Source organism: Eleutherodactylus coqui, chromosome 6 (assembly GCF_035609145.1).
Source record: "Eleutherodactylus coqui strain aEleCoq1 chromosome 6, aEleCoq1.hap1, whole genome shotgun sequence".
Lineage (NCBI taxonomy): Eukaryota > Metazoa > Chordata > Amphibia > Anura > Eleutherodactylidae > Eleutherodactylus > Eleutherodactylus coqui.
In genome coordinates, this window is record NC_089842.1 from 94899654 (window position 1) to 94971742 (window position 72089).

The 72089-nt window shown below is 43.7% G+C and overlaps 2 protein-coding genes across 2 annotated transcripts in view; one reads left to right on the forward strand and one right to left on the reverse strand.

Moving 5' to 3' along the window:
* Positions 1-10191: 10191 nt before the first annotated feature.
* On the forward strand, positions 10192-35893 carry CLEC11A (C-type lectin domain containing 11A). Its single transcript, XM_066605684.1, has 4 exons — positions 10192-10546; positions 11011-11296; positions 21973-22164; positions 35209-35893. Exons 1-4 carry the CDS (start codon positions 10391-10393, stop codon positions 35601-35603), a joined length of 1029 nt encoding a protein of 342 aa, XP_066461781.1. The 5' UTR covers positions 10192-10390; the 3' UTR covers positions 35604-35893.
* A 26891-nt stretch (positions 35894-62784) lies between these two features.
* The window catches only part of LOC136631404 (E3 SUMO-protein ligase ZBED1-like), a 21553-nt gene continuing 12248 nt past the window's right edge, over positions 62785-72089 (reverse strand). Inside the window, exons 4-6 of the mRNA XM_066605685.1 lie at positions 69387-69451; positions 68250-68407; positions 62785-65127 (exon numbers count right to left, since the gene is read on the reverse strand). Of these exons, the coding sequence (XP_066461782.1) occupies positions 63077-65127; positions 68250-68407; positions 69387-69451 (2274 nt within the window). The 3' untranslated portion in view covers positions 62785-63076. The remainder of the gene's footprint in view (positions 65128-68249; positions 68408-69386; positions 69452-72089) is intronic.

Consider the following 72089-nt stretch of genomic DNA (forward strand, 5'->3'; position numbering starts at 1 on the left):
ATATGTTCTTTTTTTCTGTGATTTTCTGTTTAAAGAGGTCAATTATTAGTTTTGCTGCTTTTACTTCTGCAATTTTACTTTGTAGATTTAGGACTATAAATCACTTCTAGATACAATGACCGGTGGGAATTTGTTGCCCATATGCTGCTTCATTGGGTGTCAGATTAATGGAATTCTACCGTATTGGACATCCACTGAGACTGATCTAACGTAGAGCTTGTTAACCTGTGACACACCAGCAACTGTAAATCTACAACTTGTATGATGGGCGTTGTACTTTATCATAACTAGAGATGAGCGAGCACCCAAATGCTATTCGAGTCGAGCTTTTCGTAAAATTCGAGAGCTCTACTCGAGTAACGAACCCCATTGACTACAATGGGAGACTCAAGCATGTTTGTGTGTGGGACGCTGGGAGCCGAGCTTTTTTTTTTTTGTGGTTCGTGTGTTCTCTCTCTCTCTTACTCTCCATCTCCAACAGAATTGTAAATTGGAAACATGGCAAATATGAACTCCACGCCAAAAAGTTCAATGCAAACACAAAAAATAGCAATTCTTTAATAACAACTTCCTATTATGATGTGATAATTCTGCTAAGAATATACAGAGCTGGTTAAAGTTTTACATTTCCTGTGGTTTCTTTGCAAATTTGCAAGCAGATTCTACCTTGCCACTTACAGCAGTCCGTAAGTGACATTTAGACCAGTGGTTCTCGACGTGGGCATTATTGGCCCCGGGGTGGGGGGCATTTCTACTTCTCAAGGGGGGCGGTGGAACGAAAAGGGGCGGCAGGGGGGCACTGGAACATAAAGTGGGCGGTAGGAGGGCGTTCTGTGTTTGCTTTGTTGATTTTTTTTTTTTTGTCTAGTAACTACATTTTTTGATAGCGAAGCCCAAGCGCTTTTCCAACAATGTGGCTATGAATGTTTTTGGGTGAAAGTAAAGAACTCCTATCCTGTGCAGGAAGTTAAGTTGCTCGTGTTAGCTTTTCCATTAACATACTTAGTGTAGAGGGGCTTCAGCTCAATTTAGCAGCTCTTGACAAAAACGAGAAACAAACTTTAGATATGTATAAGAGGTGACTTGAGACTGCGGTTGACAAACATAGAACCAGATATTGCGAAATTGGCGTCTGCTCATCAGGCCCAAGGCAGCCATTAATGACACATTGATTGTGGCAAACATTATTAGGGCTTATTCAGACGACTGTATATCGGCTCGGTTTTCACGCCGAGCCGATATACGGTGTCCTTGTCTGCAGGGGGAGGAAGATGGAAGAACCAGGAGCAGGAACTGAGCTCCCGCCCCCTCTCCGCCCCTTGGCACTATTTGCAATAGGAGGGGGCGAGACGGGGCAGAGCTAAGTAACAGCACTTAGCTCCACCCCTGTCCTGCCCCTCCTATTGCAAATAGTGGCGAGGGGCGGGAGCTCAGTTCCTGCTCCTGGCTCTTCCATCCCCCCCCCCCTGCAGACAAGGACACCGTATATCGGCTCGGTGTGAAAACCGAGCCGATATACAGTCGTCTGAATAAGCCCTTAGTTGGATCTCATTGTTCTTGCATTTTAATTAGTCTTCTAACCATTAAGGTGTATCCTGCATTTTCTTTATATGTTGTATGTTTCTATTGAATGATAATTAAAAATTGTATTATTGCTTCCCCAAAAAATTAACTTCTGCAATAAAACCTATTTATTATTGTATCCACAATTTACCTGTTTTTGAAATATTTAGAAACTACATTTTAGCAGCTAAAATTAGCAGACTAAAATGCTTCTTTGGTAATTTTTAGAGACATGTTTTCACAATTAATGCTAATCTGTTAAACACTATCAGACTTTCCCCAAAAATTATTCTGTATTTTAATTTGTACTTTTAAGCAAGATAAGCAAAATTAGCTATTTTCACCATGTTTCTGTATTTCTTTTTTCATGTCGTGTACTGTGCGGGTTAGATAATGTACTAACCTTTTTATCTGGGTCATTTCAATTGCAGTGATTAGAGATGAGCGAGCACCAAAATGCTCGGGTGCTCGTTACTCGGGACGAAAATTTCGCGATGCTCGAGGGTTCGTTTCGAATAACGAACCCCATTGAAGTCAATGGGCGACCCGAGCATTTTTGTATATCGCCGATGCTTGCTAAGGTTTCCATTTGTGAAAATCTGGGCAATTCAGGAAAGTGATGGGAACGACACAGCAACGGATAGGGCAGGCGAGGGGCTACATGTTGGGCTGCATCTCAAGTTCCCAGGTCCCACTATTAAGCCACAATACCGGCAAGAGTGCCACCCCCCCTCCCAACAATTTTTACTTCTGAAAAGCCCTCATTAGCAATGCATACCTTAGCTAAGCACCACACTACCTCCAACAAAGCACAATCACTGCCTGCATGACACTCCGCTGCCACTTCTCCTGGGTTACATGCTGCCCAACCCCCCCCCCCCCCTCACGACCCAGTTTCCACAGCGCACACCAAATTGTCCCTGCGCAGCCTTCAGCTGCCCTCATGCCACGCCACACTCATGTCTATTTATAAGTGCATCTGCCATGAGGAGGAACCCAGGCACACACTTCAGAGGGTTCGCATGGTTAGGCAGCGACCCTCTTTAAAAGGGGCGGGGCAATAACACACAATGCTGTACAGAAGCAATGAGAAATATAATCCTGTGCCACCGCAATCAGGAGCTGCACACGTGGGCATAGCAATGGGGAACCTATTCATTCTGTGAAGGTGTCTGCGTGCCCCAGTCAGACCGCGTTTTTTTATAAATAGTAACAGGCAGGTACAACTAGGAATCCCCAACTCCGCAATGGGAATTCCGTGTGCACCCACAGCATGGGTGGCTCCCTGGAACCCACCGGCTGTACATAAATGTATCCCATTGCAGTGCCCTGGACAGCAGAGCTAACGTCAGATTAAATGCAGGTGGGCTTCGGCCCACACTGCATGCCCCAACCTGACTGGGGTTTTTAATTCATAGACACAGGCAGGTACAACTCCCTATTGTGAAGTCCCTGTGGACTGACAGCATGGGTGGGTGCCAGGAAGCCACCGGCGGCACATAAATATATCCCATAGCATTGCCCATCACAGCTGAGGTAATGTCATGTTTAATGGAGGTGGGCTTCGGCCCACACTGCATGCCCCAGTCAGACTGGGGTTCTTTAGAAGTGGACACATGTAGTTACAAATCCATGTGGACCGACAGCATGGGTGGCTCCCTGGAACCCACCGGCGGTACATAAATATATCCCATTGCAGTGCCCAACACAGCTGATGTAACGTCAGCTTTAATGCAGGTGGGCAAAAAATTAATTGGATTACACTGTAGGCGAGGGCCCCAAAAAATTGGTGTACCAACAGTACTAATGTACGTCAGAAAAATTGCCCATGCCCAACCAAGAGGGCAGGTGAAACCCATTAATTGCTTTGGTTAATGTGGCTTAATTGGTAACTAGGCCTGGAGGCAGCCCAGTTAAAATAAAAATTGGTTCAGGTGCAAGTTTCAACGCTTTAATGAGCATTGAAACGTATAAAACTTGTTTACAAAAATTATATGACTGAGCCTTGTGGGCCTAAGAAAAATTGCCCGTTCGGCGTGATTACGTCAGGTTTCAGGAGGAGGAGCAGAAGGAATATTATACACAGATTGATGAAGCAAAAATTTCCACGTTTTTGATGGTGATAGAGAACGATGCTTCCATCCGCGGGTGCAGCCTACGTATTGCTTAGGTATCGCTGCTGTCCGCTGGTGAAGAAGAGAAGTCTGGGGAAATCCAGGCTTTGTTCATCTTGATGAGTGTAAGCCTGTCAGCACTGTCGGTTGACAGGCGGGTACGCTTATCCGTGATGATTCCCCCAGCCGCACTAAACACCCTCTCTGACAAGACGCTAGCCGCAGGACAAGCAAGCACCTCCAGGGCATAGAGCGCGAGTTCAGGCCACGTGTCCAGCTTCGACACCCAGTAGTTGTAGGGGGCAGAGGCGTCACCGAGGACGGTCGTGCGATCGGCTACGTACTCCCTCACCATCCTTTTACAGTGCTCCCGCCAACTCAGCCTTGACTGGGGAGCGGTGACACAGTCTTGCTGGGGAGCCATAAAGCTGGCAAAGGCCTTGGAGAATGTTCCCCTGCCTGCGCTGTACATGCTGCCTGATCTCTGCGCCTCCCCTGCTACCTGGCCCTCGGAACTGCGCCTTCTGCCACTAGCGCTGTCGGATGGGAAGTTTACCATCAGTTTGTCCACAAGGGCCCTGTTGTATAGCATCACTCTCGAACCCCTTTCCTCTTCGGGAATGAGAGTGGAAAGGTTCTCCTTATACCGTGGGTCGAGCAGTGTGTACACCCAGTAATCCGTAGTGGCCAGAATGCGTGTAACGCGAGGGTTACGAGAAAGGCATCCTAACATGAAGTCAGCCATGTGTGCCAGGGTACCTGTACGCAACACATGGCTGTCCTCACTAGGAAGATCACTTTCAGGATCCTCCTCCTCCTCCGGCCATACACGCTTAAAGGATGACAGGCAAGCAGCATGGGTACCCTAAGCAGTGGGCCAAGCTGTCTCTTCCCCCTCCTCCTCATGCTCCTCCCACTCCTCCTCCTCCTAAACGCGCTGAGATATAGACATGAGGGTGCTCTGACTATCCAGCGACATACTGTCTTCCCCCGCCTCCGTTTCCGAGTGCAAAGCGTCTGCCTTTATGCTTTGCAGGGAACTTCTCAAGAGGCATAGCAGAGGAATGGTGACGCTAATGATTGCAGCATCCCCGCTCACCATCTGGGTAGACTCCTCAAAGTTTCCAAGGACCTGGCAGATGGCTGCCAACCAGGCCTACTCTTCTCTAAAGAATTGAGGAGGCTGACTCCCACTACGCCACCCATGTTGGAGTTGGTATTCCACTATAGCTCTACGCTGCTCATAGAGTCTGGCCAACATGTGGAGCATAGAGTTCCACCGTGTGTGCACGTTGCACAGCAGTCGGTGCACTGGCAGATTAAACCGATGTTGCAGGGTCCGCAGGGTGGCAGCGTCCGTCTTGGAGTTGCGGAAATGGGCGTTGACCCGGCGCACCTTTCCGAGCAGGTATGACAAGTGTGGGTAGCTTTTCAGAAAGCGCTGAACCACCAAGTTAAAGACATGGGCCAGGCATGGCACGTGCGTGAGGCTGCCGAGCTGCAGAGCCGCCACCAGGTTATGGCCGTTGTCACACACGACCATGCCCGGTTGGAGGCTCAGCGGCGAAAGCCAGCGGTCGGTCTGCTCTGTCAGACCCTGCAGCAGTTCGTGGGCCGTGTGCCTCTTCTCTCCTAAGCTGAGTAGTTTCAGCACGGCCTGCTGACGCTTGCCCACCGCTGTGCTGCCACGCCGCGCGACAGCGACTGCTGGCAACGTGCTGCTGCTGACACATCTTGATTGCGAGACAGAGGTTGCGTTGGAGGAGGAGGAGGAGGAGGAGGAGGGTGGTTTAGTGGAGGAAGCATACACCGCCGCAGATACCAGCACCGAGCTGGGGCCCGCAATTCTGGGGGTGGGTAGGACGTGAGCGGTCCCAGGCTCTGACTGGGTCCCAGCCTCCACTAAATTCACCCAATGTGCCGTCAGGGAGATATAGTGGCCCTGCTCGCCTGTGCTTGTCCACGTGTCCGTTGTTAAGTGGACCTTGGCAGTAACCGCGTTGGTGAGGGCGCATACAATGTTGCGGGAGACGTGGTCGTGCAGGCCTGGGACGGCACATCGGGAAAAGTAGTGGCAACTGGGAACCGAGTAGCGCGGGGCCGCCGCCATCATCATGCTTTTGAAAGCTTCCGTTTCCACAAGCCTATACGGCAGCATCTCCAGGCTGATCAATTTGGCAATGTGCGTTCAACGCTTGAGCGTGCGGGTGCGTGGCGGCGTACTTGCGCTTGCGCTCAAACAGTGGCGCTAGCGACGTCTGGACGCTGCGCTGAGAGACATTGCTGGATGGGGCCAAGGACAGCGCAGGTGAGGGTGTGGGTGCAGGCCAGGAGACGGTAGTGCCTGTGTCCTGAGAGGGGGGTTGGATCTCAGTGGCAGGTTGGGGCACAGGGGGAGAGGCAGTGGTGCAAACCGGAGGCGGTGAACGGCCTTCGTCCCACCTTGTGGGGTGCTTGGCCATCATATGCCTGCGCATGCTGGTGGTGGTGGCTCCCAAGCTGATCTTGGCGCGACAAAGGTTGCACACCACTGTTGGTCGGTCGTCAGGCGTCTCTGTGAAAAACTGCCACACCATAGAGCACCTTGACCTCTGCAGGGTGGCATGGCGCGAGGGGGCGCTTTGGGAAACAGTTGGTGGATTATTCGGTCTGGCCCTGCCTCTACCCCTGGCCACCGCACTGGCTCAGCCTGTGCCCACACCCTGACTTGGGCCTCAGCGTCCTCGCCCGCGTCCACGTCCTCTAGGCCTACCCCTACCCCTCAGCATGCTGTATTACCAGTAGTGCAGAAACAGAACGCTGTAATTAAATGTGCCACTTATTGGCCTGTGGTTGGAGGCTGACTTCGCTTACGGAACGCACAGCAGAGCCAGGAAATAATTTTGCGCAAGCCTGCTGTAACACTTAGCTGGCTGCGTATGAATTAGGACAACTACCCCCAGCACAGACCCAGTACACTGAGGACGGTCACAGGCAGCTCAAATAGATTTTTTTTCCCAAATGTTTTTGGAAAGGCCCACTGCCTATATACACTGTATATGTCTTCTCTCTCTGCGTCACCACTACTGGCCCTGGAGCATGTAAAATAACTGCAAACTGTTGCACTGTGGACTGGAATACAGCGGTGATGTAACAGCCAACACAGAGCCAGGAAATAATTTTGCGCAAGCCTGCTGTAACACTTAGCTGGCTGCGTTTGAATTAGGACAACTACCCCCAGCACAGACCCAGTACACTGAGGACAGTCACAGGCAGCCCAAATAGATTTTTTTTCCCAAATGTTTTTGGAAAGGCCCACTGCCTATATTCAATAAATATGTCTTCTGTCCCTGCCTCACCACCACTACTGGCCCTGGACTATGTCTAATTACTGCAGGGCGCAATGCTCTGCACGGCCGATATACAAAAAAAAAAAAATGTGCAACACTGCAAAAAGCAGCCTCCACACTACTGCACACGGTTAGATGTGGCCCTAAGAAGGACCGTTGGGGTTCTTGAAGCCTAAAATACTCCTAACACTCTCCCTATAGCAGCTCCGGCACCAACAGCACTTTCCCTCCTCTATGTCAGAATGCATCTGTGGCGAGCCGCGGGAGGGGCCGATTTATATACTCGGGTGACACCTGATCTCGCCAGCCACTCACTGCAGGGGGTGGTATAGGGCTTGAACGTCGCAGGGGGAAGTTGTAATGCCTTCCCTGTCTTTCTATTGGCCAGAAAAGCGCGCTAACATCTCAGAGATGAAAGTGAAAGTAACTCGAACATCGCGTGGTGCTCGTTTCGAATAACGAGCATCTCGAACACGCTAATACTCGAACGAGTATCAAGCTCGGACGAGTACGTTCGCTCATCTCTAGCAGTGATACTACATGTGAAAAAAATTTTTTAAATATATTTTTTACAGTGTGGGGGTCTGATGGGTAAGAGAGAGAGCCCTCTCTCTATCAACATTTTACATGCTGTGGTCACACTGAAGACATCATGTAAAGAATTAAACAATGGGGGTCTGTGGTTTCTTCAGTCATCGCTGTTTTAAAAAGTGATTGTTTGATTTTATATTTTTCTCTCTGTGATACATTTATATTAGTTTAGGGTCTCACAAGACACGAGGAGCCTTAACAAATTGGCTTGTGAACTCAGGTTTTTGGCCAAAATCCAACTAATACCTAGCTTTTATTACGTATTATTAACCTGCAGTGCAGCTTTTAAACGCCAGGGGAGCCCAGGGTGGCAGTACCAATGTGGTCCACTTTTTGAGGTGCAGAGCTGAACTACTAGGTTGGGTTTCCATGGGTCATATTCTCGGCGGAAATCTCACGGTTTTGCCGCAGCTTCAAAACTGCGAGATTTCCGCCAGGAAAGCGCAACTTCAAAATAGCCAAGTGCCACGGGTTTTGGTGTGGCTTCATCACATTGTTTTCTGCTGTAGCCAGCTCTCCCAGAGAGGACAGCGAGGCCCCAGCAGAAAAAAAAAAGCATGGACATGCTGCGTCCTGGGAATCCACGCCGCAGTGCCGGCTTCTGACAGATTTGCCGCCCTGTGTGGATGAAGATTTTTGACAAATCTCATCCATATGGCTGGTCAATACCAAGATTAGCGGCTGCAGGCGGATTTGCCGCAGCAAATTTTCACGTGGAAATTACGTGGCAAATCCGCCCCGTTTCAACTGAGCCTTGTGGCGTCATTAATAGGTTGCTAGTCTGCATGGTGGACTACGTGTATCAGAAGGTCTGGGACTTTGTATCTACTCTGTGCAGGAGTATTCACCGAGCAGCCACTCTCCTCTATATTAAGAGGCTGTGTGAGTGGCTGTCTCATCGGTGTCCCTCACAGGTGCAATTGGCTCCCTCATTTGGCAGTTTAGCCGCCTGCATGTTGAGGGGATGCAGCTATCTGCCCTCCTGTATCAGCAAGTATCTGGCCGTTCTCTGTGATTGTTCGATTTTATATTTTTCTCTCTGTGATACATGTAGTGATTTGTATTCAAAATCATGCCTGTTTTTAATGTAGTGGCACCTGAGGCTTCATAGATCTCAAGCATTCAGTACTGACCGTCAACCTTGTTCCTTGTGCACATGAATTTCTCAAGATTCTCTGAATCATTTGATGATATTATGTTCTGTAGATTGTGGGATAGTCAAAGACTTTGCAGTTTTACATTGAGGAACATTTTTCTGAAATTTTTAGATGCCGTTTTTCACAGATGGGTGAACCTTTGACAATCTCTGCTTCTGAGAGACTCTGCCTCTCTAACATTCTCTTTTTATGCACAGTTATGTGAATTGTACAGATTGACAATCCAGCTGTTTTTCCTTAATAACACTTTTCCAGCCTTTTGTTAACCCTGTACAAACTTTTGTGAGATGTGTCGCTGCCATCAATTTCTAAAAAAGTTAATTTATTAAAATAAAATGGAAGAATGTCTCACTTTCATCTTCTGATATGTGATCTGTTCTATTGTGACTAAAATATGAGATTTCCAAATCATTTCATTCTTTTTTTTCTTAACATTTATTAAAATTTTATTCAGTCTCCCAACTTTTTGGAATTGGGGCTGTACATTCTCCGGCTCTCCATTTCCTCCCTGAACAGCACCAAAATTTAGTTTATGGTGCTGTTTCGAGGTGACAGATTTTCTTTAAAATTGTTCTGAGCCACTTTACTCTTCATAGAGAGCAACATTATAGTGACATTGGGTAATGAAGACATGCAGTTAACCTCTTCCCGCCTGTGCTGTATATTTTCATGGAGCTGGTATTTAACACCTGGATCTGTACTTTATTGCTGCTTAGATGGCATGGGCAAGGAGTGTGAAGAGCGTTTTGTGATGGTTGGCTGCAACCTTGTGACAATACACCCTCAGCAGCATCATGAGGGAGGGGGTCTCCCTTTACCAAAGGCTCATCAGCCCTGCCCATAGCAATCAAGGATCCTGATTGTTTAACAGGACAGCCTTAGCTTTAACAAAGGCCCCCAGGGCTATACTGAGAAAATTCATCCTAACAACTCCCTGCACAATGCATAATTACATTGTTTTTGCAATCAGCAAAGAAATGACAAAAAAAAACAATTTAACGCTATTTTATATGGACCAAAAAATGTTAAGGTTGTTGGAATGCGGTGAAGCAAAGATAGAAAAATATGCTGCATCCAGAAGGCAAAAATTAGTTGTATTCTTAAGGGGTTTATTGAATCCGAGTTGCAAATTAATGGGCTTGAAATGAATCAGTCAAACAAACTTCATTACTCAACAGGGGGCGATGTTGAGCACAGGAGAAAGCTGCTCCTAGTGAAAAAGAACAAGAAATCGGTGCTCCTGGCTGAGGAATAATGGGAGAAACATTCAGAATAATAAAAAACATGTATAGCAGAACATTAACTTTTCCCTTTGCTGCAAGAATATTTACTGGCCCATTCATATCCATAGTGACTGGATTTCTATTATTATGGAGTATCACATATGCATGTCCCGAATTTCTCCCTGTGGTTATTGGCCCCAGCGACCTTTCCTTGGCTACTGCACAGCAGACGTTTGGGAAAAATAAGACCTTGATATTTCCTGTCTTTAAAAGCGACCTCATAGGAGGAATTCTGCAGCTGAGACAAAGAAACTTCAGAACAGGAGAGAAGGAGCGCCTGCACGTCTCGGTCACTTTTTAGGCTCATAGACTTCTTATTTGGATCTCGGGAGAGGATTTTTCACTTCCAAACAATGAATTGGACAAGTATTTTCCTAATACTATTCTTCAGCCAACTCTCCAGCTGCCAGGTTAAAAAAAAGGAAAGTGCTGAGAGGCTTGTACACGATGAGACGTCTGAGATGCAGAACAAACTCTCAGCTGAAGAACAAAGCAAAGACTTGGAGAAGGTAAGAGTCATTTTGACCAAAAGTCCGGTGGTACTGTATGTCAATAGCTAAGGTAACGCTTAAAGATTTCATTACCATAGTGACATCCTTCTAAAGAGATTGTTTAAAAAATGACTTGTGACATGTCAATCTCACTAAAAAGGTGTCCTACTTTTTTCTCTGCATGCAAAGCACCTCCATCATTGACAGTCAACATTGGCGTCAGCCCCGCCTCGCCACAGCCCTACTAGTCACACTTTTATAGTGCCATAAATCTGATTTTTGAAGCATCCTTTTAAGTTGTGCCACTGAGCCTTAAAAGTTCTCCTACTTCTTACCCCAACTAAATATTACAATTAGGTTATTGGGACCCGTAGATTAACATGAACTGATCTCTATGCACGCTGGGCTTGTATAATCTCTGCTGTGTCGAAATTGACGGCTAGATTTCAGTAACTTTTCTTAAAACATATACATGTCTTCAGCTCCTCTTAGGTCACTTAGTGATCACTGTGCCACCTGAAAAACGCCCATTGCCACCTCCTAAACCGGGAAATAAACTTTCCTTCAATGTCACATTAATTTCTGTTTCACGAAATGGAAATGGAGTGATCCTTCAAAAGCCGGATGAGGAAGACGAAGATGAAGACCAACAAGAAGAGGAAGTTGAGGAGATAGATGAAGAAACTTCAAAGGAAGATAAAAAGGTCCAAATTACAACTGTACAGCCAGCTACTACTCTACCGGCAGATGATAATTTGAACTATATCAGTGAGTATTTTCTACATATTTTGCAACATTTTCATTAAATTTGTAAAGATTAGAAATATAACTAGCTATTTACTTTATTAAGGTATTAAACATGCTCTAAAGCTTTTATGGAGCCACAGGATAGGTAATAAATGTCTAATGCACGATATGTGTCCCATCTCTGGGACCCACACTTATGTCGAGAGGAAGGCTTCCCCATCCTTACTGGTAAGGTAGACGCCAACCACCGTATCCAGGCAGAAAGAATGAAGATATAGCCACACTCCCTGTTTACTTCTACAGGAATTGCAGAAACAGAAGAGCATGCTTGCCCTATCCACATATGTGTATGGAGAATTGGCTGTTTCATGGAGGCTCCAACTGTATGTGTGCAGAAGAAACTGTTTCGTTAAAAGTCTCTCTATATGTTAGTTCTAAGACCATGTAAAATGAAGCCTAGAGTATGTCAGGGCTCCAAAGTAAGGATGTTCCAAATAAAGGGCAGCATAAAATATTAACATAATAGCATATTAACAACATAAACAAATCCCCCGATGTCAGGGTCTATTATATAAATTGCTCACATTCATTAAAGTAGTAAAAATATATCCCTAGGCTACAACACCAAACATAGCCCATAGACAAGTGTGGTGGTGGTTCTGCCTTTACTAGAGTCCTTTTTTCAATGGTAGAGCAAAAGGAAAATTAGATTTATCTGCTTTATTGTTAAGAAATCAGTTTAACAAAGGTTGTGGCCAGTATTAACCCTTTCCAATCCACTATCTGATGTCTGAAGACATTATGATTTAAGGCTGTACAGCTCCGATGTTGGAAGACGTCCTTTGGGGTTCTCCTACTGTATATTGCCAGCCTCTCTGCTGTCGGAGCCTATCCAACGTGTCACCTCATGCAGTACTGGCTTTAGCCAGCATATAGCGCTGTTGTATAATGGCAGAAAAAGAGTAAGCCCCCTAGGAAAACCAGGATACAAATTGGATTGGAAAGGGTTAATGTTATAGCCTCTGCTACATTATAGAAATTGCCTAGAAAATTCCCTGTGAGTACTTAAAAGAGTTGAATGAAATTGATAAATAAAAAGTCTCTTGTGTCTGGTATTACATACCTGCAAAAAAGACTGAGCTGCAATACCAGTCACATCCCGCAGACAGGAGGAGCGCTGTTTTTTGGGGAAAACAAAACCGCCATTTGTGCTTGTCTCAAACAACCCATTCTTTTTTACCACTCTGGTAAAAAAAAAATTCCATGCTTGCACCCCTCACTAGATCGCCTGTCACACTCTGGAGGTCTCTTCTGTGTATTCTAACCACTTCCATGAACCGCAGCTCCCTGTCTGATGCTTGTCGGGAACCATCTTGAGAGTGAGATTTTTTTATGTTCAGTTTCACACGAATCCCACGATGCATTAGCTGAGGTTTTACCTTTCTGCCTGCTGGGGAGTGGGTAGTTTAATTATCATTACCTTCTATATTCTCCTAAATAAGCTACAGCCCATAAGTATACAAATATCTGAAGTGTTGTCACAGTGCAGAGGGATCAGCCCTATTCTGATTTGCACAAGGAAAGACTAGAAACAATGGGATGAAACTGAAAAGGAGGAGACACAGATTAGATATTAGAAAAAACTTTCTGACAGTGAGGGTGACCAATGAGTGGAACAGGTTACCACGGGAGGTGGAGAGTTCTCCTTCAATGGAAGTGTTCAAATAGAGGCTGGACAAATATCTGTCTGGGATGATTTAGTGAATCCTGCATTGAGCAGGGGGTTGGATCAGATGACCATGGAGGTCCTTTCCAACTCTACCATTCTATGATTCTATGATTTAGGAGGATAAGCTGTGATCTCCTCTATTATAACTGTGTGACAGGAGCTACGTGATCATCAGTAGTTGTGGCAGGAGTGCCTGTTCTTCCCTGACTAGAAAATGAATATATTACCCCCAAATAGATTTGAGCTTATTAAAACTGAGATCAAATGATAATCTGAGGAAGAAGAGATCAGGAGTTTCAGATCTAAAGAAATAACTAACCAAAGTAACACTAGCCGCCTTATATATACTTGGGGGAAGTGCTACATCATGAATGAATAAAACAAAAATCACTGCAGTGGCCCTTTAAAATAATATTGTGAGCATTGAAGAACTCTTCCTTACAAAACTAGAACATTGGGAGTCTCTGATCACACCACAAGCCACAGAGTCCATTCTGCAAATTTCAACCATGACAGAAAATAAAACCTAGTTGTATTCCTTCCAAATATTACCCCTAAGGCTCTGCCAGTAGGAAGCAGCGATTTCATTCCTCAACATTTTCCTTGATTTTTTTTTTTTTACGTTTTTGCAACATGATCTGCCTGATGCGAATACAAACAAGCCGAAGACGAAAAAGATTTCAGGGCTTCTGAGAGATGTTACATGCTCACCACAAGTTTGATTTAGGAATTCAGTGCATTGAAACCAAACCACAGACTCACAGGAGAAAAACAGACTACAGTTTAGCTCTACGCTGTAACTTACACATGCAGAAAGAATCCTGACCTAGCCATTGATGCATTTAAAGAGACATCCACCACTGCAATATTTAGTAAAAAATGTTCCACTGCATACAATATTAGAAATGCAATAAGCTTGCTTATAGTCTTGATTAACCCCTTAGTGACTGCCAATATGTCTTTTTACGGCAGTCACTAATGGGCTTTAAACCTGCAGATGCATCTTTTTATGGCAGTGGCTTGGCTGACTACTGGCAGCCAGGCTCCTGCAGTAACTGCCAGAAATGGAGAAACTACAGATCGCAACAGTTTAACCCCTTACTTGGCACAATCAATAACTGCTGTCTGTAAGCAGATGACAGGGAGAGGAGGCTCTTTTTGTTACCCATCAGCACTCTCCAATAAAATCGCATGGTAGCAATAGGTTTCCATGGCCTATGTGTCTGCCATGTAACTCAGCCTATTAGACCTCTCCTACAGCAGAATCTAATAGACTGCTGTCATAGGCATTATAGAATGCACTACACAAGTAATGCAGTGTACTATCCTAGTGATTGAATGATCACATCTACAAGTCCCTTTTGAGGGATTAAAAATAGCGTGAAAAAAGTTCAATAAAAGTTTAATTTAAAAAAAAAATTAATAAAAAGAAAATACTCATTTTTCCTCACAAAAACTCTTCTTAAATGGATAAAATGCCAAAAAGGGTTTTAAAAAGCAGCATATAATAAGTACTTCCATGTTCATAACCACCGAAACAATGAAAATATTTTGTGATTTTATCTGCTGATCGCCATCAAAATAATTTTAGAAAGCAATGACAGAATTGCTATTTTGCTTTGTTCACCTCCCAAAAAAATGCAATAAAAAGCAATTCAAAAGTTGTAAAAAAAAAATCTATGGAGACTTGGTATCGCAGTAATCATGCTAAGAAATGTATTGTGTTATTTTTACTGAATGGCGAATGCTCTAAAATCAAAACCGAAAAAAAATGGCAGAATTTCTGGAGGGGGGGATTCACTCCCTCCTCCTTCTTACATAAAAAAGGAATAAAAGTTATACAACACATTATATGTATGACAGAGTGGTACCATTAAAAAATACAACTCATCCCAAAAAAACAAGCCCTCATAGGGCTGTGTCAAAGAGTTATGGCTCTTGCAATACGACAATGAAAATCGCTTGGTCCTTGGGGCACAAAATAGGCTGGTCACTAAGGGGTTAAAAAGCTCCTACGATTTTATGTTTACAGCTCCTATGCAGTCGCATGTGTTTCAATGATAACAGACTACAAACACATTCTGTGTGATCTGATCGTGTAATCGTATAGCAATCTGTCCCCTATTTCTTGCTGAGCTACCAAATATAAGGGTACTTCTACATGGGATGACTGTCTCAATGACCGTCGCACCTGTGCAATAGTCGCTCAGTGAATGTAGGCAGTGTGCGTCAGACATCTCTTCCAGTCACCCGCTTCCATTCACTTTGAGCAGGCCTTCATTCAATGAATGACAGCCTGTCTAAACTGAGGAAGAAGATCCTGACTAGTCATTTCACTGAGCTAACACGAAGTGACTAGTGACTGATGAGTGATTTCTTGCTCAGTACCCTATCAGGCCTGGGATATCTCGCTTGAGTGATCTTCTGGTTGATAGTTGGCCCGCATAAAAGTACTTTAAGGATAATTCCACACGAGTGGTCGCATTTTTTCCGCCAAAAAAACGCTGCAAAATCGCATCTTTTATTCACTGCGTTTTGTAAGCGTCACTGATGCTTTTTTTGGAGAATAATCTCGCGTCGCATCACTGCCACCTGCAATAAAATCGTGCAATAAAGTCACACGTTTTTTATCACAAAAGTCAAAGGGGTTTCTAATGTTAAAATCGTATGGCAACGCGTGTTTGTCATGTTGCGATGCGATAAAACGCAGGCTCCATAGAATACAATGGGAGATTTTTTTTAAAAAGCAAACGCAGAAAGATAGAACATACCAGGATCTTTTTTATCTCCTGAACATCCCATCAGTGAAAATATCGCAAGTGGGAAGGAAACCATTGATAATCATTGGCTTCATTAACTGATTATCGCAGCAGGTGAAAATCGCGACAAAAACGCGTGTTGTTTTCGCCCGTGTAAAATAACCTTACGGGCTCCTTCCCACTTGTGCTTTTTCTTTAATGTGAATGTCAATGGGATTTTTTATTGTTAAAAATGCATCGCACAAAAATCGCAAAGCACAAACTTGCGATGCGTAAACTTTAAAAAGTCCTATTGACGTTCGCGTAAACAAAAACGCAGCGTTAAAAAAATGCAAGTGGGTAGGAGCCCTCAGTCAGTAAGAAAGGAGGTATGAATGCAGAATCGGATTAAACAAAGTTTCTTACCGTGGAAACATAGGTCTGCAACAGAGCCGTAGATGCAAAAATGGTAGGAGATTTTAAATTAAGACTAGACCAATTCAAACACCATCATACAGATATACAGATCTGTGTTGGATATAAGGAATCACAGAAGTATATACATACAAAAACCCTTCACCACAAAATGCTTCAGTCCACGGATATGTCAAGCATCAAGCCGAGGTAACTGCGAGGCAGGAAAGCCAACATGAAAGCACGCTGGCCGCAGTGATATTTGAGAGGAGCTCCTCAGGCATGTGCGATAGGGCAGCCACCACTATATTACATCATACAACAGTCACATGACGTCTGTAAAAAATATCAATAAATATAGCTTATGAACTAATAATGTATAATTTGTATCTAAAAATTAGACTATTTCAAATACATAAGGGCTTATCCACCGACCGTTGGCGTTTTTACGTGCGCCTGCCAGCACCATAAAAATGAGTGAACTAGCGCACAAAGCTAACGTTTGTACACTCATTCAGATGGCCCAAGCTTGCAATGCCGTTGGGTGGAGGAAGACAGTTTAGTTCTGCTAAACTGTCTCCCCCTTCCCAGCTCTCTGCAAGGGGAGGCGGCAAGATGGGGTGGGAGCTAGTGTGCTAATCTCCCGCCTCCTCTTCGCCTATTGTCGCAGCCAGCAATGGGAGGGAACAGGATGGGGTGGAGCTTAGCTCTGCCCCCCTCCCATTGGAAAAGGCCGGCAAAGCACGTAGAGGAGCAGGAAAGGGGGTGGGAGTTTAGCAGTCACTCAGTAACTCCCTTCCACCTCCCTTCCACAAAATTGCCCGGCCGAAATGCACTATCCTAGCCAGCTGGGCGCTTTTGCGCCGCAGAAATACACCCATATGAACTGGTGCATTGTAAACCAATGAATCAGAGAGGCAGCATATATCAGACGGGGTGTGAAAACCAAGCCAATAAACGCCCGTGTGAATCCCGCCTAAATTGAACAAAAAATACTATTTATAAAAAGACTTCAAAGCTACAAATTTCGTTCAACCTGTTTGGGGCCAATGTATCTAGATTGAAGATCCAAAAAGTTTCTTTTGAGTGACTTATTTTTTCTAGCAGCATCATCTCTACGCATAGCCTCTTCCAAAAGCATCTATTTGAGGTCAAACAGCTTGCGTCCCATTTCAGAGAAATGTCCCGCAACCCTTGTCTCTCCACAGCACTTATTCAGATTATCTTCAATTCTCTCCTGGTTAGCTAGCCTCTAAGGATATAATTTACTTGCAAACCGATGCTCATTTAATCAGACTTTCATTGACCGATTTGTTTATCCAATATATACTTAACTGCAAGGACAAGTACAAAAGTCCTTGGCTGTTACAAGTAAAGTAGCCCTTTATATTAATCGTTTTACCATTGTTTGGATGATGGGTGGGAAGGGTAATGCATTCATACCGGACGTGCTGGCAAAAACACCAAAGGGACAGTGAACTGTATACAGGACCCTAGACTCACGGACATACATAACATAGAACTGAAAAATTGCCAATACACTCACCAAACATCCCCGCACGCAAAAGCAGTTAGAATTACTGTAATAAATATGAGGAATTAATTTGCTAATTGGCCAAGTAACTTAAGCCGCGAGCCCAGCTTCAAGGGTCCTCTTGTCTTGCGGTCCCTACTCTAACGAAACAACATAAACCAGAACTCTGCCTGCAAGCAGAGTGGTCGCTTCGATAAAGGCGGCCCTGTGCTGGAACCTAAGGGCCACACTAGCCTAGAGATGACACATGATTCAGCAGCACAGGACACAGTTCACACACCAACACACATATGCAGGAAACCAAGCCCTAGAGTGAAGGGATACCAGTTTCCTCTTGCAAAGGGGCTGGTATATATATATATATATATATATATATATATATATATTAGTGCAGCAGACCCATGGGGATTGGCTGGCAGGAGGAAATCCATACCCAGCCAGTACAATTATCCCTAACCTGTGAAGCTGTGTTCCTGGAACCCTGTAGAATAACAGATCCCAGCAGCGCAACCTGACAATCTGCTTGGACAATTTCATGGGATCTACATCAGCGTTCACCAGGGAATTGGCTAGTGATTTTTCTTTCCTGTACATAAATTTCGGTACCACCGGAAATAAATAAGCATACTTTGGGTTGTTTTTTAACGTACCCAAGTCCAATATAAAAAAAGCCTGCAGGTTTTTTCTTGCAACATACTTTTACCCTTTTGCATGACCTTTAGGCTAGTTTAACATGGGCGATTGAGATTTTGCCACAAGAAAATCAGAGCAAAATCGTGTCTTTGTTGCAGCGATTTTTTTTTTTTTTTAATTTTGATTTTTTTAAAAATATGTTTATTTTTCTAGGATAATCTTGCATTGCACTGTGAATTATTGGTTTCATAATCTGTTTTTTTACTGACTCCCACATCACACGAAAATCGCACAAAAATTACATGATTTTCTCACTCGTGTAAAACCACCCTAAGTGGATGATTTTGGTGTCATTAGATTTGATATATCCTCACCACCGCTGTAAAATTATAAAATTAGAGCTTGATACATTGAGTGACTTGTCAGGCCGGGTCAAAGTTCCTATGTTAAGTCCAGTGGTGCTGTTGTGCTTCAGTCAACAGCGGTGCTAGGGAGAGTCAGGGCTCCTCCACACTGGCGAGGGAAACATCGCAAATTTGAATGAACTCCTTTTATGTTCGTGTAGCAAACATCGCGTCTATCTGGTATTTATTAATATCCCTCTAATCTATTGATGAATGATGATCATACTTAGAAATAAACTAAACTCTGATTTTCCTTTGTCTTTTCCTTCTTTGATCTCAATACTAATTGCAGTAAAGCAAACACATTCAACTTAATCTTCCTAATTTTCCTTCTGGATACTCTTATTACAAATTTAACAATCAAGCTTTCTATTCATTTCAAATACTCACTGTCTTTAGTGTATTCAGCTGGCACCAATGAATTGGCCCTTAGTATCCCTCTTAATATCAGTGGTACATGATGGCTGTCATAATGCAATAAGTTGTTCCTATCGAACTCTTTTAAATGTAAACTAAGCCTGGAACCATTAAAAAAGCATAATACACATGCCCAGATCCATGTTGGCTCACCTTCGGTAAGCCTATAAAATTACATTAAGGAAATAAGATCTGTACCTTGGAGTATAATGTATGGCTAGGACTTGTGGCCACACAATGGTTGCTGGAAAACCGCTACTGAGATCTCAGTGTTTCACTGTGCAGTAAGTTTCCTCTAGCGGTGGCTACAGATCAATGAATGTGGCTACATATAAAATGAATTGTATCATTTAACCTGTGTCAAAGCCAGTAGGAGATTCAAACAGCTCGCCCCTTATTAGGGTTGCTTCCCACGGGCATATGCGTTTTTGCGCATGCCTCAGCGCAACATATTTGCGCTATGTAAAAGGCTTCTTTGCACGCATCAGCGTATTTTACTGCACTTTTTGCGCATGCAGGACATGTGCATTTTCACACGGCAGACAAACTCACCCCGATTTAAGTGGCTATTTAGCCTAATGAGTTCTAAATGCGTCTTTTTTTCCACAGAATTGCACAACATATTGTGCATTGCGCATGTATTTGTGTACCTTCCATAGACTTCTATAGGGAAAAATAAAGCAGTTCCAATATTTTTGCGCACAAGAAATATGCACGCAAAATCAGGAGAAGAGAACAAACTCATTGAATTCAACGGGTTCTATTCTCTACGTATTCTGCGCGTAAATTTTATGTGCACAGAAAGGCTTGTGTGAAGGAGCTCTTATAAAGATATATTGTGAAATGAATCAGCGCAGACCTTGTGAGCTTAAAGGGGTTGTCTCGCGGCAGCAAGTGGGGTTAAGTACTTCTGTATGGCCATATTAATGCACTTTGTAATGTACATCGTGCATTAAATATGAGCCATACAGAAGTTATTCACTTACCTGCTCCGTTGCTAGCGTCCCCGTCGCCATGGATCCGTCTAATTTCACTTTCTTCTGGCGTTTTTAGACGCGCTTGCGCTGTGCAGTCTTCTTCCTGGTGAATGGGACCACCAGAGAGCTGGTCATCGTAGCTCCGCCCCGTCACGTGTGCCGATTCCAGCCAATCAGGAGGCTGGAATCAGCACATGTGACGGGGCGGAGCTACGCGATGACGCGTACATGGGGGCGGAGCCAAAACGCTGCTGCTGCCGAGCCAAAGGGAGAAGACCCATCTGCGCAAGCGCGTCTAAAAAAGCAAGAAGACACCGAAATTAGATGGAGCCATGGCGACGGGGACGCTAGCAACGGAGCAGGTAAGTGAATAACTTCTGTATGGCTCATATTTAATGCACGATGTATATTACAAAGTGCATTAATATGGCCATACAGAAGTACTTAACCCCACTTTCGCGAGACAACCCCTTTAAGTATAAATCTGATTGATATTTCATTGTTATCTGATTAACAACAGTGGAGTAAACCAATGATTGCTGTGTCCATCAGAAGGGAGAGAAGGTGTATCCTGCCTGATAACATTTAGTAATATCTGCTTTAGAGGGTCAATAGGGAGTTCCTTCAGATTTGACAGTAGCTAGAGTGCTGCATGCATCGCTATTCCGCTATTCTTGCCTTTAAGGGCTCCTTCAAATGGGCGCTGCAATTTTCTCGCATGAGCGGAGAGGGGAAGGGAAGGGGGAGGGAGTTTAGCAGAGCAGGAGTCTATGGAAATTGCCGAAATGCGCACCATATGCGCTTTCTTTTCCAGACGTTCGTTTTTACACACCAGAAAATCGCCCATCTGGGATGTAATTCATCAGATGGTCGTGATGTTCGGCCAGCGTTTTGTCACGGCAAAATTGCTGTGATGAAACGCTTGTGTGAATAAAGCCTAGAACTAGAGATGAGCGAGCATACTCGCTATGGACAATTACTCGAGCGAGCATTGTCCTTAGCGAGTACCTAACCACTCGGAAGAAAAGGTTTGGGTGCCGGCGGGGTGCGGGGAGAGGCAGGGGGGAACGGAGGGGAGATCTCTCTCTCCCTCTCCCCCCCCCCCCCCCTCACTCCTGCAACTCACCTTCACCCGCGCCGACACCCGAACCTTTTCTTCCGAGCGGGCAGGTACTCGCTAAGGACAATGCTCGCTCCAGTAATTATCCTTAGCGAGTATGGTCACTCATCTCTACCTAGAACAAAGGAAATGACAAAGAAACCTCAATTTACCCGACCTGGGAGTCAGTTGCAATCTGTCACACATTTTTAGTGTCTTTTTAAACATGTAACACAAGCCTTAAAATGTCACTAGGATATATGTTCCTTCCGCCCCTAATATTTTCACATCAACCAAAAAGAGCCACAACTAGATAATAAGGAGAGGGATGGGGGGCAAAAAGACAAGTGCTAAGGAGTGTCCACCACCCAGGTTATCCAGCCCTTATTAGACACTCCACTACAATACATAGGAGGTTGAAAAGGATAAAGCGACCTTCCACACAGTCCAACATGCCAAACCATATTTTTCCCAATGTTGCTTCCCTAATAAACATTCAATTGTTGTCAGATCTTGTTGCCATCAGTGGGGCAAAAAGATTATTAGTTTATGTCCAGCACACAGGGTTGCAGCCCCCACCAAATGTTTTAGGCTCAAGTGTCTTCTAATTTTAATTAAGCCCTGTATAAAGCAATTTTAGACAATTCAGTTCTACCAATAAAAGATTTTCTGTTGAATCCATATCAAATCCATATCGAATAGATAGCTTTAATTGTCCATTTGGTTACAAACTGATGTCCTTTTCCCCGCAGTGTCTCGACTGAGTGGTATAGAAGCGGCAATCCATCGCCTTAATGTCCAGTTCTATGGCCTAGATATAAAAGTGAACCAGATGTCTGAAAGTGTCTCCAAGATTCGGAATAAGCTCGGTGAAGCAGAGGACACCATCGCAACAGTGTCTGAAATGAATGCAAGAAATCAAAGACAGATTGGACAGATTGAAGGTAGGATTGCCAAGCAGGAACATGTGTCAGGCTGTTGTTTTTTGAGTTAATGTCTTGTTTTAATTACAATATTTCATACTTTTCTGAGGGACAATCAGTTTTTTTTTTCTAGGGGTATGGGCTTCATTATGCAGAAGCCCAAAAACACAAGAGAGAAATTTTAAATTACTCTATTGCTAGCTAAATAGTGACCTAGATCCTTGGTTCCCAACTTGTGTTATATGTATCCTGTGAGAAGTTGGGGAGGGGAGGGGGGTGCACCATGCCTCTAGGAGATATGCTGTCCCTATTCTGTACATATGTCATACCTCTAGGAGATACTCACACTGGCCTTATTCTGTACATGCAATACTGATGCACAATGTATGTGTGTACTCTTCAATGTTATCTAGTCTGCCTAGTGCATCATGAATAATGTTGAGGCTCATCCTCAGTAGAAGGAGTTTGAAAAGTTTTGCTGCTTTCTTCCACAAGCAGTGGAACCCCGGACCACAGGTTGTATGTGATACTGCAGACACAACCTATAGACAGGTGAGGTAAACTACTTGGTGCAGGTTCCAGAAGGTTTGCACAGTGTGCATCCCTATTACAGCCATTTGCAGAAGTATGCCTAGTAGCAAAGCGCTAGCAGGGAATGGAGAGGAACGTCGGCCAGGTGAGCATTCCACCATAACAAGTTTTTAAAATACAAAGTTATATATCAATGTATTTACTTGAGTCATATTCCATGCCACCTTTAAGAAAGGTAAAATATAGGCTTACCGGGATAAAAGTGACGTCCAAATTTATCATCTGCCATGGAAAGTACAATTCCATCTTAATCCATTGGCAAATTGGAATGAGTGAGGATCAAAGAAATATGCGATCTGTGACCCAAAAATAGGGAAGTCCTACTAATAGATGTGAAGATAATTACTAAACTAAAGGGTTAAGTATATTATATCTAAATGTATGGCCCCCTTACAGATCTTAAGAAGCTCATTATTCAAACATCTTGCTTGTAAAAAGTTATGATGCCACCATCAACTTTTATCTATTCACACATGAAGAACATTGAGGCTCCTCTGGAGCTATATCTTAAAGACGATGGGTCTGCATAATTCAGCAACATCCAGAAGGGCTGTTTGAAGCGTGAGCATTACTAAGTGCTCTAGGCAGCTCTTCTTTCCATGTATCCATGGGATAATGCACCATCTACTGGGAAACATAAAGAAATGACAAGTAACCTAAGAGCATAGCAATCATATATAATAACAGCACTAGAAACATTTCAGGACGCATTCCACTACATTAGATTTCGTAGAACAATTACAAGTTTTAGGTATTTGTACCTTATTAAAGGAAGAATAGGATCTTTGTAAGTTATGACCAGAACCATACAACCAAAGCCATTATTTCAGTCATCTTGTAACATTAAGTTAGAATAATATTTCTTATGTTTTTCAGGAACACCTTTTTTATCAAATTTTGGGGGACTATTTTTGTTTTACAGTTCCAGAACATTGTAGCACACTGTAGAGCAGATGTACTAATCATGTCTAAGACAGTGTAAACTTAGACCACGTAGCCGGAAGATGAGCTAAATTTACCATTGTGGTTTGCACTGTATGATAAATTTGGTGCATCTTGCTTAGCATGTTAGTTACTTTTGTCTATCTTTACACCATCTATTGGTTGACTTACTTTGCACCAAAATGCTGTCCCATTAAGCTGAAAACCTGCAGCAAATATGCACCATATCCACAGTGGCCCAAACTGCACCTAAATACGAGCTTTGTGTCAGGACTAGAGATGAGCGAACGTGTTCGTCCGAACTTGATATCCGTGCGGATATTAGGGTGTTCGTGATGTTCGTTATTCGTAACGAACACCATGCGGTGTTCGGGTTACTTTCACTTCCTTCCCTGAGACGTTAGCGCGCTTTTCTGGCCAATTGAAAGACAGGGAAGGCATTACAACTTCCCCCTGCGTCGTTCAAGCCCTATACCACCCCCCTGCAGTGAGTGGCTGGGGAGATCAGGTGTCCGCCTAATATAAAAGTTGGCCCCTCCAGCGGCTCGCCTCAGATGCCTTGTGAGTTAGATGAGGGACAGTGCTGTTTGTACCGGAGCTGCTGTAGGGAAAGAATTGGTAGTTAGTGTAGGCTTCAAGACCCCCAAAGGTCCTTATTAGGGCCACTGATAGCTGTGTGTTGGCTGCTGTTAGCAGTGGCAATTTTTTTTTCTCTCAAAATCGTCTCTGCAGAGCGTTGCACCCGGCATTAGGGACAGAAGTGTTGCATAGGCAGGGAGAGTGTTAGGAGTGAGTGTAGCCTTCAAGAACCTCAACGGTCCTTTCTAGGGCCATATTTAACCGTGTGCAGTACTGTGCTGGCTGCTGTTAGCTGTGCTGCATATTTTTTTTCTTCTCAAAATCGCCTCTGCAGAGCATTGCACCCTCCATTGATACTGCAGGGAAAGAATTGTGTAGGCAGGGCCACAACACAGTTATTATTCATTGAATATACGCAGTGCGGCCTTTTGCTTGTAAAACAAGTGAAAAAATTCTATTTGACCTGCCTCTGTCCGTCCTAAGGGCTGTGGACACGTGTCGGCTGCGTGTGCAACGTTTAAAAATCAGACGCACCCAGCTACGCTTTACTGCTGGCTTCGCCATTTGCTTTCCTTAATTGGGAAAAAAAATACCTGCTCTGCCAGAGTTATAATAACTCTGCTACCCTCAAGTTCTGTGCCACATTAGCAGGGCCACAGCACAGTTATTAAACTTCTCATGTTCATTGAATATACGCAGTGCTGCCTTTTGGTGGAAAAAAACTGAAAATAATTCTATTTGTCCTGCCTCTGTCCGTCCTAAGGGCGGTGGACACGTGTCGGCTGCGTGTGCAACGTTTAAAAAACAGACGCACCCAGCTACGTTTTACTCCTGGCTTCGCCATTTGCTTTCCTTAATTGGGAAAAAAAATACCTGCTCTGCCAGAGTTAATAACTCTGCTACCCTCACGTTCTGTGACACATTAGCAGGAAAACAGCACAGTTATTAAACTTAGATTATTCATTCACTAGAGGCAGTGGGGCCTTTCGTTTTCAAAAAAGGGAAAAAATTATATTTGGCCTGCAGTCTTGCGCCAATTTATTTCCTGCCTGTGAAATCAAATCACTGGTAATACAGCATGCTGAGGGGTAGGGGTAGGCCTAGAGGACGTGGACGCGGCCGAGGACGCGGAGGGCCAAGTCAGGGTGTGGGCACAGGCCGAGCTCCTGATCCAGGTGTGTCGCAGCCGACTGCTGCGCGATTAGGAGAGAGGCACGTTTCTGGCGTCCCCACATTCATCGCCCAATTAATGGGTCCACGCGGGAGACGGTTATTAGAAAATGAGCAGTGTGAGCAGGTCCTGTCCTGGATGGCAGAAAGTGCTTCAAGCAACCTATCGTCAACACGCAGTTCTGCACCGTCCACTGCTGCAAATCCGAATCCTCTGTCTGCTGCTCCTCCTTCCTCCCAGCCTCCTCACTCCACTACAATGACACCTGCTCAGGAGCGGGAACACTCCCAGGAACTGTTCTCGGGCCCCTGCTTAGATTGGGCAGCAGCGGTTCCTCTCCCACCAGAGGAGTTTATCGTCACTGATGCCCAACCATTCGAAAGTTCCCGGGGTCCGGGGGAAGAGGCTGGGGACTTCCGCCAACTGTCTCAACAACTTTCTGTGGGTGAGGAGGACGATGACGATCAGACACAGTTGTCTTGCAGTGAGGTAGTAGTAAGGGCAGTAAGTCCGAGGGAGCAGCGCACAGAGGATTCGGAGGAAGAGCAGCAGGACGATGAGGTGACTGACCCCACCTGGTGTGCAACGCTTACTCAGGAGGACAGGTCTTCAGAGGGGGAGTCAAGGGCATCAGCAGGGCAGGTTGCAAGAGGCAGTGCGGTGGCCAGGGGTAGAGGCAGGGCCAGACCGAATAATCCACCAACTGTTTCCCAAAGCGCCCCCTCGCGCCATGCCACCCTGCAGAGGCCGAGGTGCTCTAAGGTCTGGCAGTTTTTCACAGAGACGCCTGACGACCGACGAACAGTGGTGTGCAACCTTTGTCGCGCAAAGCTCAGCCGGGGAGCCAACACCAACAGCCTCACCACCACCACCATGCGCAGACATATGATGGCCAAGCACCCCACAAGGAGGGACGAAGGCCGTTCAGCGCCTCCGGTTTGCACCCCTGCCTCTCCCCCTGTGCCCCAACCTGCCACTGAGATGCAACCCCCCTCTCAGGACACAGGCACTACCGCCTCATGGCCTGCACCCACACCCTCATCTCCGCTGTCCTCGGCCCCATCCAGCAGTGTAGTTCAGCGCACCGTCCAGCCGTCGCTTGCGCAACTGTTGGAGCGCAAGCGCAAGTACGCCGCCACGCACCCGCACGCTCAAACGTTAACCGTCCGCATAGCAAAATTCATCAGCCTTGAGATGCTGCCGTATAGGGTTGTGGAAGCTGAGTCCTTCAAAAGTATCATGGAGGCGGCGGCCCCGCGCTACTCAGTTCCCAGTCGCCACTACTTTTCCCGATGTGCCGTCCCAGCCCTGCACGACCACGTCTCCCGCAACATTGTACGCGCCCTCACCAACGCGGTTACTGCCAAGGTCCACTTAACAACGGACACGTGGACAAGCACAGGCGGGCAGGGCCACTACATCTCCCTGACGGCATATTGGGTGAATTTAGTGGAGGCTGGGACAGAGTCAGAGCCTGGGACCGCTCACGTCCTACCCACCCCCAGAATTGCGGGCCCCAGCTCGGTGGTGGTATCTGCGGAGGTGTATGCTTCCTCCACTAAAGCACCCTCCTCCTCCTCCTCTGTCTCGCAATCAAGATGTGTTAGCAGCAGCATGTCGCCAGCAGTCGGTGTCGCGCGGTGTGGCAGCACAGCGGTGGGCAAGCGTCAGCAGGCCGTGCTGAAACTACTCAGCTTAGGCGATAAGAGGCACACGGCCCACGAACTGCTGCAGGGTCTGACACAGCAGACCGACCGCTGGCTTGCGCCGCTGAGCCTCCAACCGGGCATGGTCGTGTGTGACAACGGCCGTAACCTGGTGGCGGCTCTGCAGCTCGGCAGCCTCACGCACGTGCCATGCCTGGCCCACGTCTTTAATTTGGTGGTTCAGCGCTTTCTGAAAAGCTACCCATGCTTGTCAGACCTGCTCGTACAGGCGCGCCGGCTCTGCACACATTTCCGCAAGTCCCACACGGACGCTGCCACCCTGCGCACCCTGCAACATCACTTTAAGCTGCCAGTGCACCGACTGCTGTGCGACGTGCCCACACGGTGGAACTCTACGCTCCACATGTTGGCCAGGCTCTATGAACAGCGTAGAGCTATAGTCGAATACCAACTCCAACATGGGCTGCGCAGTGGGAGTCAGCCTCCTCAATTCCTTTCAGAAGAGTGGGCCTGGTTGGCAGACATCTGCCATGTCCTTGGTAATTTTGAGGAGTCTACCCAGGTGGTGAGCGGCGATGCTACAATCATTAGCGTCACCATTCCTCTGCTATGCATCTTGAGAAATTCCCTGCAAAGCATAAAGGCAGCTGCTTTGCGCTCGGAAACGGGGGCGGGGGAAGACAGTATGCCGCTGGATAGTCAGGGCACCCTCCTGTCTATTTCTCAGCGCGTACAGGAGGAGGAGGAGGAGCATGAGGAGGATGAGGAGGAGGGGGAAGAGACAGCTTGGCCCGCTGCTGACGGTACACCGGCTGATTGCCTGTCATCCTTTCAGCGTGTATAGCCTGAGGAGGAGGAGGAGGAGGAGGATCCTGAAAGTGATCTTCCTAGTGAAGACAGCCATGTGTTGCGTACTGGTACCCTGGCACACATGGCTGACTTCATGTTAGGATGCCTTTCTCGTGACCCTCGCGTTGCACGCATTCTGGCCACAACGGATTACTGGGTGTACACACTGCTCGACCCACGCTATAAGGAGAACCTGCCCACTCTCATTCCCGAAGAGGAAAGGGGTTCGAGAGTGTTGCTATACCACAGGACCCTTGCGGACAAGCTGATGGTAAAATTCCCAGCCGACAGCGCTAGTGGCAGAAGGCGCAGTACCGAGGGCAAGGTAGCAGGGGAGGTGCGGAGATCGAGCAGCATGTACATCCCAGGCAGTGCAACAGTCTTTAAGGGCCTGGACAGCTTTATGGCTCCCCACCAAGACTGTGTCACCGCTCCCCAGTCAAGGCTGAGTCGGCGGGAGCACTGTAAAAGGATGGTGAGGGAGTACGTAGCCGATCGCACGACCGTCCTCCGTGACGCCTCTGCCACCTACAACTACTGGGTGTCGAAGCTGGACACGTGGCCTGAACTAGCGCTGTATGCCCTGGAGGTGCTTGCTTGTCCTGCGGCTAGCGTCTTGTCGGAGAGGGTGTTTAGTGCGGCTGGGGGAATCATCACAGATAAGCGTAGCCGCTTGTCAACCGACAGTGCCGACAGGCTAACACTCATCAAGATGAACAAAGGCTGGATTTCCCCAGACTTCTGTTCTCCACCAGCGGACAGCAGCGATACGTAAGCAATACGTAGGCTGCACCCGCGGATGGAAGCTACGTTCTCTCTCACCATCCAAAACGGGGACATTTCTGCTTCATCAATCTGTGTCTAATATTCCTCCTCCTCCTCCTGCTCCTCCTCCTGAAACCTCACGTAATCACGCTGAACGGGCAATTTTTCTTAGGGCCACAAGGCTCACTCAAATAATTTTTCTGAACAATTTTTATAAGTTTCAATGCGCTTATAAGCGTTGGAACTTTAACTTGAACCAATTTTTCGTTACACTGGGCTGCCTCCAGGCCTAGTTACCACTTAAGCCACATTAACCAAAGCGATTCACCTGCCATCTTGGTTGGGCATGGCCAATTTTTACTGAGGTACATTAGTACTGTTGGTACACCAATTTTTTGGGGCCCTCACTTACAGTGTAATCATAGCAATTTGTATGTTCTTCGCCTGCACTCATGGTACAGAAAGGTGTGTGGGGTTGGCCTACACTTTAGCTACTTAAATGTAACTTGGGCCTTGGCTATACTAAGGCTACTGAAATGGAACTAAGACTGCGCTCCCACTATACTGCTGCTTCAGAATTGTTACTGGGGCCTGTCTTGAGTGCTACTATTGCTGACATGGAACGAAGACTGCGCTCCCACTATACTGCTGCTTCAGAATTGTTACTGGGGCCAGTCTTGAGTGCTACTATTGCTGACATGGAACGAAGACTGCGCTCCCGCTATACTGCTGCTTCGGAATTGTTACTGGGGCCTGTCTTGAGTGCTACTATTGCTGACATGGAACGAAGACTGCGCTCCCGCTATACTGCTGCTTCGGAATTGTTACTGGGGCCTGTCTTGAGTGCTACTATTGCTGACATGGAACGAAGACTGCGCTCCTCCTATAATGCTGCTACTGATATGTTAGTGGGGCCTGTCCTAATGCTACTGCTGAAATGTTACGAATTCTGGGCTCTGCCTATACCGCTGCTAATGGTATGTCTCTGGGGTGTGGAAACAGAGGCTTCCCAAAGACATGATGGCGGCGAGGCCATTTCCCACCAACGTGGTTACTGTTAAGGTGCATATAACCACGGACACGTGGAGAGGACACGTAGTGCCTCAAAAACATCCCCCTCCTCCTCCAACAGGGAAAACATTCTTGGCAAATGCCTTTGCATTGGTTCGTCTGGTGGCAGTCCAAGAATTTCACCTTTACCGAAACAACAAGAGAGCCCCCACACCATCCCCCCGCCACGGCCCACTTAATCCTGGCCGCATTCCGAAAACCAACAAAATACAACCGTGCTACTAGGTCCGCAGTCACCACCACATTACCACCAAAGCGGTTACTGTTAAGGTACATATTACCAGTCTGACTGGGGCATGCAGACACCTTGACCGAATGAATAGTGTGTGGCACATAGGTTCCCCATTGCTATGCCCACGTGTGCAGCTCCTGATGGCGGTGGCACAGGATTATATTTCTCATTGCTTCTGTACAGCATTGTGGGCTATCGCCCCGCCCCTTTTAAAGAGGGTCGCTGCCTAGCCGTGCCAACCCTCTGCAGTGTGTGCCTGCAGTTCCTCCTCATGGCAGACGCACTTCTAAATAGACATGAGGGTGGTGTGGCATGAGGGCAGCTGAAGGCTGCGCAGGGACACTTTGGTGTGCGCTGTGGGGGGGAGGGGGGGCGGTTGGTCAGCATGTAACCCAGGAGAAGTGGCAGCGGAGTGTCATCCAGGCAGTGATTGTGCTTTGTTGTAGCTAGTGTGGTGCTTAGCAAAGGTATGCCATGCTAATGAGGGCTTTTCAGAAGTAAAAGTTGTTGGGAGGGGGGGGGGCCCACTCTTGCCGGTATTGTGGCTTAATAGTGGGACCTGTGAACTTGAGATGCAGCCCAACATGTAGCCCCTCGCCTGCCCTATCCGTTTCTGTGTCATTCCCATCACTTTCTTGAATTGCCCAGATTTTCACACATGAAAACCTTAGCGAGCATCGGCGAAATACAAAAATGCTCTGGTCGCCCATTGACTTCAATGGGGTTCGTTATTCGAAACGAACCCTCGAACATCACAGGAAGTTCGTTTCGAATAACGAACACCCGAACATTTTGGTGTTCGCTCATCTCTAGTCAGGACCAAAACCCAAGAGCTCCTGTGTTCCAAGCGTCGGCTCTACCTGTTGTTATCCATCCCTCTGACAAGCTCCCCTGTTCTTATCCCTTGTTCTTATCCAGTCCCTGTTTTCTTGGTTGTTCCACCCTGTTTTCCTGATTACACACGCTACAAAACCTGGCCTAGCACCTTCTATGCTTGCGAGATTACTGTGCTTTACGTTTGTAGTCAAGCTCAACCAGCTGCCTGCTCCTCCATACTGAAACTGACATCTCCATATACTGACCTCTGGCTTCCCTTGACTTTGCTACCTGCCTGCTCCTTTGTATTTCAATGACAGTTCAGTGTACCGACCTCTGGCTTCGCCTGACTACACTACCTGCCTGCACTGGTCACTATAAGAGGCTCCAAACCTAAATCAGAACTGTGACATTTTGTATTTCAAGAGTTGAATTCTGCAGCATAAATAGACATGCTGCGGATTCATTGCAGAAATTTTTCACACCATATATATTTTTTAAATCCGCTCCATAAGGATTGCACTGTAAATGCTGCAAAATTTCTGCATTTTTGGCCCATCTGAAGGGGGCCTTAAGTTATGCCCTTCCCTCCAAGTCATGCCTCTTGTCTAAAAAAGGGCAAAAATTGTCTAAAACACATAATAAATGTGGTAAAAGGCATTTCCACCAATTTTTTGGGCACAAATTGAGACAGAACTTTGGTGCATTTAAGTCCCTTTAGAAGATCTTCTGCTATGTGTTTGTGTCCTTTCTAAAATTTGTCCTGATGAATTGATGTGATACAGAGTGTTGAATTTGTCCATTATTTTGAATTCCATGAATCGAAACAGCATAGATTAAAAATGTTGCTGCAAGCATAGGTAGTAGTGGCAAGGGCATAAATACAGGCATCAGGGCCACTGGCTTTACAACAGTGCTCTCCTATCTGTGGCTCTCTAACTTTTGCAAAACTATAGCTCCATGTGTGCCGGAATAGTTTTGCAACAGCTGGAGAGCCTCTGGTTGGATATAATTGTTCCACCACCTTATTAGCAAATAAGGTTGTGGGGATTAAATCTAACACGACTGCTAGGAGATTCTTCAATAAAGAGACAGTACTGAATTTGTTTTCATGCAAAAAAAAAACAAAATAGTGTTTTCATTTTTTTCTGCCTCAGCCTGCACCATAATACAAGGTAACAGAAATGATTTGGGCTAGAACTGTAAACCCTTTGTTAAGCTGATGTAGTGCACAGAGTTTCCTTTTGGCGAGATGGAAATGGTTGGCCAAGTTGCCTTCCATTTGAAACTCCCTGCCAGTCTAAAGTATTTAATACATCACTGCTTAAACCAATCAAAGTGAAACCTTTTCCAAGAAGAAGTGAGCCACCGCCTCCACCAGTGAACGTCCAGGGTGTAAAGGAGTACATTGTAGACGAGATCTTAGATTCCAGGATGTTTAATGTGGTGGAGCGGATATGGGTCTGAGAAGAACTCATGGGACCTGGACTGCAATGTACATTCATATCCTCAAATCAACATAAAACAGCATTGGATCTGCGCATTGTCTTGTTGGATATATTGCTGCCCATTCCCAGAGTATTGCCACATTGCCGGCAGCCGATTATTGTCTAGAATGTCAAGGTACATCTCTGTGTTCATCGTTCTTGCCACTACAACTAATGGACTGAGACCATACCACGTAAAACGTCCCAAGACCATAATGGAACATCTGCTCTACTTAGCCATTTGTACAACACACTCAGGCAAAAGGTGTTCCCCAGCCATTCTCCACACCCAGGTATGTCCACCTGATTTGAAGATGGAGTAGTATGATTCGTTACTCCACAGAAAGTTCTTCCATTGCTCAACTCTCCAATGGTGACGATTTCACCATTATGGATGGGCTAATGCATTGCACTTTGTGATGGTTGGCTTGCGTGCAGCAGAAGAACCTGTATGCTCAATAGTGTGCAATTCCCATCACAAACTATGGTTGATACCTCCAAGAGTCTGCATCTTATATATGATGGCTTAGGACATGTTAATAAGACACAATCCCTTCTACTGATAACCATATCCAATACTTTTGGTAGGAAAATGTTTATAGCTAGTAAAGGCATTTACTTTTCAATGAATACTTCTATGGGGTGGAGCTGATCTATTTAAACAAAATAAATCTGTGCAAAAGGCAGTAAGATGCAATGAAAGTGGCAATGGCAAGTAGGAATGACACAGAGTCATAGTTAGGTATGTATATTGCATATAATACACATAAATGTCCCAATAATCCAGCCTCTGCGGACCATGCTGAATTATCAGAGTTTAATTTGCATGTTTATCATAATGTTAAATGTAGTTTTATAGTAAAACTGCTTCATGAGTTTAGCGAATGTGCTTTCAGAAACATATCCCACAGCTTTGTAATCCTTCTCTATTACATGCATGGTTACCAATAAGTGATATTCCCCTTTAAGAATGAAAGAGATCCTCTATTTCACCTGGAATTCCTGCTGAGAAAACACTGTTCCAACCTCTCGCTCAGCTGGAAGCCATCTTCTGTAGAAGTTAACTATACCAGCATTTGCTTTTCTGATGTGATCCTGCAGGGCGATTGACTACTATAATACAAAGCTTTAGGCTGTTACTACAAAGCCAGGGGCATGGAAGTCCAAATCCCATTCCACACAGGCTTTTATGTACTCTATGTATAGTGTCATCACTTTCTGTGACCCTAGCCAATACAAATCAAGAGTAATAACATGGGTGAACCCACATGTACACCAGTTATTGTTGAGTATTTTAGGGTACATTCACATGAGGTGGAAATGCTGCCGAATGTCCGCTGTGGAAAATTCTACAGCAAATTATGCATAAAAATTTAGACTTTAGATTTGACCCGGAATCAGCTGCGTATTTGCATGGCGCTGTCAGTGCACCCCAACACACCTGACCAGTGGCTTGGCGCTCACTAGAGACTGCTGGGGGGCCTTTACTGGGGTGCACTGACAGCGCAATGTATTCCAAGATGAGGGAGATATGAAGCTACTAAAATCAGCTGCAGAATTTGCAGCAGAATTTTACACAATTAATATTCTGCAGCATTTCTGCCCCATATACACTTTTAGTGGCATGTTCGGAAAATCTCCGGGGCTTGCTGCAGAGACCATGCAGTTAAACCCCGCAAGATTTCTGTGGACAGCTCTAGTGCTGAAATTTGCAGAGCACTAAGCTGTCATCTGAAAAACCTGCCCTGTGAGGCATGACATGGTAATAATAAACCTGCCACTGAAGGGGTTAAGGCAAATTTCTGACACGCGGACGTTAGTATATCTGCCCCAATCTTTCAGTTTCTCAAAATTTTCAAGGTATTCTTTTGCTGTCAGTGAATAAGAACACTCTTGTTTACATTCACAGATAGCAAACTTCTATATAGCTAGTGCTTCTCTCAGCTGAGAAATGCATACCATTTTATCGGTCTAGGCAATGCTCTGTGAGCTAAACAGCCTGGACAGCAGACTGGTACATTCTAGCCAGTGTAGGACTGGGTAGCCCAGGGACCATCAGTAATTGTATTCTCGAAGCCCACTGTGCAGCTACATGCAAGTATTACCTGATCCTTGTTGACAAAGTCCTCACCGCTGCATTCTCCGCATACAGAGAGTTGGCTGAATTTGCATGCGGATGTTTCCACTGAAGCATAGGGAGAATGCAGCAGGCAGGAATTGGTTAACTTCTATTTCCCCAGAATGCCAAGATCTTGTGTGCAACTCATATGGGGATAGCTCAGGTTCCACCAGGGAAATCACTTGTTCTCCTGTGAGTTAGTCCAAGCCTGATTGTAGCAAACTACCAGAGAGATTTATGATGTTGCTGCTGCCTGCTGTATTTAGCTCACAGAGCATTGTCTAGACTGGATACAATTGTATCCACTTCTCATCTGAGAAGAACTAGTTATATAGTACATGACTCTAAAACCTGTCAATATAAACATATGTTCATGTTTGTGTTCAAAGTTCTGTCTGAAGATTCTGCAAATTTTCCTAGAAAAAATAGCGCAGTCAGACGCCATAATGGAAGCCAGGCGGGCCATAGTCAATGAGGTCCAGAAGGTGCCATTCATGTCCGTCATATAATGAACCCAGCATTCTATTGCTTGTTGTGCTGCTTGAACAATAGAAATGATTATGGCAGATGGGAATGAGGCCTAAACGAGGGTGTTCTCATTGACGGCCAATAAAAACATTTCAAATGTTTATTAATTGAAACATAACGTATGATAAAAAGTTGTAGAACTTCTTGTGAAAGCATCTCACATTGACATCTGCATTCAATAACCCTACTTTGATACGCTAAAAAAAACTTAATAAACTCAATACTTTGATATTCTCTATTCTTTCTAGGTTGCTTGAAGGGTAAGAGATATTACAGAAAGTGCTATCTTATTTTTCAACACTTTGAAAACTACGCTACAGCACAGCAGCTTTGCCACAGGCGAGGTGGAAACTTGGCAATGCCTATAGACCAGAACGAATTTAATGCCATAGCACAGTATGTTCATGATGCATTCTTTCCATTCAACTGGCCTGTCTGGATTGGGATTAATGATCTACGCTCAGAAGGGATGTATTTGTTTGAGAATGGGCATCGTGTGTCTTATTTCAATTGGTACAAGGATCACTTGGTGACACAGCCAAATGGTGCCACTATTGAGAACTGTGTGTCCATCTCATCAGATGACGGAAAGTGGTGGGACAATGACTGCTCAAGGAGAATGTACTACATCTGTGAGTACTAAGTGCGAGCTCGGGGGTCACAAATACAGCTCTGCTTGTAGTATCTATGTCACATGTTGTATAGTTTATATCTCAGGTAACCATATTAATGCTTAGAATATGCAACAAGCCTTCAACTGAGTGCAAGCACAATGTTAGACAGCAAGAAATGTTTCAAAAAGTTGCAAGATGTTCCTTTTTCCTCAAGATTTACTTTGATAAATAGTTCAAAAAGGGTGGACCACTCTTATTTAGGAGAACAGGTTCCTGGGATAGTTAACATTATAAGTAGATATGAGCGAGTATACTCGCTAAGGCTAACTACTCGAGCGAATAGTGCCTTAGCTGAGTATCCTCCGGCTCGTCTGTAAAGATTCGGCTGCCGGCGCGGGTGACAGGTGAGTTGCGGCGGTGAGTAGAGGGGAGCGGGGGGGAGAGAGGGAGAGAGAGATCTCCCCTCCGTTTCTCCCCGCTCTCCCCCGCCGCTCCCTGCCGGCCCCTGAATCTTTAGAGACGAGCGGGAGGATACTCAGCTAAGGCACTATTCGCTCGAGTAGTTAGCCTTAGCGAGTATACTCACTCATCTGCGAAATACATAATCCCACTTGACTGCAAGATTCCAATTTTCAGTCTAGCTTCCTTCCAGTGCATATACCCTAGGCCAATGTTTTACTAGCCTGTAGTTAAGAGTACGGCACATTGGAGCCACTAGTGTATTTATTCTCCTCTTACCTCCAGTTGGAAACTAAAGGGGTTTTCTGCAACAAAAGTTGCATTTCACTAAAAACTAAGCCACATATTCAGCTTTCAGATCCTTCCTCCAAACCCAACTTTTAGCAGGGCTGCCTACTATTGCTTATTAGTGAGGACATGCAGAAATAACACGAGGAAAGCAAAGCAGGAGACCATGGAGCCATCAAAGAGAAAGTGGTGGAAATTTCTAAGATGAGTGTGTGACTATTACTTATTTTTAGCTGAATGTAGCTAAGGCTTTATTCACACGAACGCCGCCCAAATTTCATGATCATACGATGTATTGGATTCCAATGCATTTGTTCAGATGACGATTTTTCCCTGTGTAAAATCGGCCAGCCGGAAAAGATAGCACATACGGTGCGCATTCTGGCCAGCTGCTATTACGCTGACCAGAAAAGATAGGTTTGGACATATCTTTGGCCGTTATATTCTGGCCGGTCCCATAGACTCCTATGAGAGCTGCCAGAAAAGGGAAGTGGGAGGGAGTTTAGCAGCGTCTCTGCTAAATTCCCTCCCCTTGCCAGCTGCTGGTAAAGGGCTGGAGCGAAGAGGGGGTGGGAGCTTCTGTGCTAAAGTACCACCCCCTCCCATTGCCGGCAACTCCCATAGGCTGGAGTGAAGAGGGAAGGAACTAGCTCTGTTAAGCTCCTGCTCCCTCCCTTTGCAGGAAGGTGTGGAAAGGGGGAGGGAAGGTGGAAGTAGTTTAGCAGAGCTAAACTCTCTTCCCCACCCGACAGTATTCCGGGTATATACACCGCACCCGGTCCCTGTGAACGGGCGCCTCTCGTTCATGTGATTTTCGGCCATGGTGTGGCCGGCTAAAAATCACAGCACCCGTGTGAAAAAGTCTTGATACTGAGGTCTTATAATGTTAGAAAACTCATTTAAGCGGCTTGTACCAGGATGACAAGTTACTGATTGGTGGGGGTCGCACTGCTGAGTCCCCCGCTGATCTTGAGAACAGGGGTCCTTTGTGCTTCTCTGCCTGTCACTGTCATTTCTTCCCCTGCGGTGACGTCAACATGAATGGAGTGCTGGCTGAGAATTCATTACTGCAGTTGCATTGACATAAAAAGATCTGGGTCTGCTCACCTTGGCTGTGCTGAAGACCAAGAAAGCTCCAAATACCCCACAGAAAAAGAAGAGGGATCCTGCCATGATTAAGACTACATAGCCTGAAAAACGTAGACCAAGTCTGCATTTTATGCTGATCTTTCTACTTGCATCCATGGGAATACGGCATATATAATAAAGTATGGATATGTAATATATTTATTGCTGTTGCAATATCACTAGGGCCTGTATGGCATCAGCCATGTAGGCATTCATACATATGAAGATGCACACCAAAATACATGGACAGAGTAATGTCTACTTAGGGTTATTAGCTTTAGTTGGTGCAACTTAGTATGCTGGTAGCATAGACATCACCACATTAGTATCGCATTATCTGTAAATCAATCAGCTGACCAGAAAATTGGTTTTGATGGCCATGGATTATTATTTATTCAACTCTCAGTTTTAGGCAAAGATGTTCACCAATAAGCCATTGACTGTGAGGGTTGCAGTAAGCATAACAGCTGCCCCCCCCCCCCCCCCCAAAAAAAAAGCATTCTTGTCTATTCTAGTACTAATTAATCAATAATGGTAGTAGGGAATATTAAGTTAATAACAAGCCTATTAAGCCCACAACCTATTCACAACAATTTATCCTTCTGCACACCAGCTTGCTGACCATTTCCAAGTAGCAACAGGAAATGTATTTTTATATACCAAGTAAAGATTAAAGGGGTTGTCTGAGTTATGTATTTAATTCATGCTCCCCATGTATAAAAGCAATCAAAGATCCCATCCATACTCACCTCTCCTGGCTCTCCGCAGCTTCGTCCTTCGCACCCAGTCTCTGCTGAAAGGCTGCAGTCTGCCTCTGTATGGGTAGTCACAGGCTGATGCAACCAATCATAGATTTCAGCGTTCGAACACAAAGGTCTATGATTGGCTGCAGCAGCCTGTGACGTCCTATCTACAGCCTGACTGCAGCTTGTCAACACAGCGTCAAAAGGATGACTGGATCTGCAGCAATAGACACAGCGGGGAGCCTGGAGAGGTAGGATCTGTTATTGTTTTTATACATGGGGAGCATGAAATAAAAAAATAATCATTTCAGACAACCCCCTTAATTAAAAATCACTGAAACGTCAAAGATGTAAAAATATATTGCGACAATGGTGACATTTCTATATCCGCTAACTGTATACCCAATAGTGGAAACACTACTGTAGGACTATAAACAAGCACAGTGTGAAGTGTGTCTTACAAAGCTTCTGGCTCACTAAATCATAAAAATCTTCAACATAAGTGATTTCTATTAATTTTTTGGTACATTCAATAATATAATTGGTAATTTTGTTCTGTGAGGGATTTTTTCACATATGTTCTTTGCGCTACAACAAATAAAACTATATAAAATATTTGTCTACTGCATTTTATACACTTTATGCTTTATTAATCCAGATGATCATCATTGCAACAAGGTATAATCATGTTGTGGGTGAGAAAGTGTTCTCGAATAGAGATGAGCAAGCACCCAAATGCTCGGGTCCTCGTTATTCGAGTCGAGCTTTTCGTAAAATTCGAGAGCTCTACTCGAGTAACGAACCGCATTGACTACAATGGGAGACTTGAGCATTTTTGTATGTGGGACGCCGGGTGCCGAGCTTTTTTTATTTTATTTCTAGGTTTGTTCCTCTCTCTCTCGCCTGCCAGACAAAACATTTGCCAATGATGCGCGCTGCGTCGTGGCAGGGAAGGGCCAAAACAGGCACGTCACAACAGGGAGGAGCCAAAAACTGGGGCAGGGTTGAACACGGCTTGATGCTCGTTCGAGTAATGAGCACCATTGAGTACGCTAATACTCAAATGAGCATCAAGCTCGGCAGAGTACGTTCGCTCAACTCTATTCTCGAACACTATGGCAAGTTATAGATGCCATAGGAAGAGCCCTAAAGCTGCCTTCACACGGGCGTGAAAATCTTGCTAAATGTGTGCATTGCTAGATGCACAAATATGAACCCTATTCTTTTGGATGTGGTCATACACATTAGCAATGTTTTTCTGCATTGCACATGATAATGTTCTTTGCAGCCACAATTCCAATGTTTACCAGGGAGCAGGACTCCTTTCTTTTGTGATCCACATGTATTTTTTTTGAGAAAACAGGGACTTAAGGACGGTACAGTTTCTCGTTGTGGAAAGCCCAAAGTTGACGTAAGGAGTTTTATACCCCATGCAATGCTCCAAAGGAAAAAAGTAGGAAGGAGAGCTAATTGGCATGACAAAATAGTAAATTCTACTAGGTGTTCACAACATAGTGCTACCGTAATACTATCCTACCAAAAGTAATTGCACACCTGAGCAAGATTCAACAGTAGTATTTATTTCCATATGTTAATACTTAATGGGGCTCCTTTGCCCCTAATGACATCTGATACTCTCCCAGGTATACTTACTACTAACATTTGATACACTTCAGCTGATATTTAACTCCATTCATCCTGTTTTTTCAAAGAAAATGGACACTGTTCAAATTTCCTGATGTTCCATTTCATCCCAAAGCTGTTCAGTAGAGTTCAGGCTGGGACTTTGTGCAGCCAGTCCAATCATGGAGCATCCATATCCTCAAACCAATGTAAAACAGCATTGGATTTGTGATAAGCCAAGTTGTCTTGGAAGTATTGCTGGCCATTCTCAGAGTATTGCCACATTGGCAGGAGTACATTATTGTCTAGAATGTCAAGGTACACCTCCATGGTCATGGGTCTTGCCACTACAACCAACGGACTGAGACCATGCTATGTAAAACATCTCCAGACCATGACAGAACCTCTATTGCACTTAGGCTGGGTGTTCTGAGTTATTACTTTTATATAGATTTGGGCTCCCCATGCCCAAAACAACCCATGTCATCACTGCAGCTGATGTAAGCACTAGACCGAAGCAGCTGCGAGAATCAACTGTGGAGCAGCGTGCAGCAAGAGGTGAGTATATGTTTTTTTGTCAACCCCTTGTGTCCCCCCCCCCCTCCCCCCCTTATTACCACCAATGTCTGGGGACTCAAAAAAACTCCTTTAACTGTTGGCACAACACACTCAGGCAAAAGGCGTTTCCTGGGCATCCTCCGCACCCAGTTACATCCAGCTGATTTGAAGATGAGAATAGCGTGATTTGTCACTCCATAGACTGATCCTCCATGGGTCAATTGTCCAATAACGCTTCTTGCACCTTTGTATGCAGGGCAATGCATCTTCTTAGAGAGAACTCACCAGATGTTTGCAGGATGGATAGAGGGAAACACCAGCTGAAGTGAATCAGATGTTAGTAGAAAGTATGCCATGGAGAATATCCAACATCATTAGGGCTTAAGGAACCCCACTAAGTATTAACAAATGGAAATAAATACTACTGATTCTTGCTCAGGTGTCCAATTACTTTTGGTAGGATAGTGTATACTAGAAAGTCCACTTAAAGGATTGTTCAAGATTCGAATTACATGGTTGATTTATTTTTTTGTCTGAGAACAGCACCACACCTGTCCACAGGTTATGTGTGGAATTGCAACTCAGTTCCACTTTTTTCAATGAAGTGAACCAGACACAACCCATGGATTGGCGCTGCTTCTGAAAGAAGGCAGACATGTATGAGGCTGAAAAAATATGGGAGCTTCCTTCCAGAAACATCCCCACTCTCAAATGGGCTGCATCTGGTATTGCTTTAATGTGAATGGGGCAGTTTCTGGAAGGAAGCAGCTATGTTTTTGATTACACAACCACTTTAATAGAAAGAGCTACTAGTTCTGTCTCACAGTATGAAAGAAGCTGTTTCTGACAAAACTCTAATTGTGAGTGTAACGTTTGGGGCCCAAAGTGTTCTTTTGGAGCTTGGAGCTGTTCTTGCCGGGTGTCAGCTGTAAGAAACAGCCATGCTCTCTCTCTGCATACATAGACAGCCGTCAGGCCGTCAAAGGCGTATTGGCGATCACTAAGGGGTTATGGGGACCTGTAACATGATAAAGTGAGCAGGGCTAGCTACATAGCCTTGCAGCCACCACCTCGCTATCTCTATCCTCATTTTTTTTTATACTCGTCTTTCTTCACACAGATGGGTTCTTTTTCAGTCCACTCCCAGTGCTATCAATATCTCAAGTGGACCGCCCCCACCACTCCATATTAATGGGTGACGTTGGAATGTCAATCAAGTCCTAAGTCACTGATTGACTGTGCGCATTGGGGATTACCCACTTGACACATTGACATCACCAGAAGCGATATTGCCAGCCCCATTGTCTTACCTTGAGACAGGTCCTCTTTAATAGCATAGGGGTTGCTGAGAGATCATTGGAAGGAAGCACACCAATTCATCACTGGCTCATCAGGATTGAAGAGTATACATCAGATTAGATGAGGGGTCTGCCACTCGGGACCCCCATCAATCAGCTGAACGCCGGACCCACTATTAGTGCAGACAGCATTGTCTGTATTGCAGCAGCCAGGTATTGCAGGCATAGTTCCCACTGAATTCAATTGGAGCGGTGCCTGTACTACCATACCATTTGAGAGAAAGGGAATCCGAGCAAAGCACCTGAGAAGGGGAACATGTAGTGGATACGGTGATATGGCGTACTGGTGATTAGGAGAGGCAGTCGGAGAAATTATATGTAGATTGATGGAAAGAAGGTGCTGCTGGCCGACCAATGGACAAATTAGCATTAGACAGCATCACGGGGAGACGTCTAAAAGCTAGGACTCTGGCGCGATATGGTGGCAACTTAGAAGACAAATGAAGCCAACAGTACAAGGTAAACCATAGATGCTTTATCTTAAAACCAGCAGGTTATGCATTTTGAGGTTTACAGACCGCTAGGATTGCCACTGCTGGCAAAATTTGGGTGACATTGGCTGCTTTCGCTTTACATTCTCTAGATCGGGACTGCTGAACATACTATCATATGTTCACCCATCTGTCTGATGAAGGGGTCTGTAAACCTCGAAACGTGTAACCTACTGGTTTTATGATAAAACATTTTTAGTTTACCTTTTACTATTGGGTCCATTTCTCTTCGGAGTTGCCATCTGCCACCAGATCATTTCAGACTCCTAGCTTTGAGACTTCTCCCTATGTACTACCAAACTTGGCCACTACAATGCTGATAGTGCTATCTACTTCCAGCGCTATCGACAATAATAGCGAGCCCGGTGGTTAGCTGATCATCATGGATCCTGAGCAGTGGAACCCTGCCAATCAACGATTGATCACCTATCCTGAGAATAGGTCAACAGGAAAAGTCCCGGCCAACCTCTTTAAGAGCCTTTTAAGGCCAATGATTATTCTTAATAATTGCGTAGTGTAAAGGTGCCGAGCGATCAAACAACAGACCATAAAAAACTTGTCTGTTGTTTATCAGGTTCTTTATGCAGGTGCAAAAATGATAATTTCTCGTTGGCACATCTCTTCTCAGGTAATCATATGTGCTACCGTATTGTCAACTGGTCCATTCATATGAATCACTGCATGATAATTGCACCTTGTACATGTAAAACCAACAAGCACCGATCCATTTCCTACATCTTCGACCGGTGCTTGTTGCAAGCAAGAATCTGTCAGTGTGCAAGGACCCTTAGACAGATTGTGAAGGCAATGCTGCGTGTCTTTAGCTCTATTTAAAGGAGTCACCTCTATATTCTCTATGACCCAAGAATATAGGTCATCACCACTTAGCGGGTGTAGTTACTAAGATTTTGCAGGTATTACTTACGCCATAGATCCAGTCATTTTCCATAGTGGTAGAAATGTAAAAAGCCAACCAACCTGCAAGAATACTCAGCAGGGGCGCAGATTTAAACAGCATGTTTTTTTTCTGCTTAAGACAAAATGTCGTTTAAACCCCTACTGTTCCAAAATTGAAGCAGCTTCGTGCGGGGACAAAGGAATAATAAACTCCAGGACGACAAGCTTTAAGAGAGAATTTTGTTATGTGGTTGTTTGCTTGATCCTCCTCTCCGACTCCCAGCTGTTGTGCCACGCGACCAAGAAATATTGCCTAAATGCTTATAATGGATTCAGCCATGTGGAATAACATGAATGTGTAATAACTGAGCCGTGCTATTAAAAACCACAAGGGAAAAAGTTTTTGTAAAAGATATAGAATTTTTTTATTTCTGTTTTTTTCTTTTCAGCTTTCAACCTAAATGGAGACAATTACAGAATGCAATTCATAGTCCTTTATTCTTATAGTCCTCTTTGGATTGCCACATCAGCCATTTAAAAACAGAGTGAGGCAAAGTTGCATGTTGGCTAAGTAAAGGGGTTGGCTAGGATTAGAAAAACATGGCTGCTCTCTCCCAAAAACAGCACAACACATGCCCATAAGGTTGTGTGTTGTATTGCAGCTCAGCTCCATTGAAATAAATGGGAACTAAGCTACAATACCAGACCCAACCAACAGACAAGGGTGGTACTGTGTTTGGAAGAGAGCAGCCATGCTTTTCTAGCCCTGAATAACTTTTATGTACCTTAAACTTAAAAAGTGTACCTATTGCTAGAAATAACATTGTAATCCCCCCAGGCAGCAGTAGACATTTATAAAAGGGAGTCTTTCACTAACTTTTTTTACCCCCAAAAAACCCTAACCACAAGTGGGGATATGAAGAGAACTCTTATCCATGCCTCTTAGTTCTTTTACAGTGCCACTAAGGCCCACAACCTTTATGTAACATAAGTGAGATCCATCCGATGAACAGTCTTTTTGCAGAACAGGGTCCAGGATCGCTTTCCCCCCATTTGGCTGAAACCGCGCCCCTTGCCTAATGATTGACTTGCTCCACCTCCCTTGAGTTGGAGACTGTGCCTTTCAGTAACTATGCATACAAGGCCTCTGGAATACATAGTATATCCTGCTCATTAGAGCTGTAGACACCAATCACTAGGAAAGGGGGGGAAGGTTCAACCGAACCTGGGAGAAGAGAGCCCAGACTAGTCCCAGTGAGCTGACTCTCCATTGGGCAGCTTGCTTTTAATTTGTCATGTTGCACGAGAATACTGATTTTGGGCCTTAGTAGCACTGTGAAGATAAGTAAATGTACACTTAGGGTTCTTTTTATACCCCCATTCTAAGGTTAGGATTTTTTTTTTAATTGGGGAAAAAATTTGTGACACATTGCCTTTAAAGTTGCCATTACACTTTAGATACTTATTGGACAAAGAATCACTCAGTCAAGTGATATCCCATCTGACCATCTCCCCCGTACACACACAAGAATGGGTTTTCAATGGAGAGAAGAGAATAAGCAACTGCCAGATACTGCTGCCACCGTCTTATCTCATGTTGGAACAAAGGCTCAGACATATTTAAATCCAACATGCCCAATCCTTCTTTCCTTCAACATTTGCCACCAGAGGAAAGTCTAGTGACCTCATAGACATTTAAGGGTCCATTGCCCAAAATGGCGGGTTCGGGCCAATAGTTACCTAACTTGTATAGGCAATTTCAAATGCAGTACAGCCAGAAATGTAAACTGCATATTTTGGGTCTTTTGCTCTTCCATTTTTGCCCCTATAAATGCTCTTAAGGCTCCTTTACACAGAACGATATTGTTCAAAAATCATTGGATTGTGCAAATTTGAAAGATAATCTTTCAGTGTAAACACGGCCAACGATTGAAGGCTAACGAGAATTTGTTTGCTTTTCATTCCTTTTATGCAGAAATAAAAATCGTTTGCACATCGTTGCGTGTGAGCAGCGATCGTTTAGTTCAGTGAATGCGAATGACTGAACAATGTGTGATCGAAATTGCAAACGATTTATCTGCCTGTAGAAACAGGCTGCACAAGCAAATTCGTTCATCGTTCTCTCATGTTCTATGTAAAAGGAGCCATACTTTCCTCATGCTTACTGACTAGTAGGATTATCCTGCTGTCATGTGACAGTGGTGCTGTGTACTGTAGCCCAATTGGATTTCCACTCCTTCTGCTCCCTTTTACCCTCTCACAGCAGGCAGTCTCAGAAATACTGCAGCTGCATTCCCCTCCTACTATTTCTGCTCTTCTATTTATTGTTTACACCCCATGGATTTTTTTTTTGTTATTGGAAGATTGTGAGCTTAGAGTCAAGGAAAGAGAATTACAGGCTACTAAATGGAAAGGAACTATATAATAATATGATAGGTACTCTTTAAATTATTGCATAACTAGTTCTACAACTTTTTAATATATTGTATGATAAGGGGGTGTGGTTACCCAGCAGCTCTTGAATCAGCCAGATGACTCTTTTCTGCTTATTTGTGTATAGGGAAGACTTTGGAACCCAACGGCAAAAATACATAGGCTCATTAAGAAAAGAATAGGCATCAGAAGTGATTAATTTTTCATCCCCTGCTGGCAGTGAAGTTAGTTTTAGGGGTGAGGTGGTGTGACAGGTTCCCTTTAAGCTAACCAGAGGTAAAAATGTAATTCTCAGTTGGAAGTATACTTATTCCTGAGCCGATACAGTAAGCCATTCTGTCATTTAGATTGCGGTCATTCATTTCCTGTATGTTTTTAAATGGCCAATGGACATCCCCTCTAATTCAAGTTTCTTAAGAATTTTGAAATTTTCATCTAAAATTTTCTATTAATAACAATTTAACATTCCAACTAACATGCAATAAACAACATCATGTAAAAGGGAAGCAGGAGGTCTGGAGTTACAGTGTTCACATATTTCTTTGGTTTATAAATTACTGTGTATATGACATGTTAATGAAACGCATAGGACCTTCAATACACAAAACGTACATAAATAAAACGTACAATGACAATAGTACAAAAAGATCGTCCAATGATTACCGCTCATCACTGGAGACCAGCTCTCAGAAAAATAAATTAAATTGAAATGTGCTACAGACGTCAATATAGTGTCCTCCTCCCTCGAAACTCATGTATCTTTTAGTGATCTGTTTTACCAGTAACATTCAGAGCAGCATTCAAAATTCTGCTGGTTTCCTGTTAGCTCTCAGGCTGCAGGAATTCACACTTTGTTGCTGTCCTCTGCTGGTTCAGTATCTGTACAATGACGGTTTTACTTCTAGTATGAGAGAAAACTTACACCTTGCATTGAAAAATATACTGATATAGAGACAATTACAATGCTAAACTGTTAGGGGCACATGGGCATATTTCCTGGCCATGTACGGTTTTCACTTTTCTTAAATGGGGCTGAACCAATGAAAAAAGGTTAAAAAAAAAAAAATCACACGTTTTTGCCCAAATACCCATTCGCGCAAAGATTTCCAACTTTTTTAAACCAGAAAGTGGGAGTTAAAAACTTTATAAATGTGCCCCATAATCTTTATGGCCGCCTGCAAACACAGAGTGATAATGGATTACCCAGAAGAGAATCCTCATGTGGAATTCCTTAGACTTGTCGGTTATTATTGGTAGGTTTGTATAGCACATACTGATAGCATTATATTATGGAAGAAAGATAAAAGTGGAAGACCATAGCATTTCCAGGAAATGGTTCTCGTTTTTTATTAATATGGGACAGAGATGGTCCTTGCTATAGCATAAACACCAGAAATCCTGCAGCCATATAAAGACTGAATACAGAGTGTGTACCCACCCTAGTGAATAAGTGGCCAATAAATTATGAACTTTAGCAGGAGATCATCAGTTCTCAATACTGAAGACACAGAGCGCCACAATGTAACAGAAGATACAACATATCCAGACTCTGCTTTTTTATTACTATGGAAAAGAGCAAAACATTTATTGCTGCTCGATTCATTCTCATTACTAATCTGTCTTACCCTCTCCGATCATCTTCTTTCTGCCCAACCTCTACAGTGATGCCTCCACCCTGTGCCAGTCATGGCACTGGCTGCCCATTCACTTTAGAATACAATTTATATGTCTCACACTTGCCTATAAAACTCTCCAGAGTACTGCAGCACCCTATATCTCCACTCTAGCTCTACCACCCGATCCGTGCTCTACATTCTGCCAATGATCTAAGACAAACATCTTAGAAAATGCAAACTTTTCTTGTGCTGCCTCAGTTGTCTGGAATGCGCTACCCCAGGGAACCAGGTTCATTTCCAACCTAAAAAACACATCATTTTAGGCATAAACTGATTTCTGTCCTTTTATCACTATTATTCCTAAGAACTTGATCTGCTCATTCAACATTATCCCCCATACTTCTTGCACCCTAATGTATTTTGTATCTTTTTCACACACTAATCACCGATCCCGGCTGGTGATAGGCTTCTGCAGTTTTAGGGTTTATTCACATGGGCGACTTTCACTTCCATCTGCTCTCTATATTTGCAAGGGGTCACAGACAGCACACTGACCCATTACAGTCAATGAAGATAGGCAGACATGTATTTCTCTTACAAGGACCAATGGTTTGATTAAAAAATGGGGAAAAAAAAATAAAACATTGTAGCATGTCCTATTCTTGAACATTAGTCACCCATTCAAGTCAATGGATTACAAAACTATGCTAGTAAAAAACAATTGGACCACCTTACTTTATTTTATTTTCTTGCGCACAAAAAATAGATGATACGCAAAAGAAAAAGAGGATACCTGCAGTGCATAGGAATGCAAAATGGACACACACATGGAGTAAAATTGCTCCATTTTTGCTATACCAAAATCGGACACACTCATCTGAATAAACCCTTATGTGTACTAGGTGATTAAGCATAAAAGATGGCTGAACCATTGTACATTGTATGTCGTCCATGTCCTCCTAGAATGTAAGTTTTTGACAAGCATGGCCCCCGAGCCTCTTCTCTGAATTGTTAATTAGCTTCTTACTGTGCAATGTCCGATTTCATTTTATACATGTACCCTCTGAAAAGTAGAGCGCTATGGAATATGCCGGTGCTATGGAAATAAAAAGTATGATTTACTGAATATGGGGAGTTCCTCATCCTCACGAGTTAGGGGCATCTCTAAATGTGCTTTCATGTTTTACCAAGTAGTATACAATGGTTGCTGAAAATTAAAGCAAAATGGAATATAGGATGTAATAATGTGCTAAGAATCAGAGAGAAATTCAGTGTACTAGTTTCATGGACATGCAGTCATTGTTCTCCCTTTATAAGTGCACAGGGAAAAGTTATACTACATGCAGTTTTATGTGTCTCATAAACTCGGTGACTAGAAAAATTAACACTTCTTCCTGCAATACATATAGAACAAGAAATTGTTATTTCCCCATGAATAGCGCAATAGGCATTAACTATCTATAAGACCATAACGGAGTACATCAGTGAGTGTCCTTGTTGCCCATAGCAAACAAAGTTCAGGCTACTTGTCTTAAACTGCACTGGAAAACTAAAACATGGGCTATAAACGGCTGTTTTGGGCAACAAGACAAGACTATTCTGATATAGAAAGAAATCGACCATCAACCTACATAAGAAATGCACTTGTTGGTGCGGGTTTGGGGGGCAGGCCTGCCACGGCTGATCTGCAGTGGAATGCCCATTGGGGACACTCCCCTGGAAATCAGCCCCGTGTGGACCCAGCCTTATAGGTCTATAAGACGGTTTTCTACCTCATGCCTGGAAGGGCAACCTACAGTTGATAAAATCATACAAGACCTCAATGCTAATGCCAGAAATAGAAATTCATGTAAGTTGACCATTTACAAAGAAATAGTAACGATCCGATAGCGCCACAGAGTAAAAAAATCAAAACAGAGAAAAAAGGGAGGACTTACCTGGCATAGATGTCTGAAACCCCAACAAGTGGGGCCAGGCCTCCACACCTGCAGTCCTGACTCGACAATTGACTCTTCCTATGCCCTCAAAGGCATCAAGAGAGACGCAGAAAAATCCACTAAACTCCCAAGGAAGTTTTGGAACATAGAATAAAATATTAAAACATGTAAAAGAACTCCGCGCTTATAGGAAAACTGACAAATTCAAGTGAAAGGGATAACAGGCAACGCGTTTCGGGGCCACAACTGCTCCTTTCTTAATCACAAGTCTATGGTGATTTGAACATAAAATTCATTGATAACACAGAAAAGAAGGGGTGGGCATAGAAGATAGTTGAATATAAAAGAATAGAGAAAAAAAAAAGGGCGCGGGGGAACAACACACATATATTATAATTGTAACAGTATACAATGGTAGCATAAAGTACTTCGAAGGTGGCAGATCCTATATTATATGAGGCTGAATCATCGAATGTGAGGATAGAAATGTATATGGCTATACTTATGAAAAATCCAGATAGAAAAGAGGGTTCTAATATAACATGAAGGTTCTTTTTATTAATCTATCATTACTATATTAATTCTTGACATAGAGAGCACCTTTCCCCCTCCCCCTTTTTTGTTTTTTTCTCAATTTTTTTCTCTATTCTTTTATATGCAACTTTCTTCTAAGCCCACCCCTTCTTTTCGGTGTTATCAATGAAGTTTATGTTCAAATCACTATAGACTTGTGCTTGAGAAAGGATCAGTTGTGGCTCCGAAACGCGTAACCCATTATCCCAGTCTGTCTGTTTGCTACACAGAATAAACCCCTAGACTTTATATCCAGAACATGAGACTTGTGATTACCACCATTAGGAGGGGGCTTCTGTTCACACCCCCCTCCTTTAAAGTAAGTGTCTACAAATAACTCTCTTGCCAATTGGCCACTTGGATTTGTCAGTATTCCTATGAGAATGGAGCTCTTTAACATATTTTAATATTTTATTTACAAAGAAATGACTAATTAACAAATTAGAAACTAATTGTTCTATTTCATAGCGCATTTGCATTTGTAATTATAGAGCGAGACCTTTAATGAAGTGTAATAATGACATCATATACCGCTAGGTTCAAATCCGCATTTTTTTAATACATTTTTAACATTTTTTTTAGCTTTTCAAAATGTAACAAACAAATATGTCCCGCTGATGCAAACTGAAGCGAACAGATCCCGTACTTTGACTGATCCGTTAAACGGATTCTTAAAAAAATGGATAGTTAGGTTCCATTTGCATATGTTTCTAATCCATTCCGATGAGTTTTAAACAGATCTACTTTTTAAAAAGTTTTAGCTCTAGTTTTACAATTTTACATGCACAGTGGTATTTAACGGATCCGTTAATTAAAAGTCTGGTCAGAAACAAACGGAAAACTTTCCTTTTATGCCCGTCTGCCATTTTGAGCAATGTACAAAAAAAAGGAAAGCTCTATCGCATCCGATTTCAGTTTTTTTGCACCGAAATAAAAAAGTCCTGCACCGCAGTTTTATCCTTCCAGCCCAAAAAATGAAAACCAGGTGTAATGGAAGCAAATTTAAAACATTCAGATTTTCGCTATGGATTCTGTTCCCTGCTCTATTCTGGAAGCAAGAAAACAGATTTCCTATACCAAACGGTACAGAATGAATCCCATTGACTATAATGGGGCTATTTGATTTCCAACCAGGATTTTCGTGGAAATCGGCAACAGAATCGAACCTCTGATCCCATTGAAATCAATGTGGGTTTTACCGGATCCATTCCCCCCCCCCTCCCATTTTTTGGGGCACAAGTATAAACCTGGCAATATTTCATGCCGATCGTGGTTAGGGGAGCAGGAATCTACAGTCAGGTTACCTTTAAGAACCCAGATCTATGTATAATGCTTCGACGTTGACACTCAGTAGTTGTGTTAAACTAACCAGAAAAGCTTTCAAAACACAAAAAGTGGGTCACGGGGAGCTGCAATATGAAAACCATGAATACTGATTTAGCAGCATGAGGATGTAAAATATTTATTTCACACACTTTAAAAACTATTCACTCTCTATAGATCAATGAGATAAGAGTAGACAACCAAGAACAACCACAACGCTCGGGGTCATGAAAGACTGAAGCAATTAAAGCTCATTCTACTTATCACAACATCCATATCTCCATCATTTTGCAGATGGTTGCCTCAGTCTTTTAATGTCCTTGAGTCTAGGTATGCATTAGTACAATGTCAGACAGAATACCGCCATTGCTTACATGTACCGTATGAGGCGGTTGCATAAAATTAATATTTATTGATTGTGAAAACTGTTATGTTCCATAAACATAGGGTCCCACAGCAATAGAGATGAGCGAGCACGCTCTTTTAAGGCTGAGAGAGCATCAGTCTTTCCGAGCAACTGCTTACTCTTCCGAGCACCATGCGGGTGGGCAGCAGGAGATCTCTCTCCCCTCCGCCACGAGCATTAAGGACAGCCTTAAACGAGCGTGCTCGCTTATCTCTACATAGCAATGCCTGAAATTGGACCACGCTCCACCTGGATAGAAAAAGCTTAGGATTATTTCTGCCTTTTTGTTCCATCTTTTTCTCCTGCATCTCCCAGTCATCTGACTTTATTATCCCGCCATCATCTTCTATCATCCATAGTTATCACTCTGGGTGGAGACAGGTTCCCCTATAGCAAATGCAAGCAGCTACATCCTCGTCTTGATTACATTAGAGGATAATATAGGTTGCCCAAAACTGGCCATAGATGTGAGATATACGTTGACCAGACAACCAGATTTATTTCCAACATCCAAAGCTTTAGGTTAGATTCACGCTATGTTTTTGCGCACGTGCAACCCACAGAAAATAGAGCCCATTGGGCCCTCATAAAAAAAGGAGGAATCAGATATTTTAGTTGCAATGTGATAATAGTCCAGCAAGGCTTACAATGTATGGGCAGGTGTCCAACAGGGAGTAACTCCTACGTTAAAACCCAAAGGTTTTGTATGTACAGGACCATGCAAAAATGTAGGCAGATGTGGAAAAAAAAATCCTACAAAGTAAGAATGCTTTCAAAAACAAGTCTTTTTTTGTTTTCAAATTACAAAATGTAAAGTGAATGAGCAAAAGAGAAATCTAAATCACATTAATATTTAGTGTGACCAACTTTAGCCTTCAAAACAGCATCAATTCTTCTAGGTACACTTGCACACAGTTTTTGAAGGTAGAATGTTTTTTTCAAACCTCTTGGAGGACTAACCACAGATCTTCTGTGGATGAAACTCGCTCAAATCCTTCTGTCTCTTCATGTAATCCCAGACAGAATGGATGATGTTGAGGTGAGAGCTCTGTGGGGGCCACATCACTTCCAGGACCCCCTGATGTTTTTTACGCTGCAGAGTTGTTAATGACATTGGTTGTATGTTTGGGGTGGTTGTCCAAACACCTATTTTTGGAAACAAAAATTACTTTGCAGCATTTTTTCCACACTTGCCAAAAAGTTTTGCACAGTACTGTATCTCAAAAAAAGTTATAGATTATCCTTCTTTCCACTACAAGACAGAAGAGAGATCTTTTCTTTATTGTACATGTTGGAAATGTCTGCAGTGCTGTAACAGGAGCTTTATACAGGCAGATTCTAAGTCCCTATGGGGAAGCCATGCAAGCAACAATGTTTTCCTGATTAGCCCACTATAATGCCATTATGACAGTTATAATGGCCCTCTGTGAAACTGTCCGCTCTATATACAGATGGCAAACCAAGAGATAAAGAGAAGCTTTTAGTAACCCGGCTGTATGTACCTGCTGTGAAAGCTTTGATGCATCCATGTATTATATGGTCACTCATTCAATTGAATGGGCACCTTGTAAAAAACAAGAAACATAGAAAATTGATGGCAGACAACGACCACCTGGTCCATCTAGCCTGCCCTTATTTTATTTCTCCCTTAGGATACGCAGATGTTTATCCCAGGCAGCTGGAATTCATTTATTGCTGAGTTTTCAACCACGTAACATAATATTTCATGACATTGCCTTTGATCATTCCCTAACTAATCTCAGATTGTGCCCCTTGTTCTAGTGTGAAGTTCAGGAAGGAAGGGTTTTCATTAGGAAGCTAATTTATACCTTCAACTTATATATAGGTTAAAGTCATGCACCCTCTTCTTTCCTCCTGTAACATATATAAAAGTTTCGATCCTGTCCCCTCTTCCTTCTCTCCTCCAGGACACACAAATTAAAGGGGTTTTCCAGTGAAATACTATTTATGACCTATCATCAGGATAGGTCATCAATAGTCCATTGCTCAGGACCCCGACCAATTAGCTGAGTGGGCACATGCTGTCAGCACCGAAAATAGACAGAGGTCCGAGTGGAAGCCATCTGAGCTGTGCTTGCAATTACAAGCGTCGGTCACTATATGGAGATAAGCGTGAAGGCTTCTGCTCTGACCTCTGTGTATTTGGAGGGGACGTTTCCGCGCCGACCTCCCATGTAGTGGCCAGCGCTTGCAACTGTAGGCACAGCTCTCATTGAAATCAATGGGAGCCAAGCCTGCAGTTACAAGCCCCGGCCACTACACACAGGTTGGCGTGGAGGCTTCAGCACCAACCTCTGCATTTGCAGTGCTGATAGCATGCGCCCGCTCAGCTGATCGGTCAGGGTCCTGAGCGACAGACCCCGGCCGATCAACTATTGATGATCTATTCTGATGATAAGTCATCAATAGTATTTCCCTGGAAAAACCCCTTTAAGTTCTTTAAGTCTTTCCTGATCAGTTTTGTTCTTCGCACCTTCCACCATTTTTGTAGCCCATCTTTGCACTCGTTCTATTTTATCAATGTCTTTCTGTGGATGAGGTCTCCAGAACTGAACACAGTATTCCAGATGTGGTCTCACCAGAGCTCTACACAGTGGGATCACAATCTCTCTCTTTCAACTGGTTACACTTCTAGCTATGCAGCCAAGCATGTTGACTGCTACTGGAGTTATCCTGCTGGGACAATCCCTTTAAGGCTATCCAAAAATTTGAAACTATAAGCCTGAGTGGAAAACTAAACAAAAGACGTGTTTGAAGCCAGACTTGAATTGACCTAGCTAACAAATGTTTGTGACAAACAGCGTATCTTTTCACGTGTTATACAATACAGGGAAGCACGGTGGCTCAGTGGTTAGCACTGTTGCCTTTCAGTGGTCCTGAATTTGAATCCAACCAAGGACAACATCTGTATGGAGCTTGTATGCTCGCCCTATTCTGTACTTCCTTCCTGTGGGCGTCCCTGTGAAGCGCTGCCCTACTATTGGACAGTAATTCGTCCTCGAGGGGGTAAAGAAAAAAATAGCCATCCCTGATCGTTCCTGGTGAGCAAACCGGACCTGTAGCTCTGGAATGTCTACAGGACGTATCCACGGCAACCCATGAATAAACACTTCTGAAGTGCAGGAGAAAGTAACGGTTTTTAGAGCTGTAGACACAAAATGCAAAGCAGAACCACGCTGCAAACTTTAAGAACTTTTGATTCACTTAACAGCAACTTTCCTTAACTGCAGTACCCCTTTAACTCAGAATTTCTATAGTAAGCCCCAATTTTGACTGGATCGGAGTGATGACAATCTCTGCATTAGTGCTATATAATAGTTATGTTCTAGCTATATTCATCAGAACTATAAATTCACCAGATTTCTTGGTGACGATATTAGATCTCAGTAGACAAACAAGAAGTATTGCCCATTTTAAGACTACATTATGACTTAGGACTTCAAGGAACTGGGCAAACTTTTTCTCAATTTTAAATAAGTACATTACTACAATGGCATAGAAAGGGCAGCAGATTTTAGTGGCACTTTAACGTTCGGCTTTTGGAATGTTCCGGATTGTTCTCTTCAAATATTATTTATGCAAATGCAAGCTCAGAAATAATAAATGTGTAATAAAGCTAAAGCCAGACAATACCTGGTATAAAAAAGGGACAGCTTGTAGTCAGCATAAATTACAGCTAAGAATTGGATATGACGCACTCAAAACTAAGGCCAATTAATTTGATTACATCAAGAGGAACAATCACTTCAATGGTGTTAATTATGCTGTAGTACATTCTATTATAATTAGCACCTCAACATAATAAAAAATGGTCAAAGGTCACAAAAAGTATTGCTGGTAATTCTCATTCAAATGGGTCTATTATATCATGTTTAATAGTACTTATTCTCAATGTTACATCCAGACCCCCTGTGGTTCTAATGAGCCGAATTTACAGCACTGCAGATCCTAGCAGGGTTGTCCCAGCGTTGCATACAAATAGACTGTTAGACCCAAGTACAATACACCCTTTGGAGTGAGGATTTCACGAGCTGCATTGGACATCGGCTATATTCAGACCCTGCAGCTTTCTACTAGCTGACCGTAGATAATAAAGAATCATAACTGAGGCTCTGCTCACATCAGTGAGGGTCCCAACAGCCTGTCCCACCACCCCGATCAACATAGACAGTGTATCCTAATGATACACCACCAATGTCTTGAAAGGGTTTTCCATGAAAACCACTTAGGATAGGCAACTGATATTGGTTTGTTGAATTGGATCACCAGGACTCAATGCGGACTTCAATGAGCACACAGTGGCTCACATGTGGCTGTATCTGGTACTGCAACTCAACCCTAATCGACTGCTTCATTTTGCTGATCTGTGGGTGTCCCAAAGGTTTGACCCCTACCAATTGCACATTGATGTTTTGCACCCACCCCACGCCGCCCCAAAAAACCCTTTAAAATTAGCTTAGCGGGCGCATGCTCTCAGCGCCACAAATACACCGAGGTCAGGGCGGAAGCCTCCGCGCCGACCTCCGTGGTCGGCACGACTCAAATTGAAATCAATGCAGTTACAAGCACTGGCCACTACATGGGAGGTCGGCGTGGACGCTTCCGCTCTGACCTATGTGTTATTGCGGCGCTGACAGCATGCGCCCACTCAGCTGATCGGTCGGGGTACCAAGCGTCGGACCCTGGCTGATCAACTATTGATGACCTATCCTGATGATACGTCATCAATAGTATTTCCCTGGAAAACCTCTTTATCCCATCTTTACTATATAACCTTTTTTTTCCATATCCTACAAGACTCAGGTAGCCGGACACGTTTTAGATGCTATGACTATAAATAAGAGTGACCTCATGCTAAATGGCTATAATCTCTAATAGTACTTGCATAAACCATAAGTAAACTCTGGTTCTTGGCCACATTGTATGACACACTGTATAGATGAATAGAAATTGTGGGTTTAAAATGCCGTCTTCCAGGGCACAAAGAGCTCCATTAAAATGTACAGTGGTCAGGACAATTAATTACATACAATGCGACCACACTGTAAATATCAGTCAGCATTAGCCAGAAGTACGCTTACAGCAGTAGCTGTATTGAATGACTACTGTGCTGTGTGGGCATAAGGTCTGTGAAAATGATGTTCTGCTTAGAAATTTCCAAAATCTATAGCAGGCATGACTTGTCAGAGGTTTATTCTTGCAGTATAGCACTGAAATGCAATGATATGTAGGAAAAAGACCCCAGCATGTTCTATCTTTTTGTGATATCGCCCATTGCCTCCAAGGGGGCGAGCGGCAGCAGCGCCAGCCCCATTGAAAACAATGGGAGAACTCCACAATCCCATCAGCCGCGGCTGAAGAAATCCCATCCACTGCGGCTAGGGGAATCCTTTCAGCCAGGGCTGGGAAATCCCTTCATCGCCGGCTGGGGAATCCCTTCATCCCCGCAGGAATGAAGGGGTTCCCCGTAGTGATGCTAGGCTGTTTTCACATGAAACCGCCTATCATCCACACGGCTTTTACATGGTGGAAAGTGCGACATTGGGCCGTGAATCATGGCCCAATATCACCCTTGCCGGTTTGAAACTAGCCTTAGGGAACTTTTACACGGGATGACCTGTCGGGTACAGATGATTTTACACAGGAACGAGCATCACTGAGTGAATGGAGGCAGAGTGGGCCGGAGATAGTTCCAGTCCACCCACCTCCATTTGCAGTAGAGAGGCAGTTGTTCATGTTCATGGCTGCACGGGATGAAGAAGAGGGTCCAGAGCAGCAGATAAAGTTACAGGTTGCCACTACTTAGCTGTACCTCAGCATTTTCAAAATTTCCATTTTGTGCCCAAAAAACCCTTTAATGGGGTTCTGTCATTAAAAAAAAAAATCAATACTTACCTATTCCACCCAGGCAGTTTTCTTACTGCATCTTCTCCTCGAAGATCTTTTCCTGGCTCCTACAGTCCCCCGGGTCACCTCACAGCAAGCTGTCCATTTCTTCTTCTTCCGGTGACAAAGCGTCCATTCTGAAGAGTCTCTTGCCTAGCAGGGAAGGCCGAGCTATTGTCGAGACTGCACATGAGCGCTGTCTCGTGACAATAGTATATAAACACTTGCGGTGAGACAGTGGGCATGCACAATCTCAGCAATAGCCCGTCATTCCCTGCTAGGCAGTGAATACAACGTCACTAGTGATGTAACCTACACCGACCTGCTGGAAGGAGACTGCTGAGAAGGGATGCGCAAAACAGGAGGAAGAGGATCTGGCCGGCTGGAGGTGAGGTGACCTGGGGGACTGGAGGAGCCAGGAGAAGATCGGTGGGGAGAAGATGCGGTAAGGAGTCTGCCTAGGGAGGAATAGGTAAGTATTGATTTTTTTTCTAAAGACCTAACCCCTTTAAAGCATAAAATCTGATCAGAAATTTGGAGTTGCAGTCAAGAAATAGAATTAGTGTTTTCCATACCACATACTGCAACATAATAGCTTCATTAATACTCCACATAGCATCATCCATAACTCAAATATCATTGCGTATTTCAATATGACTGCATATTTCAATTTCTTCTACATTTCTTCTCCCACTCCAGTCTCCAAGACTTTTTCTGTGCTATATCAGATCTCTGGAGTGTTCCACCCCAAATAATCAGATTAAAGGGGTTTTCCAGGGAAACACTATTGATCACCTATCATCAGGATAGATCATCAATAGTCGATAGGCTGGGGTTCATCGCTCAGGACACCGACCGATCAGCTGAGCGGGCGCATGCCGTCAGCGTTCCAAATACACAAAGGTCGCAACGGGAGTCTCCGGGCCGCCCTCTGTGCAGTGGCCAGAGCTTGTAACTGCAAGCAAGGCTCTCATTCAAAATCACACAAGCACTTTTACCTATTGTGTCGCCTGACTTGCTCATAGATTGTAAGCACTTGCAAGTAGGGCCCCTAATCCTCTTGCTTGAACGATTACTTATTTTTTCACTCTGTAAGGCTACATTTAAACAGGCAAGCCTAATATGGTGCTTACCAACGTGCATTTTTTTTTCATTCATAAACGCCTCGCTTCTGTGAAATTGCGATCCTCATTGATTTCAATGGGAAACATTACATCGCACTCGCATGCACATCTCACGGCCTGTGAGGGCCATGCTAACTCTTTTAGGGTCCCATTGAAAACAATGGGTGAGGTGTTCCAAAGGAACGCCAAAAGATACTACGATTTTTAATCCTGACACCGTTGTAGCGAGGGAAAATAAAAGAAATTGCTCATGTGATTAAGTCCATTAAAAAAATGGCGTTCGTATTCGCACAAAACTCGCGTGAGATTCGCTTCCATGTGAATAAGCCCTCAATGTGCAATTTCTACATGTACCCTCTGAAATTAAAAATATATATCATTATAAGTCCTTGTAGGGAGCCAATGTTATTCTGTGGAGTTACTCAACCACCAATACTTCTATATGGTATTTTCCAATAAGGAGCATGTTCTATTGGATGCCAGAATCCTACAAATAGTAATCAATGCGGGCAGCAGGTAAGTCTGGATAATAGGAATATATAGGCTAAATACTATGTCCTACACCATTATCATGGCCTTATATATTGTTGTACTGGTAACGGCATCCCTGCACTAGCGCTACCATTAGAGAACTGTTGCAGATGACAGAGATAGATAGTTGCGTTGATCAATTAAAGTGACCCTACAGGCCTGGACAAACAATGATGGCCGCACCAGCTTCCCTGACTACCTGATACACTAATAATGTGTACTAATACCCAGCGTACATCATTAGTGTATGACACTACACCTACTGTGATTGACCAGTGCTCCACTTGAGCAGCACCGGCCAGTAGGAGCCACATGTAGTATCTTAGATCACCAATGCATACTATACACAGTGTACATGGGGTAGTCAGGGAAGCGGTTCAGCCATCTTTGTTTCTCCAGGCCCAGAGGGTCACTTTAACCACAGTAATAATGTAGACCTTACTAAAGCTTACATATAGATATTCTTTGGGGTTTTACGTCTTAACCACAATGTAAACCACATAGACTGATGACACTCAATGGACCCACCAACTTTGCTGCCTGAAAACTCCATTGACGACTAGAAAGTAGGTGAGTTTGCTGTAGTTTCTCTTTAATAAATGGTTCGAAAAACCACTAGGCCAAATTAATTAATTTTCTACTGCTTACATTCCAGTACTCAGTCTTGCCCTTACATGGGTTACAGTAATATACAGCTGGACAGCCAAGTAATGGTACAGTGATTACTACGATTACTGTCTTCCTATGTACTAACAGTGATTTTCTGGTGGGCTTGCGCTTACACACAGCAGCCAATCTGAACAAGAAGAGCTGCAATGTAAAGCATGGGAGGGGGCAAAATAACTGCCTAAGGCTGCCTGCTTACAGGTGTTGCGGTATCCCGCGGGAGCCGCCGCCGGGGGGGCAGGAGCCGGCAGACAGATCTCCGCTGGTCAGCCTATCTGACAGATAGGCTGACCGTGGAGGATCGGGGCAATTTGCAGCATGCTACGAATTGCCATCCGGGAGCGGAGAATCGCAATGATTCTCCGCTTGCGGACAAGGGGGCCGGCGCTTATCATAGCAACGCTAAGGAAAGCTTCAGACAGTGTGATTCGCCAGCGATTTACCGCCGGCGGAATCACGCCCGTGGACAGGGGGCCTAACTCCTGATGAGACAAGTGGCTTGTTCCAGATTCCCAGTAAACAATGCAGATAAACTGGCAGGGATAATAAATGTGTCCTAATGAAGTAGAAGCAAAAAGGTGCACAACAGACAACACTGAAAATAATGGCATGTATGAGGACACAGCTGGTCAGACTGAGGGTCAAACATAAAATACAATGAGAAGTAATAAGGCCGATTATAATAAGACAAAAATATGGAAACAAGCCTTAAATTACATGGGATTATAAATCATTTTTCAAGACATATAGAGACTTATTTTAAGTGGAGGTAATCTGAAACAGATGCTGCCGGGCAGATATGAATATCTGCCCAAGCAACAAGCTTCCATTGGTCAGGGGTTTGACCAATCAGCTGCTGTTACCAACTGGCTTCCAAAGCAACCCAGAGCAGGGCAAGAGGTGAAGTAAACACAAATTTGGTGGGAAAGCTCTCAGCTAAGCAGGGGTCAAAAGGACAGCTTAGTGCGAATGATTAAAATCCCATGCATTTCGTACGGTGTTTCCATATTTTTGTCCACCCCGTGTGTGTGTATGTATGTATGCAAGGTTGTAGATACTTTACTTAACAATACAGTCAGTGCAATATGAGGATCAAAACAGGAAAACAGGGACCTAACAATAATAAGTTATGAGGTATCTGCACTAAATACAGGCTTGACACAGACTCACTAATAGAAAATATCTTAAGCAACACTGCTACATTTCAGTAGTTCTATAAATCACCGCAAGTGAAACTCCGCCTTTGACTAAAATTGGTTATATGTTCAACAAATGTAAAATTCAGCTACTTTAACTCTTTATTACCCTCCTCGTGTATTCATGTGCGTTTCAGGAAAGTTTACTAAAAAGAAGACAGTGTAGAAAATAAAATGAGCTGCTACATGGAAACTGTCATCAAGCAGGCTTGCTTCCAATAGCAGGCATCATTAGATTTCCTCATTGGCGCATTAATATGTAAACAGTCTGATCAATATAGGAATACCCAAAATGTGCCTTTAGAATAAAGCTTAAGGCCAGTTTCACATGAGCATAAGTATGGATCCGTAATACGGACGTCTTACAGGTCACTAGCATTTACCTTAGTATTTGTGGTCATTGGGTTTATTTTCTACTTGGTACCCGGGTTTCCCCGAAAATGAGACAGGGTCTTATATTAATTTTTGCTCCGAAATATTTCTTTTTTTTACATGTATAGCTACCTGGACACTATTTAAAAACCATGCTAGGGCTTATTTTCAGGGTAGGTCTTATTTTCAAGGAAACAGGGTATCTATATTAGCCAAACAGAAAATAACACTATTGATTGTAAATACGAAGGCAAAAAAGAATAAAAAGTAGCGTATGCTGTGTTTTTAAAACATGGCCATGTAAATAGATATACACAGATTTACATTAGCTCTGTAGTGTGAACCAAATATGGATTCAAAATAAGCTCATCTGAAAGCGGCCAAAGTGGGTAATTTGGAGTTAATGAGATGATCAGACTTACAGCTCGCCAATCATATCAGGACTTCATTATCCTTATGTCTAAAAAGGCGAGGCGTATAGGCAATGACTCCCTTCCTAAACTAATCTGAGTCAAAATCCGCATGCAACATGCAGGCTTTAACATGGATTCCACATCCTCATTCGAAGAGGTGAAATCCACACTAAAGTCCGTTGTGTTTTTTGTCACACAACAAGCTTTATTGCTAGTCACAACGCACAGTATTGCATAAATCAGAAGAGATCTGTAAACAGCACTATCCTGACAGTCTCCAAGTAGCATCTAGGGATTAGGGTTTAATCCAAATGTGCAAGACTGGATTTGGTAGACTTCAAAAAGGGTTTGGTGACTGCAAAAATCTCATACTTAATAACCATCCCTGATGCAACCTCCGGTCAACAGGGGCAAAAGAAGAAGGAAGGGATTATTGGCCCATTGCTCCTTATGTCTTGCACATGCTCAGTAAATTTAGCTTACGGATGAAAAAAAATGGACCTTTGTATTAAAATAAACATATATTATATGTTAGCAGAATTTTTCAGTATATTGACTACACATAAACTGGGTCTTTAGTAGTTTAGAGCCAAGGCAGAGCAGTAGAGTGCCCTAGCTTCCTCTCACCGACTGCTCAAATTCTGCCCCCGTGTGCTCATCTGAGGGACTACAGGTAAACTATGTTGTAACTAGGCCCATAAATCCCTACAAACATGCATACTTATGGAAAAAAAAGGATAACAAAACTCCCCGTACAGTAATACCCGATAGTTACATTATCATATTTGTGTGCTACTAGCTACTTTGTTATTCAAAGGAGATGTCTAGTCATAAAATAAAGCTAAAAAAAGGGTTTGTCCCAGATGGACTGCTACTTCCAACACTCTGCTCTCCATTTTAAGGGTTCAGCTAATCTCTATATTATTTCAAGTTCTCTACTTCATGCTACTGAACTGAAACACTCATTAAAAAAAACTCCAAAAACAACAAAAAACAAGAATACCCATATCCTCCCCCATACCTCCCGTCATAGGTGTGAAATTCTAGACTTGTTTTTGGATTGTGTAACTACAGCCAGCAGAAAGATTTCCCTAACAAGAAACACTTGAGGAATTTCCAGTGGGGCTTGCAATACTGTCATTAAAAGAAATGGAAATGTATGCTACATATTTACCTTTAAGAAACTGGTAACAGGAGAAGACCTGGGCCAGGTGCGATAGACACCATGCCAGCGTAAAAATAATTAACGGTGAAATAGTCTTTTTTTTACGCCCAGTAATGTACTGGCATATGTATGTACAGATACTGGTGTGGACAATGGTCTCTTAGCTTGTCCTCTTTTAGGAAAGCAGTGGAAGCACTGGATCAGACCTGGAGGATATATGATGGGCCACTTGCAAGGGTGGCTACGATGGGTGTAGGAGAGGCACAAACGTGAAGGGCCAACCAGAAGAAAAGGTTCAAATAAATAACCTATTGCCATTGAGAAAGACTAGCATATCAACATGTTCTGCAGTAAGAGCGGAACGCTTTCGGTAAACAGCTAGGCCAGCATCTGTGAACAACCAGTTAGTGGGTACAGAAGTGGCAGGGATAGCCAGCAGTTTACGGGCTGCTCTTGCCAAAAGAGGGTATTGGGTGTGGTGCATCTTCCACCACTGTAGTGGGTCTTGGCATAAAGAAGAAGCCTCGCTTGTCTGGAAGCTACTTATCTCCTGCTCTGCCTGCTGGTTTACTGTGCTAGCTGAAGCATTCCTTACGTTACACAAGTCTCCTAAAAGAAACTCGATGCCGGTGTCCTGCTTGGCCTTTTTTGACGGTGGTCTGGAATTTTGAGGTTCAGGTGTAACACAGATTGGTTCAACTGTCTGTATCTTTGCCAGACTTGAAGCCTCAAGCTTCAGTAAATGAAGGGTTTCTACGCGGTCTGGTTGGCTGAGGAAATCGAGGCCCCGGAAACGAGGGTCCAAGGCACATGCCAAGTTGAGAACCTGATTTACTTCGGAATCTGAATACTTAAAAGTCAACTCTTCGTGTATGGCCTTTTTGATGTTCTTGGAAAATTCAGAGTCACTCTCGTTAGGTGCTAAGTGTTTATACAACAAACTGGTTATTACCGGCTTCACCAGTGACAATCCAGCAAATTGATCTTTGGTAAAGGTTGAGGTAGCAATAGATAATGGTTTAAGAATGTCTACAACATCTTGGAGTATTGACCAGTCCTCAGGCTGCAGAGAAATTCCATCTTCATTCAAAGTCTCAATTAAGCCTTTAAAAAACTTGGAATGGTCCACTATGCTCTGCAGTAAAGTGTAGATACTGTACCACTTAGTACCGTCCCGTAAGAACATTTTTAAATGGACCTTTAAAACAGGCCCATGAGTGGTTAACTCCTCATTTTGAGCTGCCGATGAAAAAATTGTGGCTATCAGTCTTCGGAACCTATCCAATGTGGTCTGTATAGTATGGTGCTGGAGTATCGCTTCAATGCAATTTTTCAAAACCTGTCCAACACATGGCAGAGATTTCCAACCTACTTTCGAAGCTGCTATTTTAACAGAAGGACTGCTGAGTCCCACCGCATAGAATGTGTTCTCGCGTATTCCCCATTCATCTGCAACATCTTGAAGAACTAATTTCAGGCTTTCTTCAGACAAGTCTTCCGAAACGACCCTACTTGATAGCACCGTATTCTTGGATTCAAAAGCTTCAGTGACATAATGTATGGTGAGCGTGAGGTAGGACAAGGAGCCACTATGTTTCCATAGGTCAAGACTGACTGAACACTCTTGTAGATTTTTCACCAGTTCCATCACCTTCAACTTGGCCTGAATGTGCATCTCTTTCAGGATTGTATGAGCCAAGAAAGAGGCTGCTGGTAATTTGTAATTGGGATCCAGAATGGACAGCATTTGCACAAAACCTTCTCCTTCAATTATTTCAATCGGCATCAGGTCACGGACAATAAAATCTGCCACGGCTTTGGTTGTTCTCCCTACGGTAGGAGTCACTACAGCCCTGGATGGCAGCTCACGTGGGGAAACTGATTCAATGTTCTTCTGTGGCTCCACTACCGCTCCCTGCGTTCCTACTAACTCATTGTACTCCCTTCTATGCTTATAAATAAGATGCTGCCTCAAATTAGTGGTGTTGCCACTGTACGAAAGTCTAACACCGCACAATTTGCAAATGATCTTAGTTTTATCAATAATTCGACCATAGGCATCCCCTTGAAAGCCAAAAAAAGTCCAATAACGGCTCTGGGCTCGACCAAGGCTTACTAAGTTCTGAGTCCCTTCAAGCAGCTGAAAGCCAGATGAAGAATGCCCTACATTGTTTATTGGATAACTCTGTTTGTGTGACTGTATTAAAGGGGTAACCATATCATTACACACATACTGACTTCGAGTTGTTATATGATTCGGCAAAGAATCAAGGGTCTTCAAATGCAGGTCCTGAAAAAGCTTCATTAGAAGTTCCTTCTCGCCAAACTCATATTTAAAATGTTCGCCTAAAGATAAAATGCAAGAACAATAACATTGTTACCTATACATTTAATGTTCAGGACATGTGACAATGAATTTTGGTCTGACTGAAAAAAAAAATCATCTGCAGGGTACTTATTTTGGGGACTTATTTAGTAACAAAGTGGATTTTCAAATAGTTTTCATTTTGAAAGACATCCTACGATGTTGGGTCTGCAGCCAGTATGTAGATCTACGAGTGCCTATCGTTACTGACTACAAACCCTGTAAGGTCTGGTCCTGTAGTCATGTGTTACTCCACCTCTGCTTGCTGACCTGCAGACAGTAAGAGAGGGGACAACTGACATGGAGTATCCTGACTGAAGGATCATATTACATACAATGTGTTTCCAGTCTGTAACCATAGAGACATATAGGTCTGTCTACATGGCACTGCAGACACAAAAAATTTTTCTGTTTGCAAAAGTGTCCACAGACTTCAAAGCTTTCTCATCTTGACCCCTTAGTGACCACCCATATGTATTTTCAAATCCTGGGTGTGTGGGCTTTAATCTACAAGGTCATAAAAACACACTGGCCCTGTAGACTAAAGCCCCGGAAACAGCTCCCTGCTATCGACTGCCGGTCACGTGATCACCGTTAACCAATGGAAAACAGCGATTGTGTAAAGTTAAAAAAAAAGTTTAAAGAATTAGTGTTTCAGTGTTTCACCTCCCCTCACGGATCATATTGAGGGGAGATGAAATTACTTACCTAAGGCCCTCAGATTTGTCCCCCAACGGGATCTTTATCCACGGACCTCACCCGGCCTATACGCATGTACCCATAGGCAAAATGACGGATGCATGCCGAAGCTGAGGATTGCCCAGGAAATTTAAAATCTCCTTGTTCCTGGCTATTAAGGGTAGCCGAGAGCCTGGATATTTCACGGGGAGGGGCTGCGGTATGCAGTCCCCGGTCATGTGATCGCTGTTATTCATTGGATAATGGAAATCAATTAAAAGTAAAAGAGAAGTTAAAGTTTCACCTCTCCTCACAGACCCGATCCATGAGGGGTGGTGAAATTACTTACCTAGGGCCCCCAGATTTGTCTCTCGAGGGATCTTTATTGATGGACGTTTCCCAGGTGCAGAAGCACAGTGAGCAGTCCCCAGTCACGTGATCTCAGTTAGCCACAATGGGTAGGTTTCTGAACACAGGACAAACAGGGGTATCCATTTTGGGGTGCAAATCCTCATTTTCATGTGCACTATATGCGCACCTGTATTTAAAATGACATATTTGCAAAAATATAAAATTTTATTTTTTTTCCCCCTCCAAATTGCATTCACTCCTGAAAATAATCTTTGGGGTCAAAATACTCATGACCCCCCTCAGTAAATATATTAAGGGGTGTATTTTTTAAAAATAAGGTTATTTGTGGGGGTATTTATCATTCTGATACCTATAAGCCTTTGCAATCTTGGCTTGGTGTAGGGAAACAAAATGTTCATCAAAATATTAATAATTAATGTTAAATTTGTACGTCTCCTAAATGGTTAAAAAAACTAAAGTTTTTCAACTTTGCATTCAGAATAAAGTTAACAGATGGAAATATATATAATCAAAATTTGTACAATATGTTTGCACATATTTGACATATTGCAGTTGAAAATGTAAAAATTTTTCCACTTTTGCCGCTTTTAATTAATATACACAAATTCTATCGGTCTGATTTTACCACGTATATAAGGTACAATATGTGGTGAAAAAAATGGCAGAATTACTTGGATATGCAAAAACTTTACAGAGTTATTCTATATTAAGGCCCATTCACACGGGACGAATGTTGGGCAAACGATGTCCGACACTCGTCCCCACACATACTCGCTCCCGTGCTGTTACACAAGAGCGAGTATCGCTGGCTGAACGGCTGTCGTTTACACTGAACGATGATCGTTCCAGATTTTAAGCTGCATAAATTCCTGACTGACGATCGTTCAGTGAATGGAGAGGGGCAGGGGAGAGCGAGGAGTGAAATCTCCCACAGCCGCCCAGGCCCCCTGCGGGCCGCTCTGTCAGAGAGCCAGTGATACTCACTCCTGTGTAACAGCATAGAAGAGAGTACACAAAGTTTCCCCAACATTCGTCCTGTGTAAATAGGCCTTTAAAATGATACATATCAGACTTCCAAAATTTGGCTTAGTTATTAAGGCGCACACAGGCTTGGTCACTAAGGGGTTAAATATTTATGATAGATCCATTATATCTTTTTTTAAGTCCCATAGACTTGTCTAGAGAGTGCTGAGTTCCCAGGTATGGTCTATTGCCTTGGAGTATGTCGGTAGGAGATATGCATGGATAGAGATGTTAATACTGTTGTATGAATCCAGTTACTTATTGATTCTCACTGATTATTAATATACGGTGAATGCTCTTTAGGATTGTCTAAATCTTAAGTTTAATAAGGTCACATGTTCATCGAGTACACTGGTCATAACGATGTTGAATGTCCTAAACGCAACTCATGAAACCTTGGATTATACCGGTATATTGTAAGATACTTCAAATTTTGGTGGAAGTCCATTATGGAAAATATTGTCCAAAATTTAGTCTGTTATGATGAGAGGGAATCATTTAAATTGTTGTTTTCGTTTGGTTCTTCGGGAAATGCGAATTTGCGCGTTTTGGAAAAATTGGAAAATGCTCAATAAAAACTTTTTGATTTAAAAAAAAAAAAAAGAGAGTATCGAGTGGCTACTTCCCCATTCATTCTCGATCTGCAAGAGTTGCACTTCTGGTTGCCTCATCCATCATTAGCATTAGGTACAATGGCAAATATCAATGAGATAAGGACTATGAAGTTGGATTTCAATTGCCTGATCCTTCTCGGGAGATAAGCCACTGCCAGATGTGCTCTGTCGCAGCTTAAACACCTCCCTATATTCACAACACATGGACACTCGGCTGGTCCAGGCGTGTATGTGAATAGGGCTGTCGGGTCATTGTAAATGTGGCTGGGTGTTTACAGCCAAGAGCGATCTAAAATACATGGACAGCCCAAGATGAATACATGCAGATACCCAGCAATCAACATAATGATTTTACTTTGAAGGTCTATCGGTTCCTCGTGTTACCAACAGTATAATGACAATGGAGTTCCGTTTACCTAATTTGAGTCCTAGCGTTCTAGCATACTCCTCCCCAATCCACACCAGCAGTTCTGTGCCTGACGGAATAGGCTGACATGCGCGGTAATAGATTTTTCCCCGGTACTGAAACACTGTCAGGTTGTGTTCCTCTTCTGTTGATGCACATGCTACGTACCTTGGAAAAGTAGAGATGGTAAATGTTATATACATTGACCTTTATAAGGGTATGAGACAAAATATGGGGCAGAAGTTACTGTTATGAAGAGTAAGTCACACAGGGTACAACTGATTTACTAAAAGTTTTTCCATTTTTCTCATCAGAAAAGTAGTGATGGACATGTAGAATCAGATACTTTCCAGTACTTGTGCATATTCATGTTGGGGAATGCAGCACACACTGCAACAAGATTTCTCAATTGTATACTACCGTTTTCCCCCCAAAATAAGACCTACCGCAAAAATAAGCCCCACCCTGGTTTTTCTCAATTTTCGGGGAGGCTTGAAATATAAGCTCTACCCTGATAATAAGCCCTAGCTAGACTACATAAAAAAAAGAAAAATACATTACGTAGCAGGCGCGGTCCGGGTCCCTCCTGCTGCTCTCCGTAGCTCCGCTCCGCTTCTTGTACTCCTTAGCCACTGACAGAAGAGCACTTCCTGATTGCTGAATTCATAAATCTCACCTCCAGGAAGCAGTGGCTCTGATTAGTTCAGCGAGCGCTGCATTGATTGGCTGAGTAGCGCTCACTGAACTAATGCGACGGCTGTGATTGGTTCCTTAACCACTGCATTGATTGGTTCTTCGACCAGTGCTCAGCCAATCACAGCCGTTCCGTTGTGAAGGCGTCATTTGTGAAGGGGCTGAGCCATGGCATTGATTGGCCAATTCATAAATCCCACCTCTACAATGCAACGGCTGTGATTGGTTCTTCAACCAATGCTCAGCCAATCAATGCAGAGGTCAAAGAACCAATGCAACAGGAGAAACCCGGACCGAGTCTGCTAGGAAAGTAAAATGAGACATTCCACGAAAATGAGACCAGTGCCTCCTTTGGGGCAAAAATTAATGTAAGACAGGGTCCTTTTTTGGAGGGAAACATGGTATTGAACTTCTTTGAATATATTCAGTGTTTCTTTTATGTGTCAGGACTTACCTCATCCAGCTGCTCTTGGAGTCATCACTGGCATCAATATAAAAATAGGATCCATTGTCTCTAATCTGCAGGAACAATAACAGTATATAAGAGGTAAATCTATATCCCCAGCACATAAAACCATACATTTCTAATATCCAGGCATGGTTTTACGTCAGGTGAGGTTTCAGTTATAATCACAGTAGGTAATGTGTCAGGTTATGTCAATACTCTCCAAACAGAGTTAACGACACCGCTACTTTCAAAGTGGTCGTAATGACATCATCAATCTGAAAATATAAAGTTCTAGTTCATACTCTAAATACAAGTGATCTATTAGATTTACGGGGTGATTCTCTTATTGACAAACCCAACTATTCCTCAATAACTTTTTGATTTTTGTATGTTTCCCTATGAAAATGGAAATGTACATACTAATTAGCAAAAAAATAATGCACCCAGATGGAAATGCTGGATTGTTACAAAACTTAGCATATAGTTATGCCTCAAGCAGATATGTAAAGGATTACAGTAGTGGTCCCCTGTTGCCGCATAAACAGGCTCTTTTGTGTAGAGGACCTTATGTTGAGAGATCGCCGACCACCTGACATTCCTCTACCACACACTCAAAGACATTTTGCCCATACTTTGAGAGGGGCGCATCCTTGCAATGCAAGAAACAGGATGGTCGTTTTAACGAATAGCTGCCATCCGGGTCGTTCTGAACAAGTTGTTAGGAGGTGTTGGGAGCAGTGGTTACGCACATGGTGAACAGGCTCTGGACAACCCAGAAAGGCCACCAGCAGAAAGGATAGGATGATCCCCGACAAGCAGCTCCAACAGTTTTGTTGCCCACCAACGAGACACAGGTGGCACCTTCATTACAGAACCCTATCTCTGCCGGACCATTTCCAAGTGCTAAGCAGAAGGAAATTTGGTGTCATGGTGCCCATTACATGTCCTGCCATTAACATCCCAACACCGTTGCCTTCGTGATGATGGTCATGCTCAAGTATGGAGGCCTCATGGTGAGCGCGTCAGTCCTGCTTTTACTATGGAGTGAGACATACTGTCCCAACTGCTGTGTGATTTGAGGGACACTAACAGTTCAGCGTTCTGTTTCCCGGAAATCCGGCAACCACTTGTGTTGCCTCTCGTGGTCCAGTTGCAACATATGTAGGCAGATGTGTCCAGGAAAACATACAAAGACTGTATTCCCCCATGCTTGACCATATCTAATCATGTATATAGGCTAGAGGTGGCCCATCGGGGTACTAGACCTCCTTTGAATTGCACAGTGTTCCTCAATAAGCTTATCCTTTCACTCGAATATTGTAATTTTTACATATATCATCATTACATTCACACATTCAAAGTTTCATTCATAGTAAGATAGTTTGAAAGGCGGGAAAAAAAGACACACATCCATCTAGTTCAGCCTATTATCTCCCAATGTTGATCCAGAGGAAGAATGAGGTAGAAGCCAAATGAATTCCTTCCTGACTCCAATCTGGCAATCGAAATAATCCCTGGATAAACAACCCTTCTAAAGTAATTAGTAATTATGATATATAGTATTATAAAGCTGAAGAAAGACATCCAGGCTCCTCTTGAACTCTTTTATCAAATTCTCCATCCCCACGTCCTCAGGCAGAGATTTCCATAGTTTCGCTGCTCTTACAGTAAAGAACCCCCTTTTATGTCTGTAGAGAAACCTTCTTTCCTCTAGACCTAGAGGATGCCCCCTTATTACAGTCACAGTCCTGGGTATAAATAGATGATGGGAGGGATCTCTGTATTGTCCCCTGATATACATATAAATAGTTATTAGGTCGCCTCTCTGCCGTTTTTTTACTAAACGAAATAATCCAAATTTTGATGAGCTCTCTGGGTATTGTAGTCCATCCATTCCTTTTATTACTTTACTTGCCCGCCTTTGTACCCACTCAAGCTCTGATATGTCCTCCTTGAGTTCTGGTACCCAGAATTGTACACAATAATCCATGTGTGGTCTGACCAGTGACTTGTAAAGAGGAAGAACAATGTTCTCGTCATGTGCGCCTAGATATCCTTGTGCTATTTACTTTACATAGTTTTGTGTCAACTGTAAATATTGATATTTTACTGTACAATATTTCTACCAGGTCATTAATAAATATATTAAAGAATAGGGCCCAGTACTGCCCCTGTGGTAACTAGTAATGGTGACCCAATCAGCCCCATTTATAACCCCCCTTTGCTTTCTATCACTGAGCCAGTTTCTTACCCACTTACACATTTTCTCACCCAGACCAAGCATTCTCATCTTATATACAACCTTTTATGCAGCACAGTATATAATGCTTTGGAAAGGTCCAGATAAACAAGATCCAGTGACTCCCCCCGGTCCAGTCTGGAACTTACCTCCTCCTAGAAGCTGATCAGATTGGTTTGACAGGAGTGATCTCTCATAAACCCATGCTGATATGGAGTTATACAGCTATTTTCCTTGAGGTCCTCCAGGATAGCATCTCTTTGAAACCCTTCAAACATTTTACCCACAGTAGAAGTAAGAGTTACTGGCCTGTATTCGATTCCGACAACTCCTTGGTGCATTATTCTTTTTGGTAATGAGTGCATTTATCTTGTATATTGCAAAAACAGTTTTCCTTTTAGACAGTTTTCATAAATCTATTCCATAATCGTCATCCATATCCATTTTCATAGGGAACCATGTTACTACTC

Coding starts and splice junctions, on each gene's coding strand:
- CLEC11A (XM_066605684.1), top strand. CDS start 10,391: ATGAATTGGACAAGTATTTTCCTAATACTATTCTTCAGCCAACTCTCC. Junction 10,547..11,010: donor AAAGCAAAGACTTGGAGAAG/GTAAGAGTCATT, acceptor ACATGTCTTCAG/CTCCTCTTAGGTCACTTAGT. Junction 22,165..35,208: donor ACAGATTGGACAGATTGAAG/GTAGGATTGCCA, acceptor TATTCTTTCTAG/GTTGCTTGAAGGGTAAGAGA.